The 62,580-nt window shown below is 40.3% G+C and overlaps 2 protein-coding genes and 1 long non-coding RNA gene across 3 annotated transcripts; all 3 read left to right on the forward strand.

Moving 5' to 3' along the window:
* Window positions 1-4: 4 nt before the first annotated feature.
* LOC117550679 (troponin I, fast skeletal muscle-like) lies at window positions 5-2,853 on the forward strand (the record flags this gene model as incomplete). Its single annotated transcript, XM_034223164.1, has 3 exons — window positions 5-85; window positions 568-744; window positions 2,653-2,853. Coding segments are annotated over 3 exons (354 nt in total), but the record flags the coding sequence as incomplete, so codon positions are not given.
* A 5,958-nt stretch (window positions 2,854-8,811) lies between these two features.
* LOC117550671 (troponin I, fast skeletal muscle-like) lies at window positions 8,812-28,121 on the forward strand. Its single transcript, XM_034223151.1, has 7 exons — window positions 8,812-8,878; window positions 19,523-19,552; window positions 19,721-19,757; window positions 20,680-20,808; window positions 22,752-22,841; window positions 24,171-24,347; window positions 26,373-28,121. Exons 2-7 carry the CDS (start codon window positions 19,542-19,544, stop codon window positions 26,451-26,453), a joined length of 525 nt encoding a protein of 174 aa, XP_034079042.1. The 5' UTR covers window positions 8,812-8,878; window positions 19,523-19,541; the 3' UTR covers window positions 26,454-28,121.
* A 29,627-nt stretch (window positions 28,122-57,748) lies between these two features.
* On the forward strand, window positions 57,749-61,064 carry LOC117550669. Its single transcript, XR_004569681.1, has 3 exons — window positions 57,749-57,924; window positions 59,645-59,677; window positions 61,023-61,064. It is a non-coding gene; the product is annotated as an uncharacterized LOC117550669 (long non-coding RNA).
* The last annotated feature ends 1,516 nt before the right edge of the window (window positions 61,065-62,580 follow it).

Below are 62,580 nucleotides of genomic sequence, written 5' to 3' on the forward strand. Positions count from 1 at the left end.
TTGCAGAGACATCAACGACAAGATCAACGTGATCGACGAGGAGCGATACGACCTGAATATAAAAGTCACTAAATCCGACAAGGAGGTAAAAAATAACTCAATATATGTATAATACGAGTAAATGTGTATAAATCCTTTCAAAATACAACACCAGAGCATAACTATCTTTAACTGCTAAGGTTTTAAGACATGTTTTGCAAAATAAAAGCCCAGCAGAGTAACTGTGTTCTCACAGAAATCTAACATTGAATGCTTGCTTTTCAAAATAAAAGACCCAGTGTGACTATCCTTACAGAAAGCTTAAGATGAGGCTTGTTTTTCAAAGTAAAACTGTATGTCAACCGTAAAACTATATATGGTTGTTGTTTTTCATATTAAAAGCACCAGATGGTAACTGCATATTAAAAGGGAACTCAAGCCCAAGTCTTTTTTGTTTTACTCTGAGATGATAGCTATAACATTTCAAAAAGTAATTCAAAAATATGTTATCGCTCTCTTCAGTTAAGCTTTGTGACGCTTATAGTAAACACATTTTCCATCATCTGTGACGTCCCTCTTTCCCTCCAGATCGACGACCTGAAGATCAAGGTTCAGGATCTGATGGGAAAGTTCAAGAAGCCGGTCCTGAGGAAAGTCCGAATGTCTGCAGACGCCATGTTGAAAGCTCTGCTGGGCTCAAAACACACCGTGAACATGGAGCTGAGAGCCAACCTGAAGCAGGTCAAGAAGGAGGTCAAAGAGGAGGTGAGGACTCTTTAAAGTAGAGACACTACTGATATACACCTGAACATCAGCAGGAGAGGACTCTTTAAAGTAGAGACACTACTGATATACACCTGAACATCAGCAGGAGAGGACTCTTTAAAGTAGAGACACTACTGATATACACCTGAACATCAGCAGGAGAGGACTCTTTAAAGTAGAGACACTACTGATATACACCTGAACATCAGCAGGAGAGGACTCTTTAAAGTAGAGGCACTACATACTGATATACACCTGAACATCAGCAGGAGAGGACTCTTTAAAGTAGAGACACTACTGATATACACCTGAACATCAGCAGGAGAGGACGCTTTAAAGTAGAGACACTACTGATATACACCTGAAAATCAGCAGGAGAGGACTCTTTAAAGTAGAGACACTAACATACTGATATACACCTGACCATCAGCAGGAGAGGACTCTTTAAAGTAGAGACACTAACATACTGATATACACCTGAACATCAGCAGGAGAGGACTCTTTAAAGTAGAGACACTACATACTGATATCCACCTGAACATCAGCAGGAGAGGACTCTTTAAAGTAGAGACACTACATACTGATATCCACCTGAACATCAGCAGGAGAGGACTCTTTAAAGTAGAGACACTACATACTGATATACACCTGAACATCAGCAGGAGAGGACTCTTTAAAGTAGAGACACTACATACTGATATACACCTGAAACATCAGCAGGAGAGGACTCTTTAAAGTAGAGACACTACATACTGATATACACCTGAACATCAGCAGGAGAGGACTCTTTAAAGTAGAGACACTACATACTGATATACACCTGAACATCAGCAGGAGAGGACTCTTTAAAGTAGAGACACTACATACTGATATACACCTGAACATCAGCAGGAGAGGACTCTTTAAAGTAGAGACACTACATACTGATATACACCTGAACATCAGCAGGAGAGGACTCTTTAAAGTAGAGACACTACATACTGATATACACCTGAACATCAGCAGGAGAGGACTCTTTAAAGTAGAGACACTACATACTGATATCCACCTGAACATCAGCAGGAGAGGACTCTTTAAAGTAGAGACACTACATACTGATATCCACCTGAACATCAGCAGGAGAGGACTCTTTAAAGTAGAGACACTACATACTGATATACACCTGAACATCAGCAGGAGAGGACTCTTTAAAGTAGAGACACTACATACTGATATACACCTGAACATCAGCAGGAGAGGACTCTTTAAAGTAGAGACACTACATACTGATATACACCTGAACATCAGCAGGAGAGGACTCTTTAAAGTAGAGACACTACATACTGATATACACCTGAACATCAGCAGGAGAGGACTCTTTAAAGTAGAGACACTACATACTGATATACACCTGAACATCAGCAGGAGAGGACTCTTTAAAGTAGAGACACTACATACTGATATACACCTGAACTTCAGCAGGAGAGGACTCTTTAAAGTAGAGACACTACATACTGATATACACCTGAACATTAGCAGAGAGAGGACTCTTTAAAGTAGAGACACTACATACTGATATACACCTGAACATCAGCAGGAGAGGACTTTTTAAAGTAGAGACACTACATACTGATATACACCTGGACATCAGCAGGAGAGGACTCTTTAAAGTAGAGACACTACATACTGATATACACCTGAACATCAGCAGGAGAGGACTCTTTAAAGTAGAGACACTACATACTGATATACACCTGAACATCAGCAGGAGAGGACTTTTTAAAGTAGAGACACTACATACTGATATACACCTGGACATCAGCAGGAGAGGACTCTTTAAAGTAGAGACACTACACACTGATATACACCTGAACATCAGCAGGAGAGGACTCTTTAAAGTAGAGACACTGATTTCTGTTTGTGTTTCAGGATAAGGAGCTGCGAGATGTCGGTGATTGGCGTAAAAACATTGAAGACAAAGCCGGCATGGACGGGAGGAAGAAGATGTTCGAGACCGAGGCTTAAACAAGCTGCTTCATTTTCAAAAGTCCCCGTTTTCTATGGACTGGATTAATCACCAGATTCCTTGTGAGCTGCACAAATTTCAACAGAATAAACAAACTGAATTAGTCGTTTTAGTTTCACGATTATTTGTAAAACCTTGAATTACGAGCGATCTTTAAAGATTAGGACAGAATTCAGAAACATACGAGCACATAGTTTGGTGGTTTGGTGCCTAACGATGAAGACAGTGCAAAAGTTAAGAGACATCATATTAAAAAAGCAACATTTTCAATAGAAAATATAATTTGTTTAATTATGAAATGTACATGAGTAAATGTGTATAAATCCTTTCAAAATACAACACCAGAGTATAACTAACTTTAACTGCTAAGGTTTTAAGACATTTTTTAAGTTTAATTAATTTTCTTGCAAAATAAAAGCCCAGCAGAGTAACTGTGTTCTCACAGAAATCTAACATTGAATGCTTGCTTTTCAAAATAAAAGACCCAGACTGTATCCTTACAGAAAGCTTAAGATGAGGCTTGTTTTTCAAAGTAAAAGCTTTAACTCCCATTGTATGTCAACCGTAAAACTATATATGGTTGTTGTTTTTCATAATAAAAGCACCAGATGGTAACTGCACATTAAAAGGGAACTCAAGCCCAAGTCCTTTTTGTTTTACTCTCGTGTGTACATGCTGAGATGATAGCTATAACATTTCAAAAAGTAATTCATTTCATTTCAAAAATATGTTATCAGTCTCTTCAGTTAAGCTTTGTCACGCTACATACTGATATACACCTGAGCATCAGCAGGAGAGGACTCTTTAAAGTAGAGACACTACATACTGATATACACCTGAACATCAGCAGGAGAGGACTCTTTAAAGTAGAGACACTACATACTGATATACACCTGAACATCAGCAGGAGAGGACTCTTTAAAGTAGAGACACTACATACTGATATACACCTGAACATCAGCAGGAGAGGACTCTTTAAAGTAGAGAGACTACATACTGATATACACCTGAACATCAGCAGGAGAGGACTCTTTAAAGTAGAGACACTACATACTGATATACACCTGAACATCAGCAGGAGAGGACTCTTTAAAGTAGAGACACTACATACTGTGAAATGTGAAATGTACAGGTTTGTGCAGAAATGTGCAAAATATTGCCCAGAGGATGTGCAAAAGTTTTTAAACTTTCGCACATCCTCTGGGCAATATTTTGAAGGACATGAAAGACAAATAGTGGTTATTAATACTTTTAGCGTAAGACAGGAACAATAGAAAAAATAACATCTTTAGAAACACAGTAAAAAAAAGCTAAATCATCAATTTATCGTTCATCAAAATCCGATGTGATCATTTAATGTCTTGTTGTTTCCGTCCGAAGCCCAAACATACATTTATTATGATATTTAACGTCCAAAAGCATAAATCAGTTTTTTTGAGAGGCTGAAAGCAGAAAACATGTTGGGCAGTTCTTAATTCAACTAAAATCTATAAAAATGCAAAACATTGTATATCGTATAACCGTATGGGTGGAACTGCAAAAAAAGGTTAGAAAAGCTGTGTGGCATCGCTTCATGCTACTTCTCCCAATAAAATAAACCAACAAATGAAACTCTTATGAAAGAGAACATGTAATTAGTTTTATTTAAAGAGGCCCTATTGTGCTCTTGGTGCTTCCCCTCGGTTTGAGTGCATGTAAATGGCACAAAATCCAAATATCAACCAGATAATTAGCATAATAGGGCCTCTTTAAATGTCATACCCTTCCAGACCGTATAACGTGTGCATAGTTAAAGTGTGCGAGTGTTAAAAGGCAGAGGGGGTAATCCAGTTCCTGTTTTACGACTTGTGAATCCACTGAAGCTTTAAACCCCAGCTGGAGACGTCACAGAAATATAACCTCAAATAATATCAACATGTTTCCTCTGTGAAGAATATTGACCGTCCTGCTGGTGACAGAGAGATTACACAACAAAAAGATCTGAGGTAAGTCAGTGTTTTTGTTATTATTTAAATCGATATGCTGCATTTTTTCATTTTAACCTTTTGTGTATTCAAGAAGAAAAACATGTGCATGTACGATAACAATTTTAACTTTTGTTTCTTTTAAGTATTCATATTAATCTAAACTTCAGCAAACAGTGAGTTGAAATCAGATTAAAACGTCTTCTCCAGTCCAGAAAATGTGCCCTGATGATTTTAATATGTTTGACAAATAATGTTTTCCATCATGTTTTTTTTGCAAAGATTTCCATTTTCTTTCTTAATTACTTCAATTTATTTTCTCAATATTTTAAAAAAATTCTTAAAATATAATGCCTTTTTTAAAAAAAAATTATTTCTATCAACCTTAAAAAAATGTATTCAAATTTTTATTTTTAAACATTATGACTTTTTATTAAAAATTACAACTTATATATTTTTGGCCCAAAAAATATTACTATTGTTTCACTAAAATGTCAGTCAGTCCATAGTATGATGAGCTTTTCTGTAGCAGAACATGTTAAAGGTCGCCTATCGTGCTATTTCTAGGCAACAGCATAGGTCTCAGATATATACAAATACATTAAAAACATGTCTATGAAGTGTTTGGCTCAAAACACCAAACAGATCATTCTAGCCATGCCTCATATCCCTCTGTTTCACTTCCTGTTTCTAAAGTGCTGATCTGGGTATAAAGCTTTAAAGAGGAGGGGTCTGAGCTCATGCGGGACCCGGCAGCTACTGTCTAAACTAAATGCTGCCGTGATGAAACGCCATATCATGGATTATCAAGGATTCTCTCTGAAACAGTTTGGAGCTCAAAGGCTTTCTCTCTTGCCGGTTATACCACAAGGTGAGTTCCTTTTTACTTCCTGCTTCTTCACACACATGCTCTCCAGTACAGGTTAGCTCTGAGTGTTAGCGATGCTAATGTAAACACCGACCATATTACGTCCAAAACAGTCGGGCATTGTTTCTGATAGCAACGTTTCTGATTAGGCCGTGGGTCCACATTTCAGATATTACGTCATATCGGACGCAAATCTGGATCAGCTCCGTTGTTCCCCGTTTTTAGAGATTTGGGTACGGAGGAAAAGAGAGAGGGTTTTATTTTCTGACGCTGCGTGAGTTCCCCGACACACGGGGACACATGTTGATGTAGAGAAGACATCACAAAGTGCATTTTGCATGATAAGTCCCCTTTAATACTCAAGTAAAGACACTAGTAGTTTTACAATAATATATATAAATACTGCACACATATTCAGAATCCTTTCCTAAGGCGAGACACGGCAGGCAAAAACATCGTTTTTCAAGTACTGGTCAATTTTGAGATTTTGTGCTATTTTGATTCCATAACATGTTTTCTTTCAGGCTTTTGGAAGGAAAACGTACAAAATACACATTTAAGTGTTTATTTTACTATAGTTTGTCTATTTGCGTCTGTAGATTCCTCCTAAATTCACCAAAAGTTAGCATTCTAACGTAACATAAAGTACCGCGACCGCTGTGTGCACCATGTCAACAGAGGTATCGCTGGAAAGCTCCGTCTCTCCTGCACAATCTCATCGGATCCAAATATGGTCATCTCCTTTGTATCAGCAACCAATCGTGAAAGCACAAAGGGGTCTTAAACCAAGAAACGAAATCTCATTGGCTGGTGTCAATTTCTGACAACGTGATTCGTTCAGATGCGTCACGTGGTGTGCTAAAACACTTCCCGGTTAGCTTTCAGCTAGAAATTGAAATCTCAAAATGCCAAAAGAACGGCGAAAAAAACGTTCACAGAGAAGACGACAACAATTGTCACTTGCACGAAGCAAGGTTATAAAAAACAAATGACCCCGAACATGAAATACCTTCACGGAGTGCGTCGATGCGCAAGCTGTCATCCAGAGAACAGGAGGGTTTAGCTAGCGCCTCACTGCAATCTTTAACCATCTTTTCACCAGGAGACTATGCTCCAATTCAAACACTGAGTAAGTGCATTGAACAAATCAATGACTGGATGTGTCAGAACTTTCTCCAATTAAACAAAGATAAAACTGAGGTAATGGTTTTTGGAGCCAAGGCAGAACGTATAAAAGTTAGCGCTGAGCTTCAGTGTGCAATGTTCAAAACAACAGATAAAGCCATAAATCTAGGTGTAGTCATGGACTCTGACCTGAGTTTCAACAGTCACATTAAAACAGTTACTAAATCAGCCTACTATCACCTAAAGAATATATCTAGGATTAAAAGACTAATGTCACAGCAGGATTTGGAAAAACTTGTCCATGCTTTTATCTTCAGCAGACTCGACTACTGCAATGGTGTCTTCACAGGTCTCACTAAAACATCTATTAGGAAGCTGCAGCTGATTCAGAACGCCGCTGCTCGAGTCCTCACTAACACTAAGAAAGTGGATCACTCCTGTTCTGAAGTCTTTACACTGGCTTCCTGTGTGTCAAAGAATAGATTTCTAAATACTGCTGCTGGTTTATAAAGCACTGAATGGTTTAGGCCCAAAATACATTTCTGACCTCCTGCTAAATGATGAACCATCCAGATCTCTCAGGTCTTCAGGGACTGGTCAGCTTTCTGTCCCCAGAGTCAGAACTAAACATGGAGAAGCAGCGTTCAGTTATTATGCTCCAAATATCTGGAACAAACTCCCAGAAACCTGCAGGTCCGCTGCAACTCTGACTACTTTTAAATCCAGCAAGAAGACTTTTCTTTTTGTCGCTGCTTTTAATTGAACTATTCATATCTTAGACTGCACTGTAACTTTTATCCATGTACTTTTTTCTTTTAATGTTTAATTGACAGCACTGTAACTTTTATCCATGTATTTTTATTTTTTTTTAATTTTTTTTTTAATGTTTATTTTATTAGCTTTTCTTTTTAATGACTGATTTTAAATGCCATTTTCTTAATGTCTTTCATTTTTTGTAAAGCACTTTGAATTGCCTTGTGTTGAAAAGTGCTATATAAATAAACTTGCCTTGCCTTGCCTTGCCTTTAAAGGTCGTTTTCTCAAAATGAGTTTTTTCTCCTACTCTGAGTTCGAAATTTCAACTTCAGTAGCACGTAGATACACCAAACCTTCCAGTTATATTCCTATTAATATTATGAAGGCTTTTACAGAAGGGTTTGTTCATATATAATTCATAGCCTGAATTATACAACATTGTATACCTAAAAACATGGCGAAAATGGATATTTTAGGGCTGTTGACAGTATTTTCTGATTTATGGAGTGATGAAAAGAGATATCCAAAATCCCTTCTGTAAAAGCCTTAGATACTAATATGACTACAAAATGAAAGAAGAATTTTGAATCTGGCTATATCCAAAGTTCAGATTTCGATTCCTGAAATGTGTTAAAATATGTGCATATTTAATGAGATAATGGATAATTTGCATATTTAAACATGCTATTTCAGAAACTTGTAATACAAAAGACAATTGCCTTATTGTAAGTAATTAACTGGAGAAATTTCTAGCTGATACCTTTAAGTTAAAAAAAATTACCCTATTCACCTGGGGTGTCTCGCCTTATTAAATCCCTTCACAAACACATCATGTATTTATGCAAAAGTAATGTGTAAAATAAATGTCGTGCAGTTAAAAATATAGAGATATTTTACTTATGAGATGTACTGTTGTTGTGTATTGTAAATACTCAAAGAAATTACCTTATAATTAATGAAGTACTTTAGTAAATGTACCTCCACTGTTTTTCTACATAATCAAAACCAACCCTTCTTACAAGATAATATTTGTGAAGGGGAATTCTCTAAAAAATAAAAGCCTCCCACCACTGGAGGAGTCTACAAAATAAAAGCATGATTAGAGCTGTATATTTATATAATATATTAACTTTTAATTACAAAATGCCTGTGTGGTTTAATCACTTTTTCTGATGAGGATAAGACAGATAACAATCTTAAAGGGCGGGTTATTATAATGATGGGGGGGGGGGGGGGCAGATGACACTGGACTGTATTTCATGACCTTGGCAGCCCATTGGTTTGACAGTAATCCACTGCCATACAGAGAAAGTGGAGGATTTAAAGGCTATCGCACATTGCAATATATACCTTCCTAACTCTGGCTGTGTCTGTAGTCGCCGAGCACTCTGCCTCCGAGACAGCAAGACCTTTCCTGTGAGTTTTACACGAGATGGAGAGTGTTTTTTACTGCTTTGCATGCCCATTGTTTGCAGGACAGCAGGTAGAAACGCTTCAAATTGTCAGTATGGGTGTTTAGTTTAGTTACATTTGGATTTTGTCGAAGAAAAAACTTTAATTTATTTTAATTTAGCTGTTTTTTTAATTAATTTTATCTGTTTAAAAAGCCATCCAGTCATCTGTTGGGCTTTTATTTTGAAAAGCATGCCTCATCCAGAGCTTTTTGTAATCAATGGGGCTTTTATTTCTGAATAACAACCCTTTGTCTAAGCTTTTTGTTATTCTTGTGGGCATTTATTTTGAAAAACAAGCCTCATTTTAAGCTTAAATAGGATCTTTTTCATGTTTTAGCACCCGACAATAGCTTCTTGAAGGTCGTTTTGCGTGTTTATTTGACTACTCGTACTCTTGTAACCCGAGAGGTAGTATTTTCTTTGTATCTATGTGGAAACACGGGTGGCAACGCGGTGATTTACGGCCCGCTGATGTGGCGCGCTGTAAGCTAACACCACTTCAAGAAGGGCTTCTGAAAGAGGATCCTCCGGTGTTTATCTCTCCTGTCAGCGCCGAGGCTCGGGAGGAAAACCTCGTCTAATCTGCAGGAACTTTAATCCCCGAGCGTTAAATTTAGCCCGTTTTCTCCGCACACATTCAGATGTTAAAGCGACGCCAACGCTTTATTTAACAAACAAGGCTACGGTGACAGAGAAGCTTCTAGCAGATACTTAGTCAAGGTCTTGTTCTGTCTTTTGTAGTTTTAGGTCATGTGGCAATGACATTTTGTATGTGGAGAAATAAACTGGTGTAAACTTCAGTTTTAGACTTTAACAAACTACTATTTTTACCTTTTTTATATTTAACTTGTACTTTGCCAACGTTTTTCTGATCTTTTCCATGGAGATGATAAAGCAAATTAAGTGGAGGACAGTAAATGTACTCTTCCTCAAAACAAGTTTTATTTGGCATTTGTATAACTCTTGTTGCTATAAGATGTATGCAGGGGCGCCGCTTGCGAACAGGCAACTGCTTGGGGCCCCGGACCAGAAGGGGGCCCCCAAAGAAGGTAGATTAAGAGGGTCCACAGCAACGACAACATGAAACACCCTTTCATGTACTGCAACGACATGTCGGGAAACCCCCTCAAGGCGGCCCCATGCATAGTGCGCCGTAAAATAATGCTTCTTCGCGGGGGGGGGGCACCACTGTTGGTGATGAAAGCTGGTTCGAGGGGGGGCCCCCAGTGAATGTTTGCCTAGGGCCCCCACAGACTCTAGAATCGCCACTGGCTGTATGTATACAACATTCAGTTATTTTGCTGTAACTTTAAAATAATCTGCAGGAACTTTAATCCCTGAGCGTTAAATTTAGCCCGTTTTCTCCACAGACATTCAGATGTTAAAGCGACGCCAACACTTTATTTAACAAACAAGGCTACGGAGATACAGAAGCTTCTACTTCTTCTCATTTTAGGTATATGTCTCTCTTTTCTCTCTTGAAGGTTTAATGGCAATAACATTTAGATTTTTGATATATCTTTAAAAAAAGAATTTCAGTCAGGGGTTTACTTTGTTTTACTCATAACTTTCCCAAAGTCTTTCTGCTCCTTGGAGAAAACAGTAAATGTACTTATATTTTACATACATGTTTTCTCTTGTAGTTTTAGTCTCTTCTATATCTTTAAGATAATTGGAGACAGTTTTCAGTCTTTGAGGAGAAAAAGCTGGTGTTTAAGACTTTAACGAAGCACTATTTTGAGTATTTTCAATATTTAAACCAAATTAAGTGGAGGACAGTAAATGTACTCATGTCTTCGAAATTACAAGTTTCATTTGGCATTTTTACAAGTATAACTCTTGTAGCTTTTAGTCTACGAGACTTTAACGTATACCATTTTGAGTTTTTTTAAATATTTAACTTGTACATTACCATCGTTTTTCTGATCTTTTCTATGGAGATGCTAAACCAAATGAAGCGGAGGACAGTACATGTACTTTTGTACTCTCCTTATTCAAAATTACAAGTTGTATTTGAAGTATAACTCGTGTTGCTTTAGGTCATATGTAAATAACATTTATTTATTTTGCTGTAACTTTAAGATGATTCAAGTTTTCAGTGTCCGGAGACTTCAACGCTTGTCCTATTTTTGAGTATTTTAAATATCTAACTTGTACCATGGAGATGACAGTAAATGTACTTATGTACTATTCTTCTCATAAACAACACATTTCATCCTAGATATATGTTTTCTCTTGTAGTTTTACTGTAGGTCATGTGGCAATGACATTTTACTATATCTTTAAGATAATTGGTGACCGTTTTCAGTCTTCGGGGAGAAATAAACTGGTGCAAAATTCAGTTTTAGACTTTAACAACGTACTATTTAAAAAAAGATGGTACTTTACCAACGTTTTTCCGATATTTTCTATGGAGATGCTAAACCAAACTAAATGGACAGTAAATGTACTTTTGTACTATTCTTCTTCACAGTTTCACGTTTTATTTTAAGTATAACTCTTGTAGCTTTAGGTTATATGGAAATAAAAGGCATATTAATTTTTACTGTATTTAACAGATAACTTGTGAGGTATTCAGTGTTCAGTCTTCGGAGGGAAACATGGTGTAAACTTTAGTGGTTGAAACACAATTTGAAGGTCTTTTATTTCCATTTTATACTCAACTACTCTCTCTGAAAGTGCATTAGTAGTAGACTCATAGATGTATATACGTTCCCGGTCAAGATTTAACATGCAAGATTAGTTTAAAAACCATCCTGTTAAAGATAAAATCTCTATAAATAAAGTGTAAAACCTATATATTGTGCTCTCTAAGGAATTCAACTACTAATAGCATTTTAAGTATTTAAAATGATCCCTACTTTGTTTACAATAAAATGCTGCTTCCTTGAATACATCAATAATAATTTGATGATTTTGCATCCGGAGTACTTTGACATTTGTAGTACATTTGGAGGCTTGTGTACTTTTACACGAGTACGTATTTCTGAGAGGTTTTTTGCTTAAGTAGTAATACTTTTATTTAAGTAAAGATCTAGATATTTATCCACCACAAGTCTTCTTTTTGTTTGTAATCAATTCTCCTACAATGAACAGTTTTTTCTCTGGTTTTCCGTAACTTCATGAACTTTTCTTACCAATATCTTTTCTTTTTTAGATACTCCTTTAAGCCCGGTGGGTTTTAAATGTTAATGCCATTGTACCCTCGTGTCTGTACTTCAGTCAGTGTGAAGGGAATTAACTGTTCTGAGGTCAGTTATTTTCACCGTAACGTCTCGGCTTCGTGTTTCTTCGAAGCCTCCGGAGACAATCCTAAACTCCAGTTACTTAAGAACAAAAACCACAGCCTATATTTAACCGTGATATTATCCCAGCTCCAAAGCCAACGTGTTGTTATGGCCCCTTGAGTTTGGAGGGTCTTAAAATACCCCGAGAGCCCCGGAGACCCTCCACCTGTTGCTGGTTCACAGATGACGGCCATTTGTTCCCGAGGCAGAAATGTGTTTTGGGATTCCTGCGCCGAGTCTCTTCTTTTAAGACGAGCCCGCTGTCATTTATTTTTTAAACATAATGAAGATGTTGGGAACAGCTGAGGCTCCGGGAATAGATTTTTAATCCATCACTCCGTCACTATCCGGACTCTCACAACAGGGGAAGTCAAGTTCATGTAGATGGATGTCGTATCAAATAACTAAGTACACTTATTCAGGTGCTGTAATTCAATATCATTTTTAAGATACTTCTATACTTCATTATCTTCAGTGCTTCTTTATACTCCACTACTTTTTTGCTGCACTACATTTCTAGTTAATAGTAAATGGTTCCAAATATTGTGGTAAATAAACATTACATTAGAAATTGTAAGTGTTTAAAGCAACAAAGAAGTACATTAAATAGTTATGGGGTTAGGGTTGAGTTGGCAGTTTGTTGACCTGATTTTGTTGTAGCCTACTACTGGTTGTTATGTAACTTTTTGATGGTATTGCTGCAGCATGTAAAGCTAATTGTTGTGTGTCTGTGTGTGTGTGTGTGTGTGTGTGTGTGTGTGTGTGTGTGTGTGTGTGTGTGTGTGTGTGTGTGTGTGTGTGTGTGTGTGTGTGTGTGTGTGTGTGTGTGTGTGTGTGTGTGTGTGTGTGTGTGTGTGTGTGTGTAGCAGTAATTCGTACAAAGGATAATCTTTGAGAATGAAACTGAAACAAAGTCATGTATAAGTCTAAAAGCTGACTTGCTAATTTAATGCTAACATGCTAAAAATCTAGCATGTTATTATGCTATGGGCTAGCGTTTAGCATGTAACATTTATCATGTTACTGTACCTTCATTTAGTGAGTAGATATACTCAAATGTAACATTTAAAGTTACGATGAAACTAACAGCATGTTAGCATAACTTCATATAGTGAGTAAATGTGTTTAAATTAAGCCTTTATAGTTAACTTGTAATCTAACAGCATGTTAGCATTAGCCTCCCATTAGCAAAAAACATGGTAGCAGCTAGGCTAATCTTCATGTGGTCCGCATGAGAAAACCTCACATTATATATGTAAAATTAACAAAAGCTAACAAACTACACATTACCAATACATTCCTGGTGGTAATACAAATAGCAGAACCCTAAAACCTGTATAGTAAAATTAAAAAAATACAATTGTAAACAATGGTTATCAGTTTTAGAAGTTTTTATGATTCATACCCAGAAATACTTTATAATACTTTTCTGATCCCAGGTTTGTAGGCATTGTACTAACATATCTAACCATAAGCAGAACTATAGTGTACTAATACTATTGGTAAGAATGGGGTGTATGGTGATAGTTTAATGCAGAATAGTTTAGAGTAACACTTTGACCTGTTGGTGGTACTACAATAAAAAAGTAATTCTCTTTTGAAAGTAATATCCTGGACAATCCATCCCATCATTTCTTGGTGTTATTTGCAGCCCAGTTGTCTGGACCTCCATCTCTGGGTCTATATTTATCCGCTGTGGTGCTTTGAGGCATTAACGCGGCCTCAGTTACAAAGCCCAGAGCAGATAAATGTCCTGGATAAACATGGACGTCCTAAGATAGAAGCGAGTTGATCCGAACCTGACATGTGAGACTCTGCAGCGAGGAGGAGACACAGGGCTTTAAACGAGAAGTAATAACCTTAATGAATACATGTAAAGTACTTATGAACAGATGGTATTTTTGTTTGTCAGCGAAAAACTAAATTGCGTTCAGAGAATTTGTGTGAAATTCGGCTAAAAACACGCTTTCATCAAACTGGTTTAATGTGAGTTACCTGGTAACTTATAGATTCTTAATTTACTGTCCAGAGGGTCATGTTCTCAATTATTATAACGTATATTAGTTTATATACTGTAATCAAGCTGATGACACGTAATCGATATATTACTATTAATATTAATATAATGAACGTACTTATTGTTATTATCATAATTTGTATTATTTGACTATTACTTTTTTCTTTATTCATTATTATTAATATATTATTAATACAAGTAAAATAATCCTAAATCACAATGTGAGCTTCACTTTGTCCTCTCAATAAAATACAATTAAGTCTACAGCCTTGTTGGCGTTCCTGAGAGAAAAAACATCCCTTTTTTTATTTAAATATTAATAAAACATGTTATTTATAATGTGCTTTTCCTGGTGCTCAACGCGCTTTACAAGCAAGTAATGCCTCCAAACATATAATTACAATCGAACCGAAACCCACTTTAAGACTAGAAGTAAACACTCTCATACAAGCACTGTGTGAACTGTGTTTGACAGAGATTTTAAAATGTTGTATGTGTTAGGGACTCATTTGCCCTAGTGTCCTCTTTCGCCCTCTGACGCAGATGCTCCAGCCTCGAGCAGCCGTAATCTCCCTCAAGGAGGGGCTGCCCGAGCAAGTTGTTGTTGTTGTTACCAGTTTGTGAGCGGGCAGCTCTCGGTCAGAGATAGTTATTGTTGTGGGACACCTGGAACACATCCTTCTCGGGGCGTAGATGACCCCGAGCCATAAGCGACAACAAATCTGTTTAGTCTATCTAGTGAAGAATGTTGATTACCCTCAGCGAAACTAGTTAAAACCTCATACGAGAGGAAGGGGTCTTCAGAATTGATTTGGCATCTCCACCGTGTGGTCAGACCATGACCCGTGACCCGGCCGAAGCTCCAAATAAACCGTCAGTGTTTTCCATCAGAGCTCCAGCTCTCCTCGTGTCTCTCTGAGTCCTGACTCCATCAGAGCTCCAGCTCTCCTCGTCTCTCTGAGTCCTGACTCCATCAAAGCTCCAGCTCTCCTCGTGTCTCTCTGAGTCCTGACTCCATCAGAGCTCCAGCTCTCCTCGTGTCTCTCTGAGTCCTGACTCCATCAAAGCTCCAGCTCTCCTCGTGTGTCTCTGAGTCCTGACTCCATCAGAGCTCCAGCTCTCCTCGTGTCTCTCTGAGTCCTGACTCCATCAGAGCTCCAGCTCTCCTCGTCTCTCTCTGAGTCCTGACTCCATCAGAGCTCCAGCTCTCCTCGTGTCTCTCTGAGTCCTGACTCCATCAGAGCTCCAGCTCTCCTCGTCTCTCTCTGAGTCCTGACTCCATCAAAGCTCCAGCTCTCCTCGTGTGTCTCTGAGTCCTGACTCCATCAGAGCTCCAGCTCTCCTCGTCTCTCTCTGAGTCCTGACTCCATCAAAGCTCCAGCTCTCCTCGTGTGTCTCTGAGTCCTGACTCCATCAGAGCTCCAGCTCTCCTCGTGTCTCTCTGAGTCCTGACTCCATCAGAGCTCCAGTTCTCCTCGTGTCTCTCTGAGTCCTGACTCCATCAAAGCTCCAGCTCTCCTCGTGTGTCTCTGAGTCCTGACTCCATCAAAGCTCCAGCTCTCCTCGTGTGTCTCTGAGTCCTGACTCCATCAGAGCTCCAGCTCTCCTCGTCTCTCTCTGAGTCCTGACTCCATCAAAGCTCCAGCTCTCCTCGTGTCTCTCTGAGTCCTGACTCCATCAAAGCTCCAGCTCTCCTCGTGTGTCTCTGAGTCCTGACTCCATCAGAGCTCCAGCTCTCCTCGTGTCTCTCTGAGTCCTGACTCCATCAAAGCTCCAGCTCTCCTCGTCTCTCTGAGTCCTGACTCCATCAAAGCTCCAGCTCTCCTCGTCTCTCTGAGTCCTGACTCCATCAAAGCTCTAGCTCTCCTCGTGTCTCTCTGAGTCCTGACTCCATCAGAGCTCCAGCTCTCCTCGTGTCTCTCTGAGTCCTGACTCCATCAAAGCTCCAGCTCTCCTTGTGTCTCTTTGAGTCCTGACTCCATCAAAGCTCCAGCTCTCCTCGTGTCCCTCTGAGTCCTGACTCCATCAAAGCTCCAGCTCTCCTCGTGTCTCTCTGAGTCCTGACTCCATCAAAGCTCCAGCTCTCCTCGTGTCTCTCTGAGTCCTGACTCCATCAAAGCTCCAGCTCTCCTTGTGTCTCTCTGAGTCCTGACTCCATCAAAGCTCCAGCTCTCCTCGTGTCTCTCTGAGTCCTGACTCCATCAAAGCTCCAGCTCTCCTCGTGTCTCTCTGAGTCCTGACTCCATCAGAGCTCCAGCTCTCCTCGTGTCTCTCTGAGTCCTGACTCCATCAGAGCTCCAGCTCTCCTCGTGTCTCTGAGTCCTGACTCCATCAGAGCTCCAGCTCTCCTCGTGTCTCTGAGTCCTGACTCCATCAGAGCTCCAGCTCTCCTCGTGTCTCTCTGAGTCCTGACTCCATCAAAGCTCCAGCTCTCCTCGTGTGTCTCTGAGTCCTGACTCCATCAAAGCTCCAGCTCTCCTCGTCTCTCTGAGTCCTGACTCCATCAGAGCTCCAGCTCTCCTCGTCTCTCTGAGTCCTGACTCCATCAAAGCTCCAGCTCTCCTCGTCTCTCTGAGTCCTGACTCCATCAAAGCTCCAGCTCTCCTCGTGTCTCTCTGAGTCCTGACTCCATCAGAGCTCCAGCTCTCCTCGTCTCTCTGAGTCCTGACTCCATCAAAGCTCCAGCTCTCCTCGTCTCTCTGAGTCCTGACTCCATCAAAGCTCCAGCTCTCCTCGTGTCTCTCTGAGTCCTGACTCCATCAAAGCTCCAGCTCTCCTCGTGTCTCTCTGAGTCCTGACTCCATCAAAGCTCCAGCTCTCCTCGTGTCTCTCTGAGTCCTGACTCCATCAGAGCTCCAGCTCTCCTCGTGTCTCTCTGAGTCCTGACTCCATCAAAGCTCCAGCTCTCCTCGTCTCTCTGAGTCCTGACTCCATCAAAGCTCCAGCTCTCCTCGTGTCTCTCTGAGTCCTGACTCCATCAAGCTCCAGCTCTCCTCGTGTCTCTCTGAGTCCTGACTCCATCAAAGCTCCAGCTCTCCTCGTGTCTCTCTGAGTCCTGACTCCATCAGAGCTCCAGCTCTCCTCGTGTCTCTCTGAGTCCTGACTCCATCAGAGCTCCAGCTCTCCTCGTATCTCTCTGAGTCCTGACTCCATCAGAGCTCCAGCTCTCCTCGTGTCTCTCTGAGTCCTGACTCCATCAGAGCTCCAGCTCTCCTCGTGTCTCTGAGTCCTGACTCCATCAGAGCTCCAGCTCTCCTCGTGTCTCTCTGAGTCCTGACTCCATCAAAGCTCCATCTCTCCTCGTGTCTCTCTGAGTCCTGACTCCATCAAAGCTCCAGCTCTCCTCGTGTCTCTCTGAGTCCTGACTCCATCAGAGCTCCAGCTCTCCTCGTGTCTCTCTGAGTCCTGACTCCATCAAAGCTCCAGCTCTCCTCGTGTCTCTCTGAGTCCTGACTCCATCAGAGCTCCAGCTCTCCTCGTGTCTCTCTGAGTCCTGACTCCATCAAAGCTCCAGCTCTCCTCATGTCTCTCTGAGTCCTGACTCCATCAGAGCTCCAGCTCTCCTCGTGTCTCTCTGAGTCCTGACTCCATCAAAGCTCCATCTCTCCTCGTGTCTCTCTGAGTCCTGACTCCATCAAAGCTCCAGCTCTCCTCGTGTCTCTCTGAGTCCTGACTCCATCAGAGCTCCAGCTCTCCTCGTGTCTCTCTGAGTCCTGACTCCATCAAATCTCCAGCTCTCCTCGTGTCTCTCTGAGTCCTGACTCCATCAAAGCTCCAGCTCTCCTCGTGTCTCTCTGAGTCCTGACTCCATCAGAGCTCCAGCTCTCCTCGTGTCTCTCTGAGTCCTGACTCCATCAGAGCTCCAGCTCTCCTCGTGTGTCTCTGAGTCCTGACTCCATCAAAGCTCCAGCTCTCCTCGTGTCTCTCTGAGTCCTGACTCCATCAGAGCTCCAGCTCTCCTCGTGTCTCTCTGAGTCCTGACTCCATCAGAGCTCCAGCTCTCCTTGTGTCTCTCTGAGTCCTGACTCCATCAAAGCTCTAGCTCTCCTCGTGTCTCTCTGAGTCCTGACTCCATCAGAGCTCCAGCTCTCCTCGTGTCTCTCTGAGTCCTGACTCCATCAAAGCTCCAGCTCTCCTCGTGTCTCTCTGAGTCCTGACTCCATCAAAGCTCCAGCTCTCCTCATGTCTCTCTGAGTCCTGACTCCATCAAAGCTCCAGCTCTCCTCGTGTCTCTCTGAGTCCTGACTCCATCAGAGCTCCAGCTCTCCTCGTGTCTCTCTGAGTCCTGACTCCATCAAAGCTCCAGCTCTCCTCGTATCTCTCTGAGTCCTGACTCCATCAGAGCTCCAGCTCTCCTCGTGTCTCTCTGAGTCCTGACTCCATCAGAGCTCCAGCTCTCCTTGTGTCTCTGAGTCCTGACTCCATCAGAGCTCCAGCTCTCCTCGTGTCTCTCTGAGTCCTGACTCCATCAAAGCTCCATCTCTCCTCGTGTCTCTCTGAGTCCTGACTCCATCAGAGCTCCAGCTCTCCTCGTGTCTCTCTGAGTCCTGACTCCATCAGAGCTCCAGCTCTCCTCGTGTCTCTCTGAGTCCTGACTCCATCAGAGCTCCAGCTCTCCTCGTGTCTCTGAGTCCTGACTCCATCAGAGCTCCAGCTCTCCTCGTGTCTCTGAGTCCTGACTCCATCAAAGCTCCAGCTCTCCTCGTGTCTCTCTGAGTCCTGACTCCATCAAAGCTCCAGCTCTCCTCGTGTCTCTGAGTCCTGACTCCATCAGAGCTCCAGCTCTCCTCGTCTCTCTGAGTCCTGACTCCATCAGAGCTCCAGCTCTCCTCGTGTCTCTCTGAGTCCTGACTCCATCAAAGCTCCAGCTCTCCTCGTGTCTCTCTGAGTCCTGACTCCTATTGCTTCAGAAGTTTCCCTCCCAGTATGTGTCTGTCTGTGTCGTGGTGGATAATGCTTATGTTTATATGTAACATGGAGAGTGTGTTTTATCTGAGAATGGATCGTGTTTTTCTGCTGCAAGCTTGCCTTGAATTTCCCTTCAAAGAACAAGATTTATTTTTAAATTAAAGCTGATTTTGTGAATTGTGACGAAGAAAGTTAGCGTTGTTTTTTGCTGTCTTGAAATAAATGAAGATACAGATATTCCTTTCATCAACAATAAGGTAACACTTGATACGTAACATCAAATAAGTGGGGGTTATGTTAACGTGTTTTTGTCACTCAGTTTATCAGAATGTGTTATTTGTATAAATGGTACAGGTGTCGTTGTAATGCTTTGTCTTTCATGTTCCTCTTCAAGCCGGGATTCTGCTGCTACCATGGCAGATGAGTAAGTTCAGTTTATTAATATTATATTGTTGTGTGATTCTCCAAATAGAAATGTTTGAGGCTTTTAGCCATGAGCATCAAACACTTTAAAACACTCCTCATTATAAAAACAGATTAAATGATTTATTGAAAACATTATTGTCCTGTTTTCTGTTTTGTTCTCCTGCAGGAAGAGACTGTCTGCGAGGCGTAAGCATACTCTGAAAGTAAGACATTTAGTTTTTATTCTCCACGAAGAAAAGCAGAGCTGTATTTATAGATTTACAAAATCCTCTTCTTCATGTCTCTTCCACATCAACATGTGTCCCCTCTTCTTCATGTCTCTTCTACATCAACATGTGTCCCCTCTTCTCCATGTCTCTTCTACATCAACATGTGTCCCCTCTTCTTCATGTCTCTTCTACATCAACATGTGTCCTCTCTTCTTCATGTCTCTTCTACATCAACATGTGTCCCCTCTTCTTCATGTCTCTTCTACATCAACATGTGTCCCCTCTTCTTCATGTCTCTTCTACATCAACATGTGTCCCCTCTTCTTCATGTCTCTTCTAAATCAACATGTGTCCCCTCTTCTTCATGTCTCTTCTACATCAACATGTGTCCCCTCTTCTTCATGTCTCTTCTACATCAACATGTGTCCCCTCTTCTTCATGTCTCTTCTACATCAACATGTGTCCCCTCTTCTTCATGTCTCTTCTTCATCAACATGTGTCCCCTCTTCTTCATGTCTCTTCTACATCAACATGTCCTCTGTGGAAAGAGACTCTGAAAGTTTCAGGAACAAAGATTCTCTCTCTTTTTGTCCTGATCCATTTTTATAAAAACCAGATTTTGGACACTTGATGATGTCATAACGATGTTTTGTCTTGTGTAGCCATTAGCCAATCAGCAACCAAGGTAACCCCCCCCCCCCTTATTTTCATCTAAAGTAACAGACAGAGAATCAGCACTTTGGAAACAGGGCTGAAACAGAGGGGATTATGGGTAATGCTGCAATGATCTGTTTGGTGTTTCAGCCAATCAGAGACAGGCTCTGGATATATCTGAGAGCTGGGATATACTGATGAAGAACAGGATGATAGGGGACCTTTAAGATATTAAAAGGTTGCACGACGTCCTCCTCCACAGGGATCCATGCTGCTGGTTGCCACAAATCTGTTGGACGCTGAATCGAATGTGAAAGTGTCGGAGAGAGAGAAGTTCCTGGAGGAGAAGGTTCCTGCTCTGGAGCTGCCGTACTCCAGGGACGAGCTGCTGGTGAGATCCACTGTGTGAGGGGGGGGGGGAGCATGGAAAGAAATCTAACTATAAATATATATACAATGATTGGCTGCTGGAGATTGTGGTGAAATGTGATTGGTTAAAAGAGGACGCCCATAGGAGCTGATAAATGCAGCTGTGGCGTGACTGAACGTACATTTAGACTCTTTTACTCCCAATAATACATTAAATCAAAACATTATGACTTTTTCCTGAGGATTTTTACTATTTTTGTAGTTTTTTTTTACATGACAAAATGTTACCCTCCAACTAAAAGCAATTGTTGATGTTTTTTTGGAGATATTACGACATTTTGCCTCAAAATACTGCAACTCTTTTCTTGAAATACTAACAAAAATGTTAAAATAACTTTCTCTAAATATTGTGAATTGTCTTGTTATCTTTTGGGGGGCAGGGTCACGGCTATTATGACTTATTTTCCTAATAATACTTCAGCTCTTTTCTTGAAATATTATGGCTTTTTTTCTCCAAATATTTCAACACTTTTCCCTTAAAATATAACGACTTTTCCCCAAAATACTACTGCTTTTTCATTTACCACAACAGTTGGACCCCTCAAAAGTAATATATTTAGTCAGATAAAAGGGTTCCCAGCACACACTCTGTGTCTGTTTTATGGGTTCACGACATGAGACACGTAAGGCAAGGCAAGGCAAGGCAAGGCAAGGCAAGGCAAGGCAAGGCAAGGCAAGGCAAGGCAAGGCAAGGCAAGGCAAGGCAAGGCAAGGCAAGGCAAGGCAAGGCAAGGCAAGGCAAGGCAAGGCAAGGCAAGGCAAGGCAAGGCAAGGCAAGGCAAGGCAAGGCAAGGCAAGGCCAAGGCAAGGCAGCAAGGCAAGGCAAGGCAAGGCAAGGCAAGGCAAGGCAAGGCAAGGCAAGGCAAGGCAAGGCAAGGCAAGGCAAGGCAAGGCAAGGCAAGGCAAGGCAAGGCAAGGCAAGGCAAGGCAAGGCAAGGCAAGGCAAGGCAGGCAAGGCAAGGCAAGGCAAGGCAAGGCAAGGCAAGGCAAGGCAAGGCAAGGCAAGGCAAGGCAAGGCAAGGCAAGGCAAGGCAAGGCAAGGCAAGGCAAGGCAAGGCAAGGCAAGGCAAGGCAAGGCAAGGCAAGGCAAGGCAAGGCAAGGCAAGGCAAGGCAAGGCAAGGCAAGGCAAGGCAAGGCAAGGCAAGGCAAGGCAAGGCAAGGCAAGGCAAGGCAAGGCAAGGCAAGGCAAGGCAGGCAAGGCAAGGCAGCAAGGCAAGGCAAGGCAAGGCAAGGCAAGTTTATTTATATAGCACTTTTCAACACAAGGCAATTCAAAGTGCTTTACAAAAAATGAAAGACATTAAGAAAATGGCATTTTTAAAATCAGTCATTAAAAAGAAAAGCTAATAAAATAAACATTAAAAGAAAAAATACATGGATAGAAGTTACAGTGCAGTTTAAGATGTGAATAGTTCAATTAAAAGCAGCGACAAAAAGAAAAGTTTTCAGCCTGGATTTAAAGTCAGAGTTGCAGCGGACCGGCAGGGTTAGGGTTAGGTAGATTTAGTTAGAAAAAGACAAGGGATGCATCCTGACACACTCTAAAAACAAACACAGACACACCTCTAATAAAAGAACTAATAAAAGTACACACTGCTCCGTCAAATCTCTAAATATTCAAAAACATTTAAAAAGGAAAACACTAGTACAAACATGGACATTCAAAATTCACAATCAAATAAATAAATGAATAGGCCGCTATTGTATAGTGGCCTACATCCTATGATGTGCTCATTTGTGCAATAGCTGCTGGGATAAAACCGTTTTTATACCGCTTCGTTCTTCTCTTTGGGACGACTGACCTCCGGCCCGAAGCAAGAAGCTTAGATTCTGAGCGCAGAGGGTGCAGTCATCGTCTAATATGGATAACCGCTGTAACTGCCTGACGGGTTTTTTCTCTTCAGGGGCTTGTTAAGACACTCCATGATCAGATCGACCTCGGAGAGGAGGAGAGATACAGCATCGAGTTCAAACTGAACATGGTGCTCAACGAGGTGAGACACTTACTTCTGACTAGAACTGGGAAGTAGTGGAGTACAAATACTTTGTTCCTGTACTTAAGTACATTTTTCTGGTATCAGTACTTTACTCCACTACTTATTTTCTGACGACTTTTTACTTTCTACTTCTCACATGTTGAACACAAATACCTGTACTTTCTACTTCTCACATGTTGAACACAATACCTGTACTTTCTACTTCTCACATGTTGAACACAAATACCTGTACTTTCTACTTCTTACATGTTGAACTCAAATACCTGTACTTTCTACTTCTTACATGTTGAACTCAAATACCTGTACTTTCTACTTCTTACATGTTGAACTCAAATACCTGTACTTTCTACTTCTTACATGTTGAACTCAAATACCTGTACTTTCTACTTCTTACATGTTGAACACAAATACCTGTACTTTCTACTTCTTACATGTTGAACTCAAATACCTGTACTTTCTACTTCTTACATGTTGAACTCAAATACCTGTACTTTCTACTTCTTACATGTTGAACACAAATACCTGTACTTTCTACTTCTTACATGTTGAACTCAAATACCTGTACTTTCTACTTCTTACATGTTGAACTCAAATACCTGTACTTTCTACTGCTCTCATTTTCCAAACAGCTGGTTCCTTTAGTCTGAATGTGTGTTTGATGCGTGATCATTATTCTTTAGAGTCATTGCGTGCCTATTGATTTGAACACGATCCGTGTATCCATCATTTCCTGGTCTTCTCTAAAGAAGAGGGACCAATGGAAACGTTGTCATGTTGCCGTTGTTCAGCATGGAAACATTCATTAGCTAACAATGACATTATTGTTCTATTAATATAAAGGGAGGTCAGGTACTCTTTAAAGCAGCTGCTAGTTATGGGTACTTTCTACTGAAGTACATTTCAAAGCCTCTTTACTTTCACTTGAGTAAAGAAGTTTAGTCAGTACTTCTACTTTCACCAGAGTATTTTTAAACACGAGTATCTGTACTTCTACTTGAGTGAATGATGTGTGTACTTCTACCATCTCTGCCAACAACACCACTCATTCAGGAAGTTAAAACACGTCGTGTGCGGAAACAGCTTCAGCGCAGAAATGACAATCTGAAGTCCTTCTGCGATGAGACCATAAGACTGACTTATTCATGTTTAACTCTAGACTCTCTACTGTTCAAACTGCTGACGCTCATGTTTTCGGCTCGATGGGTTCCTCTCCTTGAGTATATTTTGGTAGTTTAAGTGATGAATTAGAGGACAAGTGTTCCTCTTTTATCTCTACATAACACACCCCTCTGGAAGTCTGATCTTCTGTCCTGATTCCTCCTGAAGGTCCGAGACCTCAACATAAAGATTGTGGATCTGAGGGGAAAGTTCAAGAGACCCCGTCTGAAGAAAGTCAGAATGTCTGCAGACGCCATGTTGAAAGCTCTTCTGGGCTCAAAACACACCGTGAACATGGACCTGAGAGCAGGTCTGAAGCAGGTCAAGAAGGAGGTCAAAGAGGAGGTGAGGACTCTTTAAAGTAGAGACACTACATACTGATACACACCTGAACATCAGCAGGAGAGGACTCTTTAAAGTAGAGACACTACATACTGACATACACCTGAACATCAGCAGGAGAGGACTCTTTAAAGTAGAGACACTACATACTGATATACACCTGAACATCAGCAGGAGAGGACTCTTTAAAGTAGAAACACTACATACTGATATACACCTGAACATCAGCAGGAGAGGACTCTTTAAAGTAGAGACACTACATACTGATATACACCTGAACATCAGCAGGAGAGGACTCTTTAAAGTAGAGACACTACATACTGATATACACCTGAACATCAGCAGGAGAGGACTCTTTAAAGTAGAGACACTACATACTGATATACACCTGAACATCAGCAGGAGAGGACTCTTTAAAGTAGAGACACTACATACTGATATACACCTGAACATCAGCAGGAGAGGACTCTTTAAAGTAGAGACACTACATACTGATATACACCTGAACATCAGCAGGAGAGGACTCTTTAAAGTAGAGACACTACATACTGATATACACCTGAACATCAGCAAGAGAGGACTCTTTAAAGTAGAGACACTACATACTGATATACACCTGAACATCAGCAGGAGAGGACTCTTTAAAGTAGAGACACTACATACTGATATAAACCTGAACATCAGCAGGAGAGGACTCTTTAAAGTAGAGACACTACATACTGATATACACCTGAACATCAGCAGGAGAGGACTCTTTAAAGTAGAGACACTACATACTGATATACACCTGAACATCAGCAGGAGAGGACTCTTTAAAGTAGAGACACTACATACTGACATACACCTGAACATCAGCAGGAGAGTACTCTTTAAAGTAGAGACACTACATACTGATATACACCTGAACATCAGCAGGAGAGGACTCTTTAAAGTAGAGACACTACATACTGATATACACCTGAACATCAGCAGGAGAGGACTCTTTAAAGTAGAGACACTACATACTGATATACACCTGAACATCAGCAGGAGAGGACTCTTTAAAGTAGAGACACTACATACTGATATACACCTGAACATCAGCAGGAGAGGACTCTTTAAAGTAGAGACACTACATACTGATATACACCTGAACATCAGCAGGAGAGGACTCTTTAAAGTAGAGACACTACATACTGATATACACCTGAACATCAGCAGGAGAGGACTCTTTAAAGTAGAGACACTACATACTGATAAAGCGTCTTTAGCCCTTATTTATATCAGCACTTAAAGCTCAATCCAGAACTATTTTTATTCCTTTATTCATTTTACTAAACCAAGAACGAACGTAATTCAGCAGCTAAAAGAAATCCAAGTATGTTTCCGACTTCTGTGATTTTGATCCATCCTAAAATGTAATGGGTTCTTCCTTATCCTATTCAACACCATTTCAACACATTTCTTGAAAACCAGACATCTAGTTTTCCATAATCCTGCTGACAAACCAAATGCAAAAACAACTTGGCAAACTTTAAAAAAAGCGAATTAGGTGCATTCCCATAGACTGGTTAGAAGCGAAGTATGTATGGCTATACACACACAGTTTTGTCAGAAGCTTGGAAGTTGGGTAAGCTTTACTCACAACTGTAATCCGCCAGTAAACATAGAAGAAGAAGTGGTTGCAAACTGGAAACGTAACAGGTCCCCTTGGCCGCCTAACCATCTTCGAGACAAAAAGAAGACATGTGTTCTCCTGTAGAGAGATGAGGTCTAATTAATGCAATATTGTAAAACACAAGCAAAGGCTGCCAACAGCTGAACCGTCATGCTATTTTCAACAAAACCACTTAAAGCAAGTGTAAATAACATTTTGTTCAATATCGTTTTGACGTTTCCATACAGCTTTTGTAATGTAATTCCTGTAACTATCAGAATGAACCTTTTGGCTTTCGTTTAGAATATTTGATCCGTGTTCATCCCCTTCTGTATTTTATATTTTGTACTGGTCATTGCTTTAAATAAATGAAATATCTTCTGTGTTCACAGGACAAGCAGCTGCGCGATGCCGGAGATTGGCGTAAGAACATTGAAGACAAGTCTGATAGGAAGAAGATGTTCGATAGTTAAATGTGATTGTTGCAGGTCTGATGTCTTTGTAACTGAAGAGTTTTATTCCAAAATGCTTCATATCCACATTAAAAACCTACATTATACTTGTATTGACTGCCGTGGAAGGATATATGTTAAAACATTTGAATACTTTGGATAATCGTTGATGTAAAATGACTCAAGCTAAGAAATATGATAGTGTTTATGGTACAGTAAGTGATGAATGAAAGTCCAATTAATTCAATTAAAGTATTTTTATCTAATGCATAAGTTCAGTTTCACAGTTTTTACTTACATTTACTAAAATCTGTAATAAATGTCGGGTAGATGAGACTGGTTTCTGGATATTTTGCGTTGGAACAAAACTCTTCAGTTGAATCCAAGCTGCCTTCTGCTTTTGTCTGTATTGACACTGTAGTGTGATTAATTTGTACTGTATGTACTGATGTAAGTATTAGTACACGAGTGGTAAATCCATCCTGCTGTTCTCTGACATCTGACTTATGCTTCTGCAGCAAAACATTGCTAAACCTGCTAGAAACCTACCTTTCTCTACACAAAAACTAAACTCCAGTAATCAAATGACCTAATTCAATAGTATTTGATAACCTACATTTTCTCTTATTCTAAAACTGACCATGCCAATTTTCGGCAGCCATTCGTCTCACGTATAGAAATAGACCATTCCCAGTAAAAGAGGAAAATTGTTTAACGCTAGCCAATAAATTGGGTTAGCCTGGCAAGCTAACGCTCAGTAATGGATGAAACAATCACAAGTTGCTTTAGCATGTCAAGCTAACAGTCAAGGATATATGAACAAAACCACAAGCTGCGTTAGCATGTCCAGCTAAAAGTCAGTAATGGATAAAAAAAAACACACATGGCGTTAGCCTGGCAAGCTAACGGTCACCAATGGATGAAACAACCACAAGTTGTGTTATCTTTTCAAGCTAACGGTCAGTAATGGATGAAACAACCACGAGTTGTGTTATCTTTTCAAGCTAACGGTCAGTAATGGATGAAACAACCACGAGTGGTGTTATCTTTTCAAGCTAACGGTCACCAATGGATGAAACAACCACAAGTGGTGTTATCTTTTCAAGCTAACGGTCAGTAATGGATGAAACAACCACGAGTTGTGTTATCTTTTCAAGCTAACGGTCACCAATGGATGAAACAACCACAAGTTGTGTTATCTTTTCAAGCTAACAGTCACCAATGGATGAAACAACCACAAGTGGTGTTATCTTTTCAAGCTAACGGTCAGTAATGGATGAAACAACCACGAGTGGTGTTATCTTTTCAAGCTAACGGTCACCAATGGATGAAACAACCACAAGTGGTGTTATCTTTTCAAGCTAACGGTCAGTAATGGATGAAACAACCACGAGTTGTGTTATCTTTTCAAGCTAACGGTCAGTAATGGATGAAACAACCACGAGTTGTGTTATCTTTTCAAGCTAACGGTCACCAATGGATGAAACAACCACGAGTTGTGTTAGCATGGCAAGCTAACGGGCAGCAAAAGTGATTTAAAAAACCCAGAACTTAGATTGCAGAAGTATAACTCAGCCCTCGTCTGTACTAAACAACATCATGCGATCTTTTCTAAGCTGTTCAAACAGAACTGTGATGTACTTTAATCGTCTTGTTGCTGTCACATTAAATACAGAAGCTTCATGTTCATCTTGTTCACAGTCTGGTTGCATTTGTAAACACTCACGGGTCCAACAGCTGCAGATCTATACAGAAACAAATCAAGTTTAAGACCTTCAGCTACAGATCCTTATCAAAGAGGGGCATTCTTTAAAACTGTAGGCAAGAAATTAAAACATTACACAGAGATACCTTCATTTGGATTTAACAGACCAGTATGAATGCCTTTTATTGGGCACCAACTCTCCGAAGTTGCTAATCATTTCACTGTTACTGACCCTAAATGTAATGCTACTTTCCTCATGCTAACGTTATGCTAATCCCTAGCTAGTTTTCAAAAGACTAATGAGACTTAAGGATCTTTAAAAGGTTTATATCTTTACAGTTAAACCCTAGCCATTAGCTAACGTTTGTTGTACCGTTAGCATGAACATCAGGTAGATTAGTTGGTGCTTATCGGTTAAGGAAAAGCTCTTTGACATTCATAGCAGTACAAATTACACCCATTATAGTCGAATTGAAGTCTATTTCACATTTTAAGCCTGCATTTTTTTAACTGATACAAAGCCTTTTCATATCAATATCAGACATGGAAAGGTCTTGAGTATTTTCCAGTTGGAGCAGATAAGGTGAGATATTAAATCTAGTGCCATTATTTCTTAATATTACAGTCAAAATGGTTTTGTATTCCCAATAATGACCTTTATCTTCTTGTTTCTTGCAGAGGAACTGGAGTGAGCTGGTGTGTTTTCTGCAGAGGTACAGTAGGTTCATTCAGTTTCCTGTTGCTATCAGATAATATAGGATAAGATATAATGGCATTGAGTCCGGTATCAAGTCTAATCTATTGAGAGAAATATATGTAAAAGTTGCCAAAATATCAATGTAAAAAATATAAAACAGGTTATTTTTTGTACATTTTTTTATTCATTAAGTCGTTTTTTTTTTTTTAATTAAAGGCCACACTAGAAAATAAAGTTCACATTAAAGCCCAGGCACAATTGTTTAATTTGAAATGCTTCTATTTAACCGTAAAAACATTAAATACGTTTTTTATATTTGTGTGTGTACTACTGTATAGCATTCTCGCGTACAAGTTACATAAAGCCTTAGCTATTGCTGCATTTAGTCAAGAAAAAAAATAAATAATAATACATGTTCATTACATTTAAACAAATTGGCTAACATACAGCCCACTCACTCCTGGATATGACTTTCAATGGTTGTGTGGGATATTTAAAAATAACAAAAGAAAAGTTAAATATCCTTGATGATACAGTCCATGTGTCCGTAAGCCCAGCCTTCTAGCATGCAACTGTATGCACATAAAAACCCTAAAGATTGCATGTAAACTCACATCCAGCCTATTTTACAGACCTACAAAAGGTGCATCATGCTATTATTTAGCCTTAAATATTGGCTTATTTCCAGCTACCTGACATATTTTCTGTGATGCAAGGGTCTTTGGTTCGTCGTCGATTAACTAGACGGACCAAAAATAATCTGTGGTCGGAATCTAAATACAAAAGAGGCTGTGATTTGGCCTTGAGTTTGACTCTCAACATCCTCAACATTGTCTTGTGTTTGGCCTCCCGTTCCTCCGGGTTACTGCAGGTTATATTTGGCAGCTGTATCATATCCTCAGAAAAAAACAGCTGCCTTCTCATTTCCACTCTCAGCAGACAGAATTAGAAAAGAGAAGACGGAGCAGGAGAGCTGCGAACATCCAGAATACACTGTGTGTTTAACCTGTGGGAATATCAGAGGTTATTTATACACAGAGATGGTAGAAGTACACACATCCTTTACTCAAGTAGAAGTACAGATACTCATGTTTAAAAATACTCTGGTGAAAGTAGAAGTACTGACTAAACTTCTTTACTCAAGTGAAAGTAAAGAGGCTTTGAAATGTACTTCAGTAGAAAGTACCCATAGCTAGCAGCTGCTTTAAAGAGTACCTGACCACCCTTTATATTAATAGAACAATAATGTCATTGTTAGCTAATGAATGTTTCCATGCTGAACAACGGCAACATGACAACGTTTCCATTGGTCCCTCTTCTTTAGAGAAGACCAGGAAATGATGGATATACGGATCGTGTTCAAATCAATAGGCACGCAATGACTCTAAAGAATAATGATCACGCATCAAACACACATTCAGACTAAAGGAACCAGCTGTTTGGAAAATGAGAGAAGTAGAAAGTACAGGTATTTGAGTTCAACATGTAAGAAGTAGAAAGTACAGGTATTTGAGTTCAACATGTAAGAAGTAGAAAGTACAGGTATTTGAGTTCAACATGTAAGAAGTAGAAAGTACAGGTATTTGAGTTCAACATGTAAGAAGTAGAAAGTACAGGTATTTGAGTTCAACATGTAAGAAGTAGAAAGTACAGGTATTTGAGTTCAACATGTAAGAAGTAGAAAGTACAGGTATTTGAGTTCAACATGTAGAAGTAGAAAGTACAGGTATTTGAGTTCAACATGTAAGAAGTAGAAAGTACAGGTATTTGGGTTCAACATGTAAGAAGTAGAAAGTACAGGTATTTGAGTTCAACATGTAATAAGTAGAAAGTACAGGTATTTGAGTTCAACATGTAAGAAGTAGAAAGTACAGGTATTTGAGTTCAACATGTAAGAAGTAGAAAGTACAGGTATTTGAGTTCAACATGTAAGAAGTAGAAAGTACAGGTATTTGGGTTCAACATGTAAGAAGTAGAAAGTACAGGTATTTGAGTTCAACATGTAATAAGTAGAAAGTACAGGTATTTGAGTTCAACATGTAAGAAGTAGAAAGTACAGGTATTTGAGTTCAACATGTAAGAAGTAGAAAGTACAGGTATTTGAGTTCAACATGTAAGAAGTAGAAAGTACAGGTATTTGGGTTCAACATGTCAGAAGTAGAAAGTACAGGTATTTGAGTTCAACATGTAAGAAGTAGAAAGTACAGGTATTTGGGTTCAACATGTAAGAAGTAGAAAGTACAGGTATTTGAGTTCAACATGTAAGAAGTAGAAAGTACAGGTATTTGAGTTCAACATGTGAGAAGTAGAAAGTACAGGTATTAGAGTTCAACATGTAAGAAGTAGAAAGTACAGGTATTTGGGTTCAACATGTAAGAAGTAGAAAGTACAGGTATTTGAGTTCAACATGTGAGAAGTAGAAAGTACAGGTATTTGAGTTCAACATGTAAGAAGTAGAAAGTACAGGTATTTGAGTTCAACATGTAAGAAGTAGAAAGTACAGGTATTTGAGTTCAACATGTAAGAAGTAGAAAGTTCAGGTATTTGAGTTCAACATGTAAGAAGTAGAAAGTACAGGTATTTGTGTTCAACATGTAAAAAGTAGAAAGTTCAGGTATTTGAGTTCAACATGTAAGAAGTAGAAAGTACAGGTATTTGAGTTCAACATGTGAGAAGTAGAAAGTACAGGTATTTGAGTTCAACATGTAAGAAGTAGAAAGTACAGGTATTTGAGTTCAACATGTAAGAAGTAGAAAGTACAGGTATTTGAGTTCAACATGTAAGAAGTAGAAAGTACAGGTATTTGAGTTCAACATGTAAGAAGTAGAAAGTTCAGGTATTTGAGTTCAACATGTAAGAAGTAGAAAGTTCAGGTATTTGTGTTCAACATGTAAGAAGTAGAAAGTACAGGTATTTGAGTTCAACATGTAAGAAGTAGAAAGTACAGGTATTTGAGTTCAACATGTAAGAAGTAGAAAGTACAGGTATTTGTGTTCAACATGTAAGAAGTAGAAAGTACAGGTATTTGGGTTCAACATGTGAAGAAGTAGAAAGTACAGGTATTTGAGTTCAACATGTAAGAAGTAGAAAGTACAGGTATTTGTGTTCAACATGTGAAGAAGTAGAAAGTACAGGTATTTGGGTTCAACATGTAAGAAGTAGAAGTACAGGTATTTGGGTTCAACATGTGAGAAGTAGAAAGTACAGGTATTTGTGTTCAACATGTGAGAAGTAGAAAGTACAGGTATTTGGGTTCAACATGTAAGAAGTATAAAGTACAGGTATTTGTGTTCAACATGTAAAAAGTAGAAAGTACAGGTATTTGTTTTCAACATGTAAGAAGTAGAAAGTACAGGTATTTGTGTTCAACATGTAAGAAGTAGAAAGTACAGGTATTTGTGTTCAACATGTGAGAAGTAGAAAGTACAGGTATTTGGGTTCAACATGTAAGAAGTAGAAAGTACAGGTATTTGAGTTCAACATGTAAGAAGTAGAAAGTACAGGTATTTGGGTTCAACATGTAAGAAGTAGAAAGTACAGGTATTAGTGTTCAACATGTAAGAAATACAAAGTACAGGTATTTGGGTTCAACATGTAAGAAGTAGAAAGTACAGGTATTAGTGTTCAACATGTAAGAAATACAAAGTACAGGTATTTGGGTTCAACATGTAAGAAGTAGAAAGTACAGGTATTTGGGTTCAACATGTAAGAAGTAGAAAGTACAGGTATTTGAGTTCAAAGTGTAAGAAGTAGAAAGTACAGGTATTTGTGTTCAACATGTAAGAAGTAGAAAGTACAGGTATTTGTGTTCAACATGTAAGAAGTAGAAAGTACAGGTATTTGGGTTCAACATGTAAGAAGTAGAAAGTACAGGTATTTGTGTTCAACATGTAAGAAGTAGAAAGTACAGGTATTTGGGTTCAACATGTAAGAAGTAGAAAGTACAGGTATTTGTGTTCAACATGTAAGAAGTAGAAAGTACAGGTATTTGAGTTCAACATGTAAGAAGTAGAAAGTACAGGTATTTGGGTTCAACATGTAAGAAGTAGAAAGTACAGGTATTTGTGTTTAACATGTAAGAAGTAGAAAGTACAGGTATTTGGGTTCAACATGTAAGAAGTAGAAAATACAGGTATTTGTGTTCAACATGTAAGAAGTAGAAAGTACAGGTATTTGGGTTCAACATGTAAGAAGTAGAAAGTACAGGTATTAGTGTTCAACATGTAAGAAATACAAAGTACAGGTATTTGGGTTCAACATGTAAGAAGTAGAAAGTACAGGTATTTGGGTTCAACATGTAAGAAGTAGAAAGTACAGGTATTTGGGTTCAACATGTAAGAAGTAGAAAGTACAGGTATTTGTGTTCAACATGTAAGAAGTAGAAAGTACAGGTTTTTGTGTTCAACATGTGAGAAGTAGAAAGTACAGGTATTTGAGTTCAACATGTAAGAAGTAGAAAGTACAGGTATTTGGGTTCAACATGTAAGAAGTAGAAAGTACAGGTTTTTGTGTTCAACATGTGAGAAGTAGAAAGTACAGGTATTTGAGTTCAACATATAAGAAGTAGAAAGTACAGGTATTTGTGTTCAACATGTAAAAAGTAGAAAGTACAGGTATTTGTTTTCAACATGTAAGAAGTAGAAAGTACAGGTATTTGTGTTCAACATGTAAGAAGTAGAAAGTACAGGTATTTGTGTTCAACATGTGAGAAGTAGAAAGTACAGGTATTTGTGTTCAACATGTAAGAAGTAGAAAGTACAGGTATTTGGGTTCAACATGTAAGAAGTAGAAAGTACAGGTATTTGAGTTCAACATGTAAGAAGTAGAAAGTACAGGTATTTGGGTTCAACATGTAAGAAGTAGAAAGTACAGGTATTAGTGTTCAACATGTAAGAAATACAAAGTACAGGTATTTGGGTTCAACATGTAAGAATTAGAAAGTACAGGTATTAGTGTTCAACATGTAAGAAATACAAAGTAGAGGTATTTGGGTTCAACATGTAAGAAGTAGAAAGTACAGGTATTTGAGTTCAAAGTGTAAGAAGTAGAAAGTACAGGTATTTGTGTTCAACATGTAAGAAGTAGAAAGTACAGGTATTTGGGTTCAACATGTAAGAAGTAGAAAGTACAGGTATTTGAGTTCAACATGTAAGAAGTAGAAAGTACAGGTATTTGAGTTCAACATGTGAGAAGTAGAAAGTACAGGTATTAGAGTTCAACATGTAAGAAGTAGAAAGTACAGGTATTTGGGTTCAACATGTAAGAAGTAGAAAGTACAGGTATTTGAGTTAAACATGTGAGAAGTAGAAAGTACAGGTATTTGAGTTCAACATGTAAGAAGTAGAAAGTACAGGTATTTGAGTTCAACATGTAAGAAGCAAGAAAGTACAGGTATTTGAGTTCAACATGTAAGAAGTAGAAAGTTCAGGTATTTGAGTTCAACATGTAAGAAGTAAAGTACAGGTATTTGTGTTCAACATGTAGTAAAAGTTCAGGTATTTGAGTTCAACATGTAAGAAGTAGAAAGTTACAGGTATTTGAGTTCAACATGTGAAGAAGTAGAAAGTACAGGTATTTGAGTTCAACATGTGAAGAAGTAGAAAGTACAGGTATTTGAGTTCAACATGTAAGAAGTAGAAAGTACAGGTATTTGAGTTCAACATGTAAGAAGTAGAAAGTACAGGTATTTGAGTTCAAACATGTAAGAAGTAGAACGTACAGGTATTTGAGTTCAACATGTAGAAGTAGAAAGTACAGGTATTTGAGTTCAACATGTAAGAAGTAGAAAGTTCAGGTATTTGTGTTCAACATGTAAGAAGTAGAAAGTACAGGTATTTGAGTTCAACATGTAAGAAGTAGAAAGTACAGGTATTTGAGTTCAACATGTAAGAAGTAGAAAGTACAGGTATTTGTGTTCAACATGTAAGAAGTAGAAAGTACAGGTATTTGGGTTCAACATGTAAGAAGTAGAAAGTACAGGTATTGGGTTTCAACATGTGAGAAGTAGAAAGTACAGGTATTTGTGTTCAACATGTGAGAAGTAGAAAGTACAGGTATTTGGGTTCAACATGTAAGAAGTAGAAAGTACAGGTATTTGGGTTCAACATGTGAGAAGTAGAAAGTACAGGTATTTGAGTTCAACATGTAAGAAGTAGAAAGTACAGGTATTTGAGTTCAACATGTAAGAAGTAGAAAGTACAGGTATTTGTGTTCAACATGTAAGAAGTAGAAAGTACAGGGATTTGTGTTCAACATGTAAGAAGTAGAAAGTACAGGTATTTGAGTTCAACATGTAAGAAGGAGAAAGTACAGGTATTTGAGTTCAACATGTGAGAAGTAGAAAGTACAGGTATTTGTGTTCAACATGTACGAAGTAGAAAGTACAGGTATTTGTGTTCAACATGTAAAAAGTAGAAAGTACAGGTATTTGGGTTCAACATGTAAGAAGTAGAAAGTACAGGTATTTGTGTTCAACATGTAAGAAGTAGAAAGTACAGGTATTTGGGTTCAACATGTAAGAAGTAGAAAGTACAGGTTTTTGTGTTCAACATGTGAGAAGTAGAAAGTACAGGTATTTGAGTTCAACATGTAAGAAGTAGAAAGTACAGGTATTTGTGTTCAACATGTAAAAAGTAGAAAGTACAGGTATTTGTTTTCAACATGTAAGAAGTAGAAAGTACAGGTATTTGTGTTCAACATGTAAGAAGTAGAAAGTACAGGTATTTGTGTTCAACATGTGAGAAGTAGAAAGTACAGGTATTTGTGTTCAACATGTAAGAAGTAGAAAGTACAGGTATTTGGGTCAACATGTAAGAAGTAGAAAGTACAGGTATTTGAGTTCAACATGTAAGAAGTAGAAAGTACAGGTATTTGGGTTCAACATGTAAGAAGTAGAAAGTACAGGTATTAGTGTTCAACATGTAAGAAATACAAAGTACAGGTATTTGGGTTCAACATGTAAGAAGTAGAAAGTACAGGTATTTGGGTTCAACATGTAAGAAGTAGAAAGTACAGGTATTTGAGTTCAAAGTGTAAGAAGTAGAAAGTACAGGTATTTGTGTTCAACATGTAAGAAGTAGAAAGTACAGGTATTTGTGTTCAACATGTAAGAAGTAGAAAGTACAGGTATTTGGGTTCAACATGTAAGAAGTAGAAAGTACAGGTATTTGTGTTCAACATGTAAGAAGTAGAAAGTACAGGTATTTGGGTTCAACATGTAAGAAGTAGAAAGTACAGGTATTTGTGTTCAACATGTAAGAAGTAGAAAGTACAGGTATTTGGGTTCAACATGTAAGAAGTAGAAAGTACAGGTATTTGTGTTCAACATGTAAGAAGTAGAAAGTACAGGTATTTGAGTTCAACATGTAAGAAGTAGAAAGTACAGGTATTTGGGTTCAACATGTAAGAAGTAGAAAGTACAGGTATTTGTGTTTAACATGTAAGAAGTAGAAAGTACAGGTATTTGGGTTCAACATGTAAGAAGTAGAAAATACAGGTATTTGTGTTCAACATGTAAGAAGTAGAAAGTACAGGTATTTGGGTTCAACATGTAAGAAGTAGAAAGTACAGGTATTAGTGTTCAACATGTAAGAAATACAAAGTACAGGTATTTGGGTTCAACATGTAAGAAATACAAAGTACAGGTATTTGAGTTCAACATGTAAGAAGTAGAAAGTACAGGTATTTGAGTTCAACATGTAAGAAGTAGAAAGTACAGGTATTTGGGTTCAACATGTAAGAAGTAGAAAGTACAGGTATTTGGGTTCAACATGTAAGAAGTAGAAAGTACAGGTATTTGTGTTCAACATGTAAGAAGTAGAAAGTACAGGTTTTGTGTTCAACATGTGAGAAGTAGAAAGTACAGGTATTTGAGTTCAACATGTAAGAAGTAGAAAGTACAGGTATTTGGGTTCAACATGTAAGAAGTAGAAAGTACAGGTTTTTGTGTTCAACATGTGAGAAGTAGAAAGTACAGGTATTTGAGTTCAACATGTAAGAAGTAGAAAGTACAGGTTTTTGTGTTCAACATGTGAGAAGTAGAAAGTACAGGTATTTGAGTTCAACATGTAAAAAGTAGAAAGTACAGGTATTTGTTTTCAACATGTAAGAAGTAGAAAGTACAGGTATTTGTGTTCAACATGTAAGAAGTAGAAAGTACAGGTATTTGTGTTCAACATGTGAGAAGTAGAAAGTACAGGTATTTGTGTTCAACATGTAAGAAGTAGAAAGTACAGGTATTTGGGTTCAACATGTAAGAAGTAGAAAGTACAGGTATTTGAGTTCAACATGTAAGAAGTAGAAAGTACAGGTATTTGGGTCAACATGTAAGAAGTAGAAAGTACAGGTATTAGTGTTCAACATGTAAGAAATACAAAGTACAGGTATTTGGGTTCAACATGTAAGAAGTAGAAAGTACAGGTATTTGGGTTCAACATGTAAGAAGTAGAAAGTACAGGTATTTGAGTTCAAAGTGTAAGAAAGTAGAAAGTACAGGTATTTGTGTTCAACATGTAAGAAGTAGAAAGTACAGGTATTTGTGTTCAACATTGTAAGAAGTAGAAAGTACAGGTATTTGTGTTCAACATGTAAGAAGTAGAAAGTACAGGTATTTGGGTTCAACATGTAAGAAGTAGAAAGTACAGGTATTTGTGTTCAAACATGTAAGAAGTAGAAAGTACAGGTATTTGAGTTCAACATGTAAGAAGTAGAAAGTACAGGTATTTGGGTTCAACATGTAAGAAGTAGAAAGTATCAGGTTATTTGTGAGTTCAACATGTAAGAAGTAGAAAGTACAGGGTATTTGAGTCAACATGTAAGAAGTAGAAAGTACAGGTATTTGGGGTCACATGTAAGAAGTAGAGAAGTACAGGTATTTGTGTTTAACCTGTAAGAAGTAGAAAGTACAGGTATTTGGTTCAACATGTAAGAAGTAGAAAATACAGGTATTGTGTGTTCAACATGTAAGAAGTAGAAGTACAGGTATTTGGGTTCAACATGTAAGAAGTAGAAAGTACAGGTATTTGGGTTCAACATGTAAGAAGTAGAAAGTACAGGTATTGGGTTCAACATGTAAGAAGTAGAAGTACAGGTATTTGGGTTCAACATGTAAGAAGTAGAAAGTACAGGTATTTGGGTTCAACATGTAAGAAGTAGAAAGTACAGGTATTTGGGTCAACATGTAGGAAGTAGAAAGTACAGGTATTTGGGTTCAACATGTAAGAAGTAGAAAGTACAGGTATTTGGGTTCAACATGTAAGAAGTAGAAAGTACAGGTATTTGTGTTCAACATGTAAGAAGTAGAAAGTACAGGTATTTGTGTTCAACATGTAAGAAGTAGAAAGTACAGGTATTTGAGTTCAACATGTGAGAAGTAGAAAGTAAAAAGTCGTAAGGAAAATAAGTAGTGGAGTAAAGTACTGATACCAGAGACATGTACTTAAGTACAGTAAGGAAGTATTTGTACTCTGATATTTCCCACCTCTGCTCATATAGCCTGATATCAGAAACACGTTTGAATCGCTGAATTTGAAGACCTTCAGATACAGAACCTGAACAACGAGGGGCATTCTTTAAAACCATAGGAAAGAAATTAAAACATTACAGAAAGAAAGCTTAACTTAGATTCAACACACTAGTATAAATGCATTTCATTGGACTCTGAAGATGCTACATTTCACAGTAACTGACTTTAAATTCAATGCAACATAGATGACAGTGTAGAAGAAAGTTAAGAATCATAATTCCTTTATTAGTCCCATGGAAATGTACAGTGTTACAGCAAAAGTGGCACAGCAGGTTATAAAGGCATCCAATAATAAGAAGGAAAAGCAGACAATAGTAATAAAAGACAAATAAGTACAAATATATGGCTAAAACATATCTGTAGCAGCAATTTAAGTAAAACTAAATGACATAAATAGCATATTACAGTATGGACATTTATGATTAACATGAGAAGAAAATGATAACAAAAAAAAGACATCCAGAGATACACATACAACGAGATAAAATACAAATACAATAACATACCATAAATGTAGGACTCAGGAGGACAAACTTAATCTCTAACTGTAGAGACTCTTAGACGTACATTTTGGACACTATCTGCCTCCCTAATAAATATAATAGATATGTTGAACAAGACAGCTAAGGGGTTATTGTTAGAAAATGTAAATCAAAACTTAAACTTTAGCGTGCGTGTGGATTATATTGTCACACATATGCTGATTTTAAGAATGCGATAGTTGGGTTAGCCCTCGATGTCATTCAGGTTACTCCTTTGTACTTGAAGTGTATATATACACTGAACAAAAATATAAACGCAACACTTTTGTTTTTGCTCCCATTCTTCATGAGATGAACTCAAAGATCTAAAACATTTTCTATAAACACAAAATAACCATTTCTCTCAAATATTGTTCACAAATCTGAAAGAATGTGTGATAGTGAGCACTTCTCCTTTGCCGAGATAATCCATCCCACCTCACAGGTGTGGCATATCAAGATGCTGATTAGACAGCATGATTATTGCACAGGTGTGCCTTAGGCTGGCCACAATAAAAGGCCACTCTGAAACGTGCAGTTTTGCTTTATTGGGGGGGTCTGGGGGGGTCCGAAAACCAGTCAGTATCTGGTGTGAGGGGTAGGGGTAGGGGTAGGGTTAGGGTTAGGGTAATGTTGTGAATCGAGTGGCCCATGGTGGTGGTGGGGTTATGGTATGGGCAGGCGTATGTAATGGACGACGAACACAGTTTAACGTGCATAATAGCGGAAAGTTATTTATTTTAATCGCAAGTCCCGGGATCCATACAAACGTCATAATAATTATGCAAATTAACTGACAATTAACTGATTTTTTAATATACATTGCCTTATTTAATAATCACTAAACATATTTATTCATGATTTTTACAGGTCATGATATTTTTTGTCCCTTTTATGAGTTTTTTACAGCTTTTTCTCATTTATTTCCTGTCACCTTTTACTAAGGGCTCTCCAGTAACAGCATTAAAAGTCCCCAAAAATGCACTTACTTTCTAAAAATGTCTGCAGATCTCTGAGCTCAATGAAGCTCTGGCATAATCTACACTTTTCTGGTTTATTTAGCATTAATTTAACATTATTACAGCATGTTTTTGATCTCAGTCCAACTCGAGGTTTGTGTTGCAGTGAAACGGCTGCAGCTGATTCTCTCATTAGTTCCTCCTCTGGTTGTTAATCAGTGGGATCAGCTGCTCAGTGTCTCATAACTAAACAATATGTTAACAAGCTTTGGCGTTAAAGTGTTGCATTCAAGTTATTAGATGACACTTTGAATCAGGGACGTGCTCAGGTACGGGCTAATGTTGCCAGGGCAATGGCCCTTTTGTCATTTTTGGCTGACCTGCCCCTCTGGAGAGAGTGAGAGGTTTATGTTTTTTCTGTTGTGGCCGAATAAACATGATAAGCCCACAATTAATATTGTAGCGTCTCGCTACGATAAAACACACCTTGTCAGCGCTGTCATCTGCCCCCAGTCACGTGACTTTGTTTACAATCTGACAGCTGAAAGCAAAGGACAGCCCTCCGGCCTCATATGGCTATGGTGATCATCAGTGCTTGAATTGGAATGAAAAAGGTGCCAGTACTCTAAAATCAGCAACTTTTTCAAGTCAATTTTATATATACAGCCCACAAACAAGAATTTGGCTACTATAATGCTGGTGGGTTTGTCTCTTTACTACTGTATATTTTAGAAAGGTTCACTGTACTTAACATTTTTTATGATAGGCAGCGGATATGGCTAAAGCTCAGTAAAGTCAATATTAACTGAAAATATAGCAATCAAAGTCTAGATCTTCTGCTGAAGACACATGAAGCAGAGACCTTTCAGGTGAGAGCCCCTCTGGTGGTGTTCAACATTAATGACAAGGAAACAAAGCTCTGGTCAGAAGCATTTTTTATAAAAAGCTTTAACAAAATTAAGTATTTCTGTACATTTTGAATGCAATCTAACTTTCCAACTCAGAAAACGAAAAACGAAAAAGTGCCAAAAGTCTTCTCACATGGCTGAGCTGCTTTGCAATATACTTCACCACTGAAGAATACAAATACGTATAAAGTAAACTATGATGCAATCTAACTTTCCAACTCAGAAAAATGATAAAGAGCATGAACAAAGAACATGTAAAAACAAATGCAAAATTTGCACAATCTAAAATGAGAAACTGTAACTGCAAGTAACAAAGTCTGAGCCATGGTAAAGAGTTACATTGAACACCAAGCTGATCAGATAACTCCCTGGTTGGTCTGAAGTCCTTCTATCTCCAGGATCTGTACAAATCGGCACATTATGCCAAAAGTCTTCTCACTGGGTGAGCTGCTTTGCAATATACTTCACATTGTTAGAAAAGGCTCCAGAAGGCCTTGGGGACATCAGTATCAGGGGCTGGAGCTGGACAGGCTCTTTCATCAGCACTTCTCCTTCCCTTTGCCAGCCAGGACCTCACATACTGTTCCGGATTGAACTGTCCTAGTGATGGTCCATTACATTTAATGAAAACCAGGCTGGACAGTCGGCTGACAGAGAGAGCATTCCTTTTTGCAGTAAGGATATCGTTCATGCAGCTGAATGCCCGCTCACACTCACTAGTGGAGACAGCGATGGTTCGGACTGCTTTCAGTAGAGGCTCCATGGCAGCAGGTGTACGGGATGCCCTGGTTTCCTTGTATTCGCGAAAGCCCTGAACAGTCCTCTCTTCTGTCCACTTTCAGCACTTCGCACAAACGTAGCACCTCTACGTCCCCATACTGTACGTCTAACTCCTCTTCAGGCCAACTTCCAGGATGGATAACTTTCATGTCCTGGATTAGCTGATTGTCCCGGGCCTCCCGGCCATGTAATGGGATTTCTCTTGTGCTGACATGAGAGGAGGTTGTGGAAGTCATTCTGTGTCTCAGATTCTCTACCATACTGCGGAAAAACTGACCTGCATGAATCTGTACAAGCCTGCCATTCTCACGCAGGGCAACACCCTTGAAGGACTTCTCAGCTAGAGCTGTATGAACTGTAGTCATGTGTGGGCCAGGCATGGTGACCATGGATTCAAAAACTCGTATTTCTCGAGTTAAGAGCCTATCTGCTGTAGGCAGTGTCATCTCTCTTTTTTGGAGTTGCCGAGAGAGGTCGCTGAGCTCTGTGAGCGCATCGTACATCAGTCCCAGATTGCTGACAAACGTTGCAGATGTGAGCACATCATCCAGGCCCTTGTACTTTGCTCTGTCTCTGGAATCCCTGCTCGTGTCGTTTGCAGCATTTGTGAAGTGATCATGAAGCACTCGGTAGTTTTCCCAGACTGCTCTGACGCTCCTTTCACTTGAAGCCACCCAGCGGATGGACAAAACACGCCCTATCACCAGGAGACGCTGTCCGACTGCTTGCGCACACTGCGCTAACTGCCTCTGATGTTTGGGGGAGGCATGGAACAAGGAATAGAGTTTGTCAAAAAAAGATCTGGAAATGATTGAGCCCTGAGACCTCCTTGACCACATCCCCAACTGCCAGCTCTAGACGATGATTGGAGCAGTGCCACACAAACAGGCTTGGGAATTTACTACACAACTGGGTAGCAAACGCCTGTTCTCTTCCCTAGCATGACTGAAGCCCCATCACATGCAAAAGAAACGAAACACTGACCTAAAAAGTCCTCGTTAAAATATCTTCCAAGACACTCCATTAACGCCTTTGTGATGTCATCAGCCGTTGTTCCATCCAACCTCGATCAGCTCCCAAAAAAAACGTTTCGGGCTCAGCATCAGCTAATGCTGAGCGTAGACACACAACAAGCACCGTTTTACCACTAATAGTGGTAGATTCATCGACCAAAACACAGAGTTTCTTTGGTTTTCTGTAATGTCTTTTGCCATTTTTTTCTTCAGCTCATGAGCTATGTGGTCGATGATTTCGCCACAGGTTTTATTGGAGTGCAAAACCCTGCCCACGTTCAGCCCATTCAGTTTCTGTACATTCAAATCAATTGGCATGTCTGTGAATGGCCGGCTATGTTTGCCAATTTTATATGCCGTTCGAAAAACTCTGATAGTGGTGTCTAATTCAGATTTATGCATAGACTGCACTTGATGTTGAATAGTTTCACGTGAAGCAGATGTAAGGATGTCAGCAGCTTTTACATGGGCTTGTGATTCTTTATGTTCTTTGATTTTTTTTCTCAGGCTAGCTTGTTGTTTGCCCTTGTCAACACCGAAATGAGACACTGCACACTCACCCCATTCAGTTGACAGTTTCAGTCCTTGTCCAGTGTGTATTCCCAAAGATTTGACATCTCTGCATATCCGACATCCTAGCTTCTTATCTTTAAGAAGGAGCCATGCATTGGTCTTGCAAAAATATTGCACCTGGTCCGTTGTCCAGCAGTCAGGTGCATCGCTTTGCCCGGTGTTGGTGGTGGCAGTTGCGCCAGCAGCAGCTAACATTAGAGGCTCTGGAGGAGGCGGCGGAGCTAGTGCTAATGCTAATGCACTAGAACTTGGAGCAGGAGGATCAACCAAAGAAATCTCCCCATCAGACACAATTTCCAACACAGGCACAGCATTCTCTGTATTTGAAGTTTCTTCCGGCAACAACCGCTGTCTTTTTGCACTTTTATTAATCCACGCTAACATTTTAGAAATGCTAATTTGTGACGTGACTTGCTTTCCTTCTCTCGGGGGCGTGCCTGCTCTGTTCTATCACTCTACATAGCCACCCACTGGGTGGGAGTTGCACTGCATAAACACAACACACGTGCATCTAGGTATGTAAATTGTAAAGCATTAAAACATGGTTTTACTAACAGTTTTCAGTATGTTGTTACTTCGGCATTATTATTATTATTATTTTGAAACGTGTATTACTATTAAATCACGGTCAAATAGGTTAATTTTGACATAGTCGTTTCCACCACAGTATTTACATGGAGAAGATAAGCCCCGCCCCCTTTCCAGCACGTTCTGTTTGAATGACAGGAGTAAACAGCTGACAGCCGCTGTGAAACTCCAGCGGTTAGAGCGATGAGAATGTCCGTTCGGCACCTCATGACGCATCTACTGAGTACCGGGCGGCTGTATATATATATATGGATGTATAATAAGAACGGCGGGAGAGTGTTGAGTACTGGCACGGTGCATGAGTACCGGAGTACCGCCAGCATGCCGGTACTGAGCAAGAAGTGCCGGTACTCCATGGGTCAGAACCAGAAGTGCCGGTACTGCGTACCGGTGAGTACCGGCCCAATTCCAGCACTGGTGATCATACCAAATGCCCACCTGGCTTTGGTGGCAAATCCCCGGGTCAGTCTGTCCCCGGAAATGTCCCCGTTTTTAAATATGCTTAAATTGATTTTGAGTTTTCTCATGGCAGTTAGAGTAGGGGACAAACCAGGGGACTTTACTTCCTCTTGACACCGTCAGTTATTTACACCCAAAACAATCTAAATAGGCTATACTGTTATTGTGCTTCTGTCTTTCCGTGTCTTTTCATCTGCTCCGTAAACTCCCTCAACGTCAACGGGGCTGCTCGCTCTCTTTTCTTGATCGCCCTCTCACGGAGAACACTTCACTGTCCCGCTTCATTGTAGGATTTCTGCCATGTCTCTACTTTAGTTTGACCATCTCTGTTATTAAGTTATGGAATACTAGATAAATAAGTAATTAGATACCTTACCATTACTGCGCTCATAAAGAATGAAAAGAATAAGAATAATGTGAATTGAACTGGTTTAATTAATTAGTGAGTTTATTTAAGAAAATTAATTAGAAGCCCTATTTTATCAGTATGTCTGCACAGAAGTTACAATGGTCAAACTAGCCTACATTAAAACCATTTTTTCTTTAATACTTAGTAACATTAGATATTTTAATGAGACCGCAAAACAAAAGATTTCCCTGGATTTCATTTAGAAAAAAAATTCAAAAGGTCTTTTTGCGGGGGGGGGGGGGGGGGGGGGGGGGGGGGGGGGGGGCAGGGCCCTTTTTCTAGTTTAGAGCAATAGCCTAACATAATAACATAATGTCTGTGCACGTCCCTGCTTTGAATGACAGTCAAATGTGAGCTGGGATATTTCAGGTAGAAAACCTACTTTTAACTGCCAACAAAAGTTCGTTTCTCTCTGTTTTTTTATGCTAGTACTTCAGGTACATCTTGAAGACTGTTTTCAGTGTTAAAAAACTCATGTTATCTGTGATTTGGAGTCGGTTTGGGTTGCATGTTTACACGTTATGTTTTTACTAAATAACAGAAAGAAAACACTGTTCATCCTCACTGCAGCGCTGCCATGAAGAAGAAGAATCAAGAGGAGGAGGAGGAGGAGGAGGAGGAGGAGGAGGAGGAGGAGGAGGAGGAGGAGGAGACGACGACAAGGTTAAAGACCAGGTGAGTATTTCTTTTTATGAATCTGCAATCTGACACCAGACACCTGCTGAGTAAAGTCAGGATATCATGTTGTCTGCTCTGAGGGGTGCAGCGAGGACACTGCAGTCATGCTTCCATACATCCTCTATATCAGGGGTAGCCAACACGGTGCCCGCGGGCACTCAGTCGCCCGCAGGGGCAACGCGAAGCGCCCGCCGGGCACGTTCTAAAAATAGCTCGCCAAGAAAATCCAAAATGTAAAAAATACACAAAAAACGAAATATAATTAAAATAATTTACCCCATGCAAACGAAACCTAAATCATAGCGAACTCTATCTACTTACTACAACTCTATATCTATCTAACACCCCTCCTCCCCCACCCCCACAATGAATATCGACCAATCACGTTCTTGCTTGATTTGCGGGACCAACGTTGCAGTCGGGAAGAAAAGCAATGTGGCACCTCCACGCTGATTTTCCTTCTGGCAGAATCTACACATCAGCCCCATTGAACAGCCTAGTCGTGCCAGCCTATACAACACATGAGGGCCATAGTTTTACTCTGTGTGTTGTAACTTGCATATATTTATTCCACTTGACGCACACACACGCATGGCGTAATCTCCAGGGGGGACATGTCCCCAGCACTTTTCGAAATCCCGTTTGCCACGGAGGAGCACACAGCCTGTGTGTGCGTGTGTGTGTGTGTGTGGTGTGTGTGTGTGTGTGTGTGTGTGGGTGTGTGTGTGCGTGTGTGTGTGTGTGTGTGTGTGTGTGTGTGTGTGTGTGTGTGTGTGTGTGTGTGTGAGAGAGCACCCCTTTATCTATTTAATATAGATAAAGTAAGAAATCATTCCAATGTGTACAATAGGACAGTACAAAAAACAGGTAAAAGGGGAGTGGATTAGTAAAATATACATAAATAAAAATAAAGAATGCTAAACTAGGTAACACAAGATAAGAATAAACAAGTTAAATGATTTGTTATTGGTTGTGATCATATTCTAAAGATGATTGGATTATTGAAAAGTATACATCTCCCTTTCATGAGAGTTGAGAGCTGTATCCATAGATTCATGTTGTGCTCAAAGTGCACCAGATTGATGCATTTCACTTCAACATTTAAAGGTGAGGTCCCCCCTAGAGGAGATGAGGACCCCCTAGAGGAGGTGAGGTCCCCCCTGGAGGATGTGAGCCCCCCCCCTAGAGGATGTGAGGTCCCCCCTAGAGGAGGTGAGGTCCCCCCTAGAGGAGGTGAGGTCCCACCTAGAGGAGGTGAGGGCCCCCCTAGAGGAGGTGAGGTCCCCCTAGAGGAGGTGAGGTCCCCCTAGAGGAGGTGAGGACCCCCCTAGAGGAGGTGAGGTCCCCCCTAGAGGAGGTGAGGTCCCCCCTGGAGGATGTGAGGCCCCCCCTAGAGGAGGTGAGGTCCCCCCTAGAGGAGGTGAGGTCCCCCTAGAGGAGGTGAGGACCCCCTAGAGGAGGTGAGGTCCCCCTAGAGGAGGTGAGGACCCCCCTAGAGGAGGTGAGGTCCCCCTAGAGGAGGTGAGGACCCCCCTAGAGGAGGTGAGGACCCCCCTAGAGGAGATGAGGGACCCCCCTAGAGGAGGTGAGGACCCCCTAGAGGAGGTGAGGACCCCCTAGAGGAGGTGAGGTCCCCCTAGAGGAGGTGAGGTCCCCCCTAGAGGAGATGAGGACCCCCCTAGAGGAGGTGAGGACCCCCTAGAGGATGTGAGGCCCCCCCTAGAGGATGTGAGGTCCCCCTTAGAGGATGTGAGGTCCCCCTTAGAGGAGGTGAGGACCCCCCTGGAGGATGTGAGGCCCCCCCTAGAGGATGTGAGGTCCACCCCCAAGTAAAGCAAGTTAAAATAATTAAATGACATGTTCTTGTAGTAAACACTGCAAACGGGTCCCACAGACCCAAACAGCACAAAGGTTAAAGGTCAGCATATCATAATGTTAAAATGTGCTAAATATATACACTACAAAAAAAAAGAAAAAAGAAGAGTAAAAGTAGCTCACGACTTGTTTTATTTTTTGAAAGTAGCCCTCGTCCTAAAAAAGGTTGGTGACCCCTGCTCTATATGTTCTCCTTATTGTCTGTTATGGAAGATTGTGGCTCTCATGATGGAATAACCAGACATCAGTCTCTGTCAGGGGTTCATGTCCTCAGGCGCAGTTCCTCAAAGAGCCACTAGATGCTGATAGAAGCTGCACAAAGCGTAACATGGCTTTATCTATCCTGAGTGGTGCAGCCGGGGCAGTGAGGAGGATAAAGAGAAATCATTCTGGATTGTTATCAATTAACTGCAAAGAAATGGATTAATGGTTTATCACGTAGTACTCCAATCTTCAATGGTGCTGTAGGAGATTCAGGTGATAAGGGGGGGGGAGACACATGTTGATGTAGAAGAGACATGAAGAAGAGGGGACACATGTTGATGTAGAAGAGAGATGAAGAAGAGGGGACACATGTTGATGTAGAAGAGACTGGAAGAAGAGGGGACACATGTTGATGTAGAAGAAACATGAAGAAGAGGGGACACATGTTGATGTAGAAGAGACATGAAGAAGAGGGGACACATGTTGATGTAGAAGAGACATGAAGAAGAGGGGACACATGTTGATGCAGAAGAGACATGAAGAAGAGGGGACACATGTTGATGTAGAAGAGACATGAAGAAGAGGGGACACATGTTGATGTGGAAGAGACATGAAGAAGAGGGGACACATGTTGATGTAGAAGAGACATGAAGAATAGGGGACACATGTTGATGTAGAAGAGACATGGAGAAGAGGGGACACATGTTGATGTAGAAGAGACATGAAGAAGAGGGGACACATGTTCATGAAGAAGAGACATGAAGAAGAGGGGACACATGTTGATGTAGAAGAGACATGAAGAAGAGGGGACACATGTTGATGTGGAAGAGACATGAAGAAGAGGGGACACATGTTGATGTAGAAGAGACATGAGAAGAGGGACACATGTTGATGTAGAAGAGACATGAAGAAGAGGGGACACATGTTGATGTAGAAGAGACATGAAGAAGAGGGGACACATTTGATGTGGAAGAGACATGAAGAAGAGGGGACACATGTTGATGTAGAAGAGACATGAAGAAGAGGGGACACATGTTGATGTAAAGAGACATGAAGAAGAGGGGACACATGTTGATGTAGAAGAGACAGAAGAAGAGGGGACACATGTTGATGTAGAAGAGACGTGAAGAAGAGGGGACACATTTGATGTAGAAGAGACATGAAGAAGAGGGGACACATGTTGATGTAGAAGAGACATGGAGAAGAGGGGACACATGTTGATGTAGAAGAGACATGAAGAAGAGGGGACACATGTTGATGTAGAAGAGACATGAAGAAGAGGGGACACATGTTGATGTAGAAGAGACATGGAGAGAGGGGGACACATGTTGATGTGGAAGAGACATGAAGAAGAGGGGACACATGTTGATGTAGAAGAACATGAAGAAGAGGGGACACATGTTGATGTAGAAGAGACGTGAAAGAAGAGGGGACACATTTTGATGTAGAAGAGACATGAAGAAGAGGGGACACATGTTGATGTAGAAGAGACATGAAGAAGAGGGGACACATGTTGATTTAGAAGAGACGTGAAGAAGAGGGGACACATGTTGATGTAGAAGAGACATGAAGAGAGGGGACACATGTTGATGTAGAGAGAGACATGAAGAAGAGGGGACACATGTTGATGTAGAAGAGACGTGAAGAAGAGGATTTTGTACGATTGGTCCCCTTTAAAAGTTAAATTGCAAACAAATACAAAAATGACCAGAAACATTTTTTTTTATTAGATTTCCCTTCGTGGCAAATTGTACTAATATATTCATATTGGAAACATCGTATTCAGTAAATCCAAAGCTAACCGCCCCGCCGGTCCATCCTCCTCCAGATGGCGGATGCATTTAAAGGAGCTGCCACTAACTACGTCAGTATTATGAATCTCCGTCCATGTAAACATAAACATATAGTTATAAACGCCGCCACATGGCTAGGAAAGCTTAGGAGATTCCTGAGGCTCGAGTAGAGAACACCTCTGACCCCCCCCCCCCCCCCCCCCCAGCAGCATCTCCCCGTGACAACCACATTCCCAGCATGCCTTCAGCCCATCATCGAGCTGTCACCACCCTCACTCCCCCAGACTCCCCTATAGTCTGCTAGGTGTGTGTAACTCTCACACCTTTTACTGTCGGAGGTGATCACTGCTGATCAGCTGCTCGGGCATGCACGACACGGCATAACACCGGAGCCTCGCTGCGGGAGGCTTTGGCGCTGCCTCCGAGTTTGTTCTAATCTCTCAAATGACGGACTGCTTTCATATTTTTGTTAAAAAGAAATCCGTTATAGACGGAAAATATTCGGTTAACGCGACCTCTGACGTCACCATAGCCGAGATCATCCTTCAAAAAGGAGTCTCCGTCCATCTTTTGTACGCCGTGTGCTCCCAGTTCTGACCTCCGTCTTCAACAAATGTCCTGGTCCCATCTATTGTTTCTCCGAGCCAGTTAAGTTGCATGTTGAAAGCCTCCCCACCTCCACCCTAAACCCCCCAGACTCCCCCCTAGTCTGCTAACTGTGTGTAACTCTCACACCTTTTGCTGGTGGAGGTGATCACTGCTGATCAGCTGCTCACATGCTCGGGTGTCAAACTTTGTTCACTGATAGCCAAACACAGAAAAACAAACGAATGGCTGGGCCGTTCACTGGAGGTTCATCGCCTCATAAGTTCAGTTATAAGTTAGCAAAATCAATCAAATGTAGGTAAATTATCCTTGAATATGCTTTAAGAAACTTCTCCGCTCTCCGGAGGGTTTGCTTTATTTTGTTTGCAGCTCATCCCTTAAAACAAAAGCCTCAGATTGCTTATAATAAAAGGAAATATTAAGGTCTACTTCAAGCTTGTTAGGTAATTAAGTTAAGTTAAGATTTGCTGACTTTAATTGACTGAATTTATGTGAAAAGTGAGCTTATTATCACATGAATGCTACTGTGAATTATATGTTCACATATTTAAGAAGTATAAGAAATATATGACATGCACAAGTTTTATTTGTGAGCCATATTTTATTATACTTTTTTAATTAGTTGAGGGCCGTTTCAAAATGGGCCGCGGGCCGCATTTGGCCCCTGGGCCATAGTTTGGACACGCCTGCTCTGGTGCATTCAGACAGGATGTGGGATGTCTAACGTTTTCTGTCGGCCACTTATTCAGGGTCTTTAAACACCTTTTGAGAAATCATTGGGGTATGGAACTGGGAGTGTCCGAGTCCCAGTCGGAAATATCAACGAACGTTTGTACTTCCTGCTTGGAACTCAGAGATACGTCACCATACCTGAGATGTTCCTTCAAAAGGAGTCTCCGTGTATGAACATTGAGAGAACACTTTGATAATATAACATTTTTAGCTCGTCTGCATAACTTTAAATCAACTGTTCATATGATACTGCTCATCTTCTATCTGTGGATATGTTGCTACGGTGACTAAACAAAGCGTAGTTATCGACCTGCTAACAATCGCTAACCTGATGCTAAAGCTGTAAACAAGACAAACAACTTTCCTGCAGACGTCCATCTTTTTCACGTGGATTTCAAAGCTTCACTGCCTTGAGAAAAACAAATGTAGGGCGCACATTTCTTTGCCAATTAGTGCTTCTCTGTCTTACGCTCTAAATATTCCATCTGTCCCACGGGGTGGCCAAGGCTGGCAGGTCATAAAATACACCCGAAAATCCTCAATTACAGACATGTCTGTAATATGAAGACGCAAACAACGGACTGTTTTCAGCAAATTGTTTATTTATATTAGCTTTATTGCTGTTGTGGCTGCAGGTCAGCCTGGAGAGATAAAGCTATTCAGTGCTGCCAGGTCGGTTCAAAACAATCAACAGTAGCAAGAACAATGTTGAGGAATAGCGTATAAAAAGCAAACACATTGATGTCATGTTATCGCAACGCCTTTCTGCTTTTTGTGTGTTGTTTCACGGAGTCTCAAAATCAAAGCCAAAAGTCAAAGGTCTGAAGCGTATAAATAGAAAGGGGAAAATGAATACTGAGACAGTTCTGAAGTCTTCAGTTAACAACTATGTGAGGCAATGGGTCCATCTTGGGGGTGCAACCAAAGGCTCACCAAGATATTTTTAGCCAACCAAAATGTTAGAAGTAACTTTGAAGAAGTGAAAACCCAAACTGAGAAAGGGTTAAAGATGTAAAGACGAACTGAAGTCCCACACAAGGAATCCCTGCCTTGAATCTTACCCTCTCTCTACATGGTTGAATAAAGGAACATTATGCCGATTTGGTGAAGACTTGAAACTAGATATTGAGTCCAGAAACAAATCCTTACATCACGTCTCCATGACCTCCACTGCCTGCCTATCAAATACCGGATTGGCTTCATTGCATTACATTTCATTCAGCTGACGCTTTTATCCAAAGCGACTTACAATGACCGATTACAGGGACATTCTCCCTGGAGTAACTAAGGGCTAAGTGCCTTACTCAAGGGCACACTAGTGGTGGTGTTTCTGGCGGGATTTGAACTCACAGCCTTCCGATCTTCACCCCACCTCACTATCCATTAGACCACCACTATCCCTTCATTGCCATCAACAACCTCTGTGACCTCCCCTTTCTCATAGACGTCTCTTCTATCTAACGTCTTTTTGCAAGAAGTTACACCTGACTGGATATTAGAGAATGTTGTTGATGGCTTCATGTTGTAGTCTTTGTTTCTTTAGATGCTCACAATGGCAAGGTCAGGTATGTTATTCTCCATGTTGAAGCATGCTAACAGTTGCTAATGGGTAAAGTACAACTGAGGCTGTTGGGAAAATCCTGAATGTCCTCTTCCAATGAGAGTAACATGATAACAAAGGTATCCCAACTGTAGCTGTGAACATGACAGGATGTGTGATTACCTAGAAGAGCATCAGGACTGTTTGAGGCATATGATAGCTATGTGATTAACATGATGATTCAGCCTCTATGGAGAGAGACATCAAGCATGCTCATTTCTGACGTGGAGCTAATCTGAAGTAAACATTGAATACTGCTTTCTATTCCTCCATCTTGTGACGGTGTAACTCTCTCTCGTGGATATCAGCATGTGAAGAACACTGTTCAGGAACTACTTGATGCTCTGTATGTGATGACTCCTTCCATTCTGGAAAGGATCACAGATACATGGTGTTACGACCCGCCTCCCTAATTAATAGTAGTGGCTCGTGAGGCAGTCCGCAACATAAAACAAAAGTACACAACACGTAGGCACTAAACTGTGATCGTACATTTATTGCCACAATACTTAATCATTCCACTGGAGGACAGGTAAAACAAACAAACAGACGGAGGGGACTTGGGCCAACCACACCACGGGCCGTAGGATCCAGAGCCTTCCTCCGCTACCCAAAATCCAACAGAACCTAACGGGAGAAATAAAGCCGCGAAAACCTAATCCTAACACGTCCTCCAGGAAACACAACAAAAAGGCAAAAGAGCTCTGCCACAGCAGAGACATCCGGAGTAGTTATCGGCTCCTCCTTCTCCTTCAGCCTCCTCTTTTATGCTCGGCTGAGTGACAGCTGGGAACACCTGGGGAAGGCAGAGCCAGGTGTTCCTGCACAGCAGAGAGAACAAAGAGGACAACAAAAGGGGGGGAGTACGTAACACATGGATCCTGAGATTCAAGCTCAAGCCGGGGACCAGGGAGATGTTTCTAACAGAGGCTGACGTGAATGTTAATAGATCTGCAGGTATTCGGTCGTAAACAAAGTATTTTGCACAATTAAACGTTGGTCTGATGATAGTCAGAGGATCAGAATCAGAATACCGTCATTCGTCCCACAGAGGGAACATTTTTACATTTGTTACAGCAAGAACAGAGCCAAAGATAGCTCAATGTTACCTAAGAAGCATGCATACAAAAGTATTAAAGATAAAAAAGTTAAACATTTACAAAATAAACATCCTGTAACAGTTCTGAGGGTTTGGCAGCCAGGTTTATATTGCACATATATTAACGGCATATATATATATTGCACATAATTGGTATTAAGACATTAAAACATTACAGAACGAAAGCTTGATTTGGATTTAACACACCGGTATAAATGCACTTCATTGAACTCCGAAGATGCTGTTAATGTCACTGTAACTGATCCTAAATGCAATGCAACAAACACAGATGACGGTGTAGAAGATCATTCAGAATCGGTATCAGAATTCCTTTATTAGTCCCATAGCGGGACATTTAGTGTTGCAACAAAAGTGGCATAGCAGGTAAAAAAGGGCATCCAATACAAGAAGCATGTAATATAATACAATAATGACGAATAAGTGGGCATATATGGCTAAAGCACATCTGTAGCAGCAATTTAGGTAAAACTAAGTGACATAAGTAGCATATAGACATTTATGAAAATATGTATTTTTTACATAAAGGGATTACAAGCGTGAAATAAAAAATAAACCCATTCACAACAAGGGGTGTTGTAGCATAGTCGGTGTTGTTATATGTGTCTACCAGGCAGGGGCGGACTGGGACTACAAATCAGCCCGGGACTCTCTCGACCGGCCCACTTTGGTACCTCTAGTAACTTGACAACTGGGGGGGGGGGTGCTAGTGACTTATCCGACCAGACGACTTCAGTACCGGCCAGTCCGCCCCTGCTACAGGACAGGCAAAAGCTATGACCTGCTAGTGGAGCTGAATGAAAGTCAAGATGATACATACTTGGTAGGATTCGCCTTCTCAAGTACATTAATCTCCGTGCTGAGTTTCATGAACACCTTGCCAATATTTGCAGATATATTTCATTCTGGAGCGACATCGCCATAGAGCCATGCCGCTAGCATAGCTGTAAACGATAGCACTGGATGCTTAACAATAACCACAATCTTTTCCATCCCATTAACTTAAATCATTTTAGGTCAACCTTTAAACCCTTAGACTCCTTTAAATGTTTTTACTTACTCTTACTGCATGAGGCATTTTGGTTCAGGTGAATCACCCCGAGAGGAATCTGAAGCAATTAAGTAAGAATGCTTTTTATGAGTGAGACACGGTGTAACTTCATCCAAATGAAAACCTGCCTTCTCTCCCACCTGACTTGCTGCCCAGATATCTTTACGGCCCATATAGCCTGAGTGTTAATATGAGAGGCCCGTCTGCAGCCAGAGAACGGTCTGGAAGCTTTTCTGAGGACAGATCCACGGTCCAACATGAACGCTAACCAGGCACTTCTGCAGAAAACCTGATATTTATAGACGGCAGAAATGCGAGCTAAGCACTTTATATTGAGCAATAGTTAAAAGTGATATCAAAGTCTCCCTGCTGGTTTCTCTCTTTCAACCAGGTTCCTGAAGTCTGCCGGTCCGTAGATCCTTCGATTAAGGTTGCAGGAAACTCCCAAAAGAGTTTATTTTCTGCTGCATGACTGCGTTAAAGTCCAGTTTAAATTCTGAGTAGGAACCTTTGAAATAATGTAGAAAAGCTGTAGATCAGGGACTTGTGTCATGTTCGTATGTTTGCAAAATGTCTTCAAAGTTCAGGAAAGTCTTGTCAAAATTGTGTGTGAAATCTGGCATTCATAAGATGTCGTAAATCATGGATCAAACATAAGTTAAGGTAAAGACAGGATCCCTTAAATTGCTTAGTTTAAGCCTTCCCTTTCCTGCAGCTCAGAGAAAAAGCCACTTGATGTGGAAGCGGTTAATATTGAGGACTTTAATTCAGTTTTATTGCAGTGTTTGTCTTAAAGGTCCCATGTCATGCTTTTCTGATTATCACCCGTCCTCTTGTGTTATGAAGCTTTTTCTGCATGTGAACGGTCTGCAGAGTCACAAACCCTCAAATTAAAACTCTAACACAGAGAAGACCTGTCTGTGCTGCCCCAACCAAAATGGACCAATCCACGGAGCTCCTCACACACCAGGACCGTTAGCGTACATTTTCAACTAACAGGGAGTCCCATTGACTTGCATAGAGCTCCCTGGTTGGTAATAGGCCAGTTGGGATGGCGGAGAAATGCTCTCCGCAGACCCATTCTCACAGCGTTATAAACCTTTTTCTTACTCAATATCAAGCCACACTTATTGTTTTCACTTCGGCTGTGAGTGTGTGTGTTTGCTTGTTCTCGCTGTATCGCCGACCCGGAAACCACACCAGTAAGCCAGCTCACTGAGCAGCGAGCCTCGCAACGTCCCGACCAATCAGAGCACACTGGGCTCACAGGGGGGGGGGGGGCAGGAGCTCCAACAAGCCGTGTAGGATAGAGAGTGAATACACAGACTATACAGAGATGCTGTTGAGAAACCAATGTGAGTTTAGGAACATTGAACAATGTGAATCTATTCTAGTAGACCTCAACAATGGAATTATGATCAGTAGAAATGGCCATGACATGGGACCTTTAACAGTTATTACATGCATGTTAAGGCATGCATATCAGGGGTTTTTAAGAGTTCCCCCCCCCCTTTGTTTGGTGTATATATCCGCTAATTTAAGCTGTCTATGAGCGTCATAGCTCTTCGTTAGCATGCCTGTGAACCTTTAGCCTCGTCCTGTGTTCAAAGGTGTCGGGCAGCTGCGGAAACGGAGGCTTAAAACCATCCGATATGATCTCCACAGCTGAAGGCGGTAAGTGAGGCGGCGGTGAAGATCTGACTTCTGGCCAACTCTTGTGAGTCCGGCTGGAGGTTGAGACTGATAATTAACCGTATTTAAAACACATATTCCGGAAGAAGTCTTTCACAGTCAATACAGAAGAATCAGTTTTCATACAGTGGTGAAATTATTACGTTTTTTGTTGGCTGAAAATAAAGTAAGCATCGCAAAGCTAATGGCTTTTATCACCGCTAAGCTAAAGGTGGCTAATGTTGGGCTATAAAGGAACTACAGCACGGTCACATGACTTCACGTCACCACCGCTAAGCTAAAGGAGGCTAATGTTGGGCTATAAAGGAACTACAGCACGGTCACATGACTTCACGTCACCACCGCTTCCGCTAAGCTAAAGGTGGCTAATGTTGGGCTATAAAGGAACTACAGCACGGTCACATGACTTCACGTCACCACCGCTAAGCTAAAGGTGGCTAATGTAGGGCTATAAAGGAGCTACAGCATGGTCACATTACTTCACGTCACAACCGCTAAGCTAAAGGTGGCTAATGTTGGGCTATAAAGGAGCTACAGCACGGTCACATGACTTCACGTCACCACCGCTAAGCTAAAGGAGGCTAATGTTGGGCTATAAAGGAACTACAGCACGGTCACATGACTTCACATCACCACCGCTAAGCTAAAGGTGGCTAATGTTGGGCTATAAAGGAGCTACAGCATGGTCACATGACTTCACGTCACAACCGCTAAGCTAAAGGTGGCTAATGTTGGGCTATAAGGAGCTACAGCACGGTCACATGACTTCACGTCACCACCGACTAAGCTAAAGGAGGGCTAATGTTGGGCTATATAAAGGAACTACAGCACGGTTCACATGACTTCACGTCACCACCGCTAAGCTAAAGGAGGCTAATGTTGGGCTATAAAGGAACTACAGCACGGTCACATGACTTCACGTCACCTCCGCTAAGCTAAAGGAGGCTAATGTTGGGCTATAAGGAACTACAGCACGGTCACATGACTTCACGTCACCACCGCCTAAGCTAAAGGTGGCTAATGTTGGGCGTGATGCGTTTAGTCGTGTCATTTAGACACTTTTAATTCCACCAGTGCGGGTATTTTTATGTCATAGAACAAAACGGTTAAAATCTCCTCATCTTGTTTTTACCACAGATGTTTTTTCAGGATAACAACCAGTGTTTTCTGTCCTATTCCTGCACCACTCTTTATAGTTTGGCGTGTACCGGATTTACTTAAATTCATCAAGACTCAGTTTTCAGATTCTTTGTTTAACATGGTGAAAACAAAGAGTAATTGATAATTTTGTGGCGGAAGTATTTCGTTAAGACTCTTAATATTTAAACTGGTGTATAAACAGATAACCAACACATTTCACCTGAAACGTCCCCTTCCCTTTCTCCCATAAACTCTTTATTTCTCTCCTCACCGATGCACCCTCAGGTGTTTCTACCCTCCCAGTAATCAGAAGAGACTCTCCTCTTTCCTCGACCCCTCCTCCGTATACGGCTAAACGTTTGGCCCCTGATGGTTTTATAGTCCTTTTCCTCCCTTTATAGCTTCTCCGTGGCGCTGAGCAGAGTCCTAAAATTGATCCCAGGCTCCTCCTCGGCGATGCCTTGTTGAGACATTGGCAGCGGTCGATGATATTCCAGCAGCTTCTGGCCGATTGGTCTGAGGATCCTGCATTTCCATAACCAGGGGCTCCATATCCATATCTGAGCCCCCCTATATATATATACACCCCGGGATGATTTCTCCTCAGTGTTCTCCTCCTCCTGGACTCTTTTCTCCTCGTAGGTGAGCCCAGCTTCTTCTTCCTCCTCCTCTTCCTCTCTTGCATTGCATCAGTGCAGCTGGTTAATGGACACTGAGTGAAGTTGGTTAAGTGCTGAGGTGAAAAGGTCTCGACCTCGGAGGATTGTTAAGAAGTGAAGAGGATGTGATCAGGGTGAAGGAGAGGTTTTAATGAGGCTTCTGACTTTTTCGAAGCATTTGGCTGTTTTGCAATTCAACAACTAATTTCGGTAAACTTGAGCGTTTTGGAGTGCAGATCGGATTGTTTACACTTTGATTCTGGTGTTTGGCTGCATGAGATCTCCTGGGTATATTTAGAGAAGATGGTTAGATTTGATTGTTGTTGGAGAGTGCGCTGTACAATAGTTGTTATCCTTGCCAGGTATTCTGGAGTCACATTTAGCCATCAAGACAACATCTGACCACGGGTTGAGATTTCCACTTTATTGCAGTTCAGTTTCAGGAGTTTTTCCAGAAATGTCATTGAATTCCTTAAAGGAAGACGGCATGGAGCTGATGGAAATGATATCTTAGATTTAGCTGTGACTTATCACTACTACGTGATCATTTTGTAGTTTTTTAAAGCTATTAGTTTCAGAATGTGTGTTCAACGCATGGGCTGGACTTTTCTGGTGTTATATCAGGGGTAAATAAATGCTTTAAAGATAAAAACGATTTATTTTATATTGCATTTTGATTTTAAATCATTTAATCTTGAATGTTGTGGTTACAAAGTAAACAATAGAGATGTTTTGAAAATATGCAAATACATGCCAATTTAAGTCTAAATCAAGTGTGAATATCTCGCGGTGCTCAGATATCTCCAGCTCGTTTACCGCCTTTTTATGAGACGGAAAACGACAACCTGAATTATTTATAGTAATAAATAACTCTTGCAATCTGATCAGAGCAGCTTGTTTAAACTGGTTTATTTTGGCACCGGTGTGTGTGTGTGTGTGTGTGTGTGTGTGTGTGTGTGTGTGTGTGTGTGTGTGTGGTGTATTTGGACAGTTACTATATCCTTCAAGCGTGGTATTAGCGTTTTAATTTAAAATAGTGATCTGAATATTTCCTTACCAATGACGTTGAGAGTATAGTTATGATTTAGTGTGTGTGTGTGTGTGTGTGTGTGTGTGTGTGTGTGTGTGTGTGTGTGTGTGTGTGTGTGTGTGTGTGTGTGTGTGATACTTGCCAACCTTGAGACCTCAGAAATCGGGAGGATTTCAAAACCACCGCGGGGGGGGGGACCTGTATTTTATTTACAGGAAAGGAGTGAGCAGAGGGTAGATTTGCCGATTCTTGTTCTGTTTTCTGTGACTATCAGCTCACCCTCTCAGACTTTCAGTTGCGCGCGCTACTGAAGAGACGTGCTACCATGGAACCAACAATGGGTGTAGCTGTATTAAAGTCAGAGTGGAAACAGTCCTGAGTAAATCTGATTTAGTCAGAAGTCGGGAGAAATGCGGGAGAAATATGACCCCGGGAGGAAACTGGGAGAGGGCAATGAAATCGGGAGTCTCCCGCGAAAATCGGGAGGGTTGGCAAGTAGGCTATGGTGTGTGTGTGTGTGTGTGTGTGTGTGTGTGTGTGTGTGTGTGTGTGTGTGTGTGTGTGTGGTGTGTGTGTGTGTGTGTGTGTGTGTGTGTGTGGTGTGTGTTGGCATGTCTTCTTGCCGCCCGCTGCACATTCCCCCCTCCCTGAAAGGAGTTGAAGTGTTATTCCCGCGGGATCTTGGGGTTTGAGCACCTGCAGAGAAGCTTATCGCCGGCGTCATGCGACCCAAACCCCGGCGTCCAAATTTAGCTATGTCAACATGCTCATCAAAAGCTCTCTGAGATCGCCTTTCACACGGAGGAGGGTCTCCCATATTTAAGCGCAGTGCGGATGAAAGCATCGTTTATTCTTAATGACTTCTTCTTCTTCTTCTTCTTCTTATTTTCTGTCAAACAGGCCGTGAAGAAAGACAACCGCCATCATGTCTGAGTAAGTGTCTCTGCTATCAATGAGTGTTTTTGAAAAAGTGGATTTTTAATTGGCTTCGGATGAGGATTAGAACCACATGAGAATTATCATTGTTTTGGTTGATTGAAATGTTTGAGTTGATTGAAATTGGGATTCTGAGGAAAAAGTCATAATTGGTATTTCCTCAGAGCTTTGACTTTAATCTCAGAACAAAAATAAATAAATTCACCTTAGGTTGGATTTCAAAAGATGTTCCCATGTGGCGCTAATGGTCTTCCGTAAATATCCTATCATAGTCTGACAACATTTCTGATTGCATGCAAAATTCCTGTTTCCAAAGTTGTATTTTTAGCGTCAGCATGGATGGGTACCAAGGTCAAAACAAAGGACTTAATGTGAGTTTTTGTTCTGGGTGAAAACACGTCTCAAGGTTTAATTACAAGGCGTCTGAATCAGCTCAATAAAAGGACGGAGGAATATTAGACATCAAATCAAAAGAGCAACAGAAATAAGATGATAGGAAAGGTGACAGAGGGAAGAACAAAGTATTATGGAGAGAAGGAAAGAAACAAACGATAATAAATAAAAAGGAAAGGAGGGGTCGAAGGAAGGAAAGGGGAAGGGAGGATTTAAGGAATAAGATAAGATCAGATAAGATGGACCTATATTATTTAAATCCAGTAGTTGAACAGCAACAGAGTGAGAGCGAAAGTGCAGCACAGATTAATACAATTAAAGATCAACATTTAAATTGGTAAATAACTGTTAAAACAAGACATGAATTACATGAACATAAATACATATTTTGTTAGATATATTTACATGTGTGTGTGCAGGTCAAGTTATTGTGCAGGACAGTGCAGATTTTATTTAAAAAGTGCAAGAGAAAGAAAAAGTGATGAGAAGAGGAAGGAAGGAAACAGAGAGAGATACGGGAAGAAAGAAAGACAGAAGCAACAACACAAACAGAACGACCAGAGGAAGGAAGATGAGGAAGGAATCGTGTCAAGTGTGAAGGAAGGATGAATGGCAAAAAGGAGAAGACGTGAGGGAAGAATAAAGCGTTTGTTGGTTGTTGTTAAAGGTTTTCTTTAAGGCAGTTTTCCTAAGCGAAGGTCTCAGGGTTTTATGTCCGATTGTAAAATAATCAAAAGTGCGACCTGTGATATCAGTGGTTTAAAGAAGAGCTGCTGGCAGACGGATTGTGTTTCTGGGGTTTGCTCAAACACTTTTAGGGTTTCAGCTGAAACACCCCTCCACTCACTAAGGAGAAGGCTTTCTACACCTTTCATTTAGCACATCAGGGGAAAGAGCAATTCAGTATTTTAATACATGAGACCCTGACAGGTTTTTCTGATCTTTGCAGCAAGAAGATGAATTCGAGCCGCAGGCATCATCTGAAGGTACGACACGTTTTCAGTTCAGGTGGATTGGTGATAAAGCTGCTGATTGGATGATGTCTAACAGTTATCATGACCTGCTTCAAAGTGCTGAAGATAGAGCCTATAATGTGCTTTTTATAACGGTTTTATTAAAGTTAGACATGACTTTGTTTAACAACCAATAAGTCACTTGTTGCAGATTTAATCAGAAATGTTTGTAAATGGAATCCATCTTTTTTATTGTCATTTTACTGAAATATAGTAAAAACAATTTAAAAGTTAAAACATCTATTTTGTATTTGTCTTTTTAACTTAATTAAACTGGTATCATTGTTCATGTTCTATAATATTGTAATCAAACTTTTAAACATTTTGATTTATTTTGTGCTTTGGGATTCATCCGTGCGTGGAAGCTGCTATAAATACATTTATTATTATTAATATTAAATAATTAAAAGGAGCTTAACAATTACCAGCCGCAGCATTAAAGTGACGAACACATGAATGCATTAATAATAATATACAGTATATATCAAGTATTCTTCTGCATGATGAGTAGTTTAACTTGAGTCTGTGCAAAGCTCTCTGCGGCGCCCTCTGATGGTGAAACCTGTGAAGACTTGGAGCATTTCAAGGAAGCTTTCTGATTAAATATAAATAACTTATGGATTGAAATTGTGATGTTTTATGAGTTTACTATGGAACATGTACCTATTACTTTTTGAATTAACAAACATTTTGTGCAAAAACCACAACAGTTTTACATACAACAATCTGACATACAATAAGATCGAAAACCTGATCTATCTATCTATCTATCTATCTAGCTATCTATCTATTCTATCTATCTAGCTATCTATCTAATCTATCTATCTATCTATCGATCGATCCTCTCTAGCTCTCTATCCATTCTATCTATCGATCTATCTAGCTATCCTCTCTATCGCTCTATCCATCTATGCTATCTATCTATCTATCTATCTAATCTATCTTATCTATCTAATCGATCTATCTATCTACGTATCTATCTAGCTCTATCCAGCTTATCATCTATCTATCTATCTACTTCTATATATCTATCTATACTATCGATCCATCTATCCATCTATCTATCCCTCTCTCCCATCTATCTATCTATCTATCTATCTAGCTATCTATCTATCTATCTATCTATCTATCTAATCCTATCAGTAATCTATATATCTATCTATCTAATCCAGCTATCCATCCTAATCTATCTATCTATCTATCCATCTATCTATCCCTCTCTTCGCATCTCATCTATCTATCTATCGATCCATCTAATCTTCTATCTCTCTCCTTATCTCTCTCATCTCTCTCTAATCCATCTATCTAGCTATCTATCTATCTATCGATTCGATCGATCCTATCTATCCTCTAAGCCATCTAATCTATCTATCTATCCAATTATATCTACTATCCATCTAGCCATCTATCTAGCAAACCTCTCATCTCATCTATCTATCCTATCGATCTATCTATCTATCTACTCTATCTACTATCTATCCCTCCATCTTTCTA

Source organism: Gymnodraco acuticeps, unplaced genomic scaffold (genome assembly GCF_902827175.1).
Source record: "Gymnodraco acuticeps unplaced genomic scaffold, fGymAcu1.1, whole genome shotgun sequence".
Taxonomy (NCBI): domain Eukaryota; kingdom Metazoa; phylum Chordata; class Actinopteri; order Perciformes; family Bathydraconidae; genus Gymnodraco; species Gymnodraco acuticeps.

What these genes read in the sequence shown, in the direction of transcription:
- LOC117550671 (XM_034223151.1), top strand. An exon ending in GGCGTAAGCATACTCTGAAA is followed by an intron (nt 19,758 to 20,679) that starts GTAAGACATTTA and finishes CCTCCTCCACAG; the next exon opens with GGATCCATGCTGCTGGTTGC. An exon ending in ACTCCAGGGACGAGCTGCTG is followed by an intron (nt 20,809 to 22,751) that starts GTGAGATCCACT and finishes TTTTCTCTTCAG; the next exon opens with GGGCTTGTTAAGACACTCCA.